Source organism: Plecotus auritus (assembly GCF_963455305.1).
Source record: "Plecotus auritus genome assembly, chromosome: 5".
Taxonomy (NCBI): domain Eukaryota; kingdom Metazoa; phylum Chordata; class Mammalia; order Chiroptera; family Vespertilionidae; genus Plecotus; species Plecotus auritus.
In genome coordinates, this window is record NC_137776.1 from 9,313,905 (window position 1) to 9,385,130 (window position 71,226).

Sequence of the window (71,226 nt, forward strand, 5' to 3'; positions counted from 1 at the left end):
TCCAATATAATTTCATAGTTGACTTAGTATCCCAGATTCCCCACACTGCCACTGGCCTCAGATATCAATCTAGACCTTTTGGAGGTGGGACGGGGCGGGGGGCGGGGTGGTTAGGGAAATGTCATTACTCCTCACAGTTTTGAAAAACTGTTAAACTGTTTTCTAAAGCAGGTGCGTCATTTCTGCCCGCAATGCATAAGGGTTCCAACTTGTCCACGTCATCATCAACATGAATTATCTGTATTTTTGTATGACAGTCACCTTAACAGGTGTGAAGGGGTAGCGCTTGTGGTTTTTATCTGCATTTCTCTAGTGGCTAATGATGTTGAGTATCTTTCATGTCCCTATTGTCCACGTGTACATCTCCTGTAAAATAACTTTTCAGGCCCTTTGCCATTAAAAAAAAATGGATTATTTGTCCTTTTACTGTTGGATGGTAATATTTATATATTTTGAATGCAAGTCCCTTATCAGATATGTAATTTCCAAGTATTTTCTCCCATTCTGTGGATTGCTGTTCACTTTTTATTCATGTCCTTTGATCTACCAGATATTGTTTTATTCAAATGAAGCCCAATTTATCTATTTTTTTTTTCTTTTGAGTCTTGGTTTTGATGCATACAGTGGAAGAAAGCATTGTCTAATGCATGGTCATGAAAATTTACTCCTATCTTTTTGTTCTAAAAGTTTTATAGTTTTAGCTCATACATTTAGACCTATGATCCATTTTAAGCTAATATTTATGTCTGATATAAGGAAGGGGTCCAACGTCATTCTTTTGTATGCGGCTATCCAGTTGCCCCAGAACTGCTGGTTGAAGACTTTTTTTCCATTAAATTATCTTGGCACCCTTGTTGAAAATCAAATGACCATAAATTTAAGGTTTATGTATGGACTCTCAAATATATTCCATTGGTCTATAAATCCACCTTTGTGCCAGGATAACACTATCTTGATTACTATAGCCCGGTTTGAAATGGGGGAATTATGAAACCTCCAATTTTGATCATCTTTTTTCAAGATTGTTTTGACTATTGTGGGTCCCTTGCATTTCTGTACATATTTTAAGATCAGCTTGTACATTTATGCAAAAAAGGGGGCAGCTGGAATTGTGATAGGAATGGCATTGAATCTATACATAAATTTGGAGAAAGCTGCCATCTTAACAGTATTAAGTCTTCTGATCCACAAATATGAAATGTCCTTCATTTATTTAGGAATTTATTTAATTTCATTCAACAATCTTTTGTAGTTTTCAGTATACAAGTTCTTCACTTCTTTCATTAAATTTATTTGTAAGTATCTTATTTTTTTTGATGCTATTGTAAACAGGACCTATGAGAAGGAATTACAATTCCTATGACTTACCACAAACCAACTGATGAATTGAGAGCTGTTAATTTCTCTGGAAGTGGCTCCTGTAGAGTTGCATAAATCCTTGCTAGTGGGCGAAAAACTTGTGCTTACTTCAGTCTGTATCTCTACTCTGCCCTTTAAATCTTTATTTGTATTTCTCAATCACCTCAATATTATTAGGGATACTGAGATAACGTTGTAGTATTTATCTTTACTATATTAATTTTCTTTCTAAAATTCAAGAACTCCCCATCTGATTCAATAGTAATAGATTCACTTAAAAGATCAACCTGAAAACAAGACTACAAAAATCAAAAGCTGCATTTGAAATACTTGTACATATTTGGGCTTTTGGATTACATTTCAGTAATTCTGTACTAACGAGAGAGACAGTAACATGTATGGGATGTGAAAAATAGAGTAAAGGCTGGTTGCCTGAGTATGGTTATGGACCCATTACCGTATAATTAGCCTCTGCTTCTTTTTAACCAGCTATTTTTAAAAAGCAGATCTACTTAGTAATATCAATTACTAGTAAATAATTTCTGATTGGTTACACTATTATGATGTCAGATGGGATTCAATAATTTAGACCAGAGTAGGATGGCATATTATGCCTCTATGTATGATGTCACTAAGTATACTAGTATATAAATATATATCTAATTTACATGTTACCATTTGCTCATTTGTGCTCTTACTTCAAAGCTACTGTTAATATTTGATATGTGGAGCAAAGAAAACAGTATGAGGGCTTAAACACACACATATATAGACTCAGGACAGTTAACATATGAAACCAGAGGCCGGATGCACGAAATTTGTGCCGGAGTAGGCCTTCACAGCCTGGGCTGCCTCGGCCCTCGCAGCCCTGGCTTCGTCCGGAAGGTTCTGCTGTTCAGCCGTTTGGTCTATCTGCATGTTACGCTTTCATTATTATAGATGCTTAGTTTGATTCCTGGCCTATAGTAAGGCCTCCATACATGTTGGCCATAATTTTTATAATTCTCGCTAATATTCTCTCCCACAAGGTTCTTTACAGTGTCTTGCCTCGCAAGCACTTGAGTTTAGAATGCTGGTCTTCCCGCTTCCTTCTGCCTAGAGCCGTGGTCAGCAAACCGCGGCTCGCGAGCCACATGTGGCTCTTTGGCCCCTTGAGTGTGGCTCTTCCACAAAATACCACTGCCTAGGCGAGACTATTTTGAAGAAGTGGCGTTAGAAGAAGTTTAAGTTTAAAAAATTTGTCTCTCAAAAGACATTTCAGTCGTTGTACTGTTGCTATTTGGCTCTGTTGACTAATGAGTTTGCCGACCACTGGCCTAGAGCATACACTGGGCCAAATCTCACCCGTCACAACCAACCACAGAGAGCTGTTGGGCACCTATGATTTTTCCACTGTTCAAACTGGTTTTTGAAAGCCCTGAAATAGCATAGAACAGAAAATGTGTAAGTCATGTCTTGTCCCCATTTTTCCTGCCCAATCTACCTGCCCTGCTCCCTGCTGCTAATAAGAGATGCATTAAACTCTATCTCAAACCCTAAATTCTTCTGTACCTAGAAATCCTCGTGTATCTACGAAGCAAACTCCGTGGTGTGAGAAGAGGGAGATTCCCTTTCCCCAGGGCATGTAGAGGACTTAGCACAGATTTCTCTACGGGGCAGAATTATTCCACTTACATCTTTGGGACTGTGTCCCTTTGAAAGCTCAAAGGTCTAGAAACCCCTCACCTGACAGGCGAGCCTACAGAAACCCGCCCAGCGTGTCCTCAAAACCCTGCTCCCTTCACTGGACAGCGGCCTTCGGGCCGCTCCTGCTGCCGCGCATGCGCCACAGCTGCCGCGCTTCTGCGCAGTGTCTCGGGTTCATTCTTTCTTTGCGGTCCTCCGGCTCTTTCCCAGACTTCCGTTCGAACTTCCCGGCTGTGGCAGATGCCACCAATCAAAAACGTCCTTCCTCAAGCCACGCCCCCCCACAGTCTCCTCCGGGAACCGGAGTCGGATTTCACGCACACCCCGCCTTCCGGACGCACGCTGCGTGCAGACGTAAACCTCGGACGCCGTCATCGCCCCCGCGCCGGCTTTCGCCGGGCGCTCCCGCAGACCGTTGGGCGGCCCATCGAAGCCCCTCCCTCAGAGCCTTTCACCCCCACCCTCCCGCCAACCGTCCCTGCGGCGGCGACTCATGTGGGGGTTTGGGCTCCTGCGGTCGCCGCCGCTGCTGCTCCTGCTGCCGCAGCTCGGGCTCGCCGCCTCCCGCTCTCAGGCCGGAACCATGGACTTGGGCGGCTGCGGCTCTGCGCGGAGCTCCCCCGCGGCCGAGGGGCGCCCCCGGTGCCTGCAGCTGTCCGCGGTGCCGGGGTCCGACCCGCAGCGCAGCAACGAGCTGCTCCTCCTGGCGGCGGAGGGGCCTGAACGGCGGGATCTCTCGGGGGACCGGGCGCAGGAGGAGCCGCAGCCGTCGCCCCAGCATCACGTCGTCTACTTCCCCGGGGATGTGCAGGTAACCGGGCCTGCTGGCACCTGCCCCTTCCCCTAGGCTCCCTCCTCGCGGCCTGTGCCGGCTCCCCCCTCGCCTGAACGCGGGGTGGCTCTGCATTTACTCCACGGAATCCCCGACCCCCTCCACACCCCACCCCCTCCTCTTGCAGCCCCAGGAGGAAGGTGTCCTTGGAGACCTACGGCCTCCGGAGAGCCAGCAGTCAGTCCAGGCTTCAAGGGAGTAGAATTTGAAACAGAAAGGATGAGACATGATATACAGAGTGGCCAGATTGTTATGATCTCTGAACGCATGATAATCTGGCCACTCAGTGTATATCCTATATAATAAAAGGCTAATATGCAAATTGTCCCCTCCACCAGGAGTTCCACCAGCAGGCAGGCGGGCCAATCGCCCATGTCCCCTCCCCCTGGCCAGGCTGGCAGGACCCCACCCATGCACGAATTCATGCACTGGGCCTCTAATAATATATATATTATTAGAGATCATCATAATCTGGCCACTCAGTGTATATATTCATTCTATGACTTGGTTTCTCAGTGGAGTGTGTGTGTGCACGCGCAGGTGTGCTGAGCAGGAGACAGAGATGGCTTTTACATTAACTTAGCCAGAGGGTGCCACTGGCAGTTATTAAAAAGCAGACAAGTCAACAACAAAAATAAATGTCAAGCGTATGACACTCAGTAACCTGGAGAAAGGGGGGATGGCTGGAGAAAAGGGACAGGCATTGCTAAGCATGTCAGTATTTTGATGCTCACCTAAATCCTGTGCTTTTCTTTTTTGTGTGATTGTATCTTTACTACTAACTAGAGGCCCGGTGCACGAAATTCATGCACAGGTAGGGTCCCTAGGCCTGGCTGGTGATCAGGGCTGAGCGGGGCCTTCTGGCTGTGGACCAGGGCCTGCCTTCATTCCGCGCCACCTCCTGGTGGTCAGCGCATATGATAGTGAGTGATTGAACTCCCAGTCTCCAGTCAAACTCCCAAAGGGTCACTTTGCGTATTAGCCTTTTATATATATAGATTTTATAGCTGCAGGCAGATAACTGTGAATATGTTGTCCTGGAAAGCTGGGTATCAAAACCTAGATCTTAATCTAGATCTTAATCTAGAACTGTGTTGTCTAATACGGTAGCCATTAGCTATATGTAGCCATTTAGGTTAATTCAAATAGGTGTTAGAAACCCATTTCCGCAGTCACGCCAGCTGCATTTCAGGTGCTCAGGTGCAGCTAAGGTTTGTGTGTGCTGCATAATGAGTAAGGTAAACAGAAGAACGGCTCCATCATCACAGAAAGGTCTACAGGATACTCTTGGTGTGGACGGATAAGCTAGAATATGCCTAGATGTGTTTCTTATACCATGAAAACTATTAATTTAGTTTTTTAAAATGATGCTTTAAAATGATAGAGTAACAAACTTTGTGCCTCCAGTCAAATGGTGATGAAGGTATCTGTAATTTTTTTCTCTTGTTCTCAAAGTAATCGACTGATCTAGTTGACTGCTAATATCACTATAAAAAAACTAATATTTAGATTGAAGAGAAGCTTAATTTACTCAATGCTCTATTGGTCAGTTTAGGAAAACAGCATGGCATTGCTAACAGAGACCTCCAGATTGTGGACCAGTTATAGTGTGCCTCTATTAATAATGATGATGATGATATAACCTTTATTGAACACCTACTAAGTTTTTTTAAAGTGTGCCAGCCAGAATACAGTACAAATCTTCAGGTGAGGTCTAAAAAAATGCTAAATACGGTTAGAGTAAGACCTCCTTTTACTTTGACACTATCCATTTATTTTATGTAGCCTAAGATTCCGTTAGATTTTTGGATGGAGATACACTGTTGATTTATTCAGAGTATGAAGTGCTCTGAAAATCCAGGTCTTTTAGAGAAGAAATAGAGGATAAAGCATTAAAAGGCTTTAGGCCAGATTTCCTAGATTTGAACCTTGATTCTGCAATTTTTAGCTATTAAATCTCTGACCAATTGCAGCTACCTCAACCATAAAATAGGAATACTAATTTATAGGATATCAATGAGAATTAAATATGTGGATACATAATGAATTACAGTGTCTTCTCATCTTTCTGATGACCTCTTTAATCATGGGGGTGCCCTTGTACTCAGTTCTTGGGCTTTTTCTCTGTGTACCTTTATTCCCTTCGTGATCTCTTTCGGACCTGTGGCTTTACATACTACTTGTACTTTGACAATCTTCAACATTTGTATATATAACCTGGACATATACCACAAACTTTAGACTTAACAATTGCATGAGTAATTTCATTTTGGATATTTAATAGATATCTCAAACCTAAAATCTCTGGATCTTTGCCCCTAAACCTGTTCCTCCTGATCTCAGTTAGTGAAAACTTCATTTAGTTGCTCAAGTTAGATATTGCAGTTATCCTTTAGTCCTCTCTTTCACACCTCCGATCTTAATCTGTCAACAGAGTGGCTTCCCATTCTTCATCTATCTAAAAGTGATCAGAATAATCATTGGAAAACGGAAGTCAAATCAGGACACACCTGTCTGCTCAAAACTCCAATCGTTTCCCATCTCACTCAGAGTGAAAGCCAGAGGGCGCCTGGCCCTTCGCTGTCTTCACCTTTTCCACCTTGTTGCTTTCCTGCCTGCCTCCTTTTTCTCTTTGACTCTGCTCCAGCCACACCAGCCTTCTTCAGATTGCTCGTGGCAGGCAACTTCACCTCAGCAGCTGTGAAGGTACTGCCTTGGAGGAACAGTCTTCATGCAGATATTTGTAGGATTCATTACCTTACCTCTTTCAAGTCTTTGCTCTAAAGTTGCCTTTACAATGAAGCCTTTTCTGACCATCTTGTTTAATAATCAAACATATTAGTTATTCATTTTGATTTTTATCTGTCTTCTACCACTTCAGGTCCTTCTCAACTATCACCTTATTAAATAACTAGAGGCCCAATGCACAAAATTCATGCACAGGTAGGGTCCCTAGCCACTGCCGGCCAGGGCCTTCCTTCGTTCTGTGCCACTCCCTGGTGGTCAGCACATGACATAGTGATCGAACTCCCAGTTGGTCGAACTCACGAGGGGACACTTTGCATATTAGGCTTTTATATATATAGATAATAATAATCTGTTTTTTTAAAATAATCTTCCACTCTCTCCAAAACCTTATATTCCTTTTTACCTGCTTCATTTATTATACTCCTTTGCACTTATCACTATATAATTTTTGTTTTTTAAATGTTTTATTTTTTAGAGAGAGAGGAAGGGAGAGGGAGAGATAGAAACATCGATCAGCTGCTTCCTGCACACCTCCCACTGCACTGGGGATCCAGCCTGCAACCCAAGCATATGCCCTGTCTGGGAATTAAACAGGCCACCTCTTGGGGCATAGCACAGTGCTCAATCACTGAGCCATACCTGCTGGGCCCATCTAATGTTTTGTGCTGTCCAGCCAGCCACTAACCACTTGTGTCTGCTGACTGCTTGAAATGTTGTCTAATCAAGGAAATAGATTTTTAATTGCATTTAACTTTAAATCTAAAAACTGATACTCAAGTCAGTTCCTGGAAAATTTTTAAGTATATTTGAACAACTGGGTATGTGAATCTACTTTTTCACCTGTAAATTTTATGAAATCTAAATTGAGATTAAGTATTTCCAGTGAAAATTTAGTATCTAAATTGAGAAGTGCTGTAAGTGTATAAAATACACACTGGACTGCAAAGACTTAGTAAGAAAAATAAATGTAATAATATTTCAGTAGTTTTTTATATGAATTACATGTTGAAACAGTAATATTTTGGATATATCATGCTCAAAATGTATTATTAAAAATAATTTTCATTTGTTAACTTTTTAATGTAGTTACTAGAAAATTTTGTGTAGCTCATACTACATTTTTGTTGGGCAGTGTTGCTCTACTTACTAATGGAGTTGTGTGTTGTGTATCTCCGTACTTAGAATGGGAGCTCCATGTGGACAGGGGTTTAGTCTGTTCTGATCTATACCCGATCATTAGCTATCCAATAAATTTTATAGAATAAGTGAAAAAATTTGAGTGAATTTTCCTTTAAAAAAAACAAATATGAATGAAAATTAAGAGGAAAACAAAATTTACCTGCATGTCCTAGAACCTAAACAAATACTTATTAATACATAGAGAATGGTTATAAAGAAACAAGATCCAATTTTAAAAGGGCAAAAGATACAAACTTGCAGAAGTAGAAATCCAGATGCCTAATAAATGAACAAACCTTAAATTATGAATATTCTTTGATCTAGTTTTTCTATAGCCAGGAATTTATTTTTAAGGATATAATCAGATGTTTAAAAAGATTTTTCTATAATGTTCATTGCAACTTTATAAAACAAAAATTGAAATCAAACATATAGCATTAGGTTGCTAGAGTAATCCAAATAGGAAGGGGTTCAGGATAGTAGCTTTAATAGGAAAATATTTTTAAATCCTGTGGTCAAAAACTCTGTTTAATAAACCAAATTTTTATTTTCAGTTAATGTGTTAGGAATAATAGATTGTATGTATACGAAATAAAGTTTACTAAAAATATCTATAATCCTTCTGAAGTTTTTTATTATTTAAACTCCTACATGCTACTTAGCTATTATGTCTTATAAACTTGTCTTCTCAGAGATTTGAGACTTAAACTGAAGAAGTAATTTATTCAAAATTTTATAACCAGAAAGTAATGACAGATTTATAGGTTTCATTTATAATATATTAACCATAGGTTATATAACATCTCAACTTGCTCTACAATAAAAATAGAGAACTATTTTGTGGAAATAGTTTTGTATAATTGTGTATTTAATGTTTGTTTCATCTTTCTTACTTTTCAGAATTATCATGAAATTATGACTCACCATCCTGAGAATTATCAGTGGGAAAACTGGAGTCTAGAAAATGTTGCCACCATTTTAGCCCACCGATTTCCCAATAGTTATATTTGGGTGATAAAATGTTCCCGAATGCATTTGCACAAATTCAGCTGCTATGACAATTTTGTGAAAAGTAATATGTTTGGTGCTCCAGAACACAATACTGACTTTGGAGCTTTTAAGCACCTTTATACATTATTAGTTAATGCTTTTAACTTATGTCGGAACAGTTTGCTATCAAAGAAGAATGTGAAAGACTTGAATAAGGATTCCAAAGCATCTAATTGTAGATCCAGTTCTTCTCATACTAATGGTTGCCAGGGAGAAAAAGAGAGCCCCTGTGAAAACTTTGATGAGTCTGCCCTGAGTTTTTATCCACCATCACTAAATGGTGCTTCTTTTACTTTGATTGGATTCAGCAAAGGTTGTGTTGTTTTGAATCAGTTGCTTTTTGAATTAAAAGAAGCTAAGAAAGACAAGAACATAGAAGCTTTTATCAACAGCATAAGAACAATGTACTGGCTGGATGGTGGACATTCTGGAGGAAGTAATACTTGGATTACTTACCCAGAAGTCTTAAAAGAATTTGCACAAACAGGGATTATTGTTCACACCCATGTAACACCTTACCAAGTTCGTGATCCAATGAGATCTTGGATTGGAAAGGAGCACAAGAAATTTGTTCAGATACTTGGAGATTTTGGTATGCAGGTGACTAGCCAAATTCATTTTGTAAAGGAAGCTCCTTCCATAGAGAATCACTTCAGGGTTCATGAAGTATTTTGAGACTACGAGAATATTAATGTGATACTTGCTCAGTGGAAGAGAAAAAGCACTTTGAGTTTTAGAAATTCAGATAATGAGATGTAATCCATAGATAATACATCCATTTTTAGGGGGGAGGGAACACACATTCCTAAAATATGCGTATAATGTGCAATAGTATTTCTTGCCTCTGAATGTGAACAGTTGTTAATTGGGACTGGATCAGAATTAGTTTGAAATCTAAAAGGTGGTTTGTGATAATCCTATGAAGAGATATATAAGACCCTTAATGATGAAAGTTACAATTAGTCCTTATCAAAAGGTAATTAAAATTGTTATTGTTGGAAATAGTTTGTTTTCTGAGTAATGTTTAAAACTGATTTTGGTGGCATTTTAACAGTAGCTGGCGAGTTTGGCACTGAAAACTTTTGAGTAGAAACACTCCATTTCTCTTCAAACAAAGCCAAAGCCCATGGATATTTTCCATCATTTTGGAGTAACAACCCTGCCTTTTTGTTTTGTAAATTCATGGAATCATTCTTTAGTGTGCCACCGAGTGTTTTTTCTCAAGACTCAAAATATATTTGTTTCCAAATATCCAAGAATGTGCAGTAGTTAAAAGTTTGGTTTTTAAAAACATTACACTTAAGCATTGTGGCTAAATTTTTAATTGACAACTTTTAGCTAAGACATTTTGGAGTTTCTTAAATCTTGGCTGCAAACCAGTTCTTTGGGAAAAATTGTTTTAAAATTAGCATAATTCTGTATATTGGGTAAAAATATATTACAGATTGAAATTTTTTTCACATCAGTCTTTTGAGAGGTTCAACTTAGGTAAAATAAATATATAACACTATTTGTTAGTGTTCAGTTGACAAGGGGATGGATTCTATAGATCTAAGTCAGTGTTTCTCCAGAAGCATGATTTTGCCTGCCAAAAGAAAGCAGCTCTCTGGCCAGAATGCAAAAATTCTATTGCTATAAGAAAAGTTACAAGGGAAAGTTTGAAGACATGATTTAATTTTGGCTCAAAAAGTGAATTTGCTTAACACTGCTACATAATTTGGGTGAGGTTTCCTTCTTCCTGTTTCTCTTGACCTAGATAAATACATTTTGAGAAACCAAGATCTAATTAATGTCAATCAACATTAAAACATAGCTGTGATTAAAATAAAAGGTGAGTGGTCACTTTATTTATAATTAGCATTTCAGGGAATGAAATAAAGCAGGGAAGTAACACTGCTTTCAGACTGGAAGAAAAAGACTGAAGCTTAATATCTTAATAAATTTATAAAACAATATAGTGAAAATCTTAATATTTTGTGTTTTTCCCCCAGAATTGTATTTTAATGACTATAAACACATTCCAAATATTCAGGGACTTAATCAGAAAGGATTCTTACCAAATGTGTAAAAATAACATCCTTTAATTCTATAAATTACAAAATAGTATCAAGGTGGGTTTTTTTTGTTTTTTAAGGACAAAATAGTTTTATATTGCTTCAATTTCTTTAAATACCTGCTGTTTCTTTTGAGACCAAAAAGTTATAAAAAGGAAATGAGTCAGCCTGATTCCAGCATTTTATTACCTTAAACACCATAATTGATTGGCTTCTTTTAATGTGTCCTAATCCTTGGTTAAGTTAATGTGTATCTGATGTAAACTAGCTAAGTTACTGAATGCTCTAATGAGGGGAAGGAAAGGCATTTCTGTGATTAAAGTGGAAAAAGTAGGGCTTTTAGCAGGATTCATTACAAAAAGCTGAGATATTTAAAAATATGGGTTCTTTAGCTATCCAGTCATGTGAGTGTGTTACATGTTCAATGGACATTAAAAATAAGTCACAGGACACCTGGAACTATCATTACATCAAAATGAAAGTGTTGAAAAGTAGAGTATTTTTTGAATTAAAATATATTCAAGTTGATCCATATTCAAGTATTTTAATACTTCAAATTTGTTCTTTCCACATCTGTTGAAAACTTGTTACATGTTAGTATATTCTTTTGGATTGTGCCTTTGTGTTTGTGTCATGAGTCAACTGAGAAAAGTAGTCATACAAATAATGTGAAAGTTACTGCCACAGCATGAATGTACAATTATATTAAATTGAATCCACAGAAGTCTGTTTTGGTGTGCTTTATGTTATTAGATTTGTTAAAACTTCAGATCATTATTTCTCTCCACTTTGCCAGTTGGGTTTGTACGTATTTTCATTAATCCCCATGGTTTTTTCAAATGAGTAACTTTGAACATTTCCTATAAAAGTATCTCTTCTGTATATTGCTCATTGCTCTATAAAAAGTTGCATAATTTCCATTTCTTCTGTTGGATTTCCTAGAGAGCAAAATCAAAAATAAGTTCTTCCTTTTCTGTGCTAATTATTTCAGATACCTGTATTCCTTTAACTGTCAAGAGACTTGATTAGAATATGGTATTTTTTTTTATTTAATTAATGTAATATCCAAGCACCCACCCAAAGGACAAGGAAAATCTAAGCACTAAGGATATAGTACAGACAAAACAGTCCTACCATGTGAGTACAGCAGTGTATAAAGTCTAAGAGGTAAAATATGAAACAAAAGGTAGTATTCTTAAAATAACCATTGTTATACTTTAAGAGCCTTTAAGAGAAACATACTTTAGACAGGTTAAGATACACAGGTAGATTGACCTCATATGTAAATTTAGATTGCTTTTTAAAAAGGCGAGAGATCTAGTAGCTTTAGTAGAGTCAGGCATAATTTAGGTGGTCATTTGGTATCATTGAATGGAACTTTAAAAAGTAGAATACAACTTAGGTGCATTTAAGACATCCAAACACTTCATGGCCTGTATGCTTAAAATAAGACTTGAAGGTAACACCGTATCTGTGGCTGACTGCCAATCTATGTTAGTTCCTCCTGACTATATCTGTTTTTCAGCACAGAGGAGTCACAGCAGTACAGTTCCAATTCCATCCAGACCTGCATTCCAGCTTCCTGCATTTTTTTTTTTTTTTTTTTTTTTTTTTGTCAAATTCAGCTCAGATATCTGTTGGCAACTTTAGAGAGGTGAGAGAAAAGCCTTGTTAGTAAAGTTCTTTCCAAATGTTCGTGTAACTGCTAATCAAAAGAACAGAAAGATACAAAATAAGCCTGGTTGATTTTGTCTCCCTTGTTTTGTCCATGAAAGTGACCAAATTTGAAATCAATTACTGAGTAAATAGAATTCCAGTATAATTATGTACTAAGACAAATACAGTTAATATTCATGAAAAGCTAATAATTACAGTCTAAGTAACTTCAACATCTCAAAGATGCCTAGGAAGTTCAGAGTAATTTTTATATACTTTTTCTTGACTATTTATTGTAATTTGCTTTTTATACCTGAAATTAACCCAACTCTAAACACAGGATATGAGTAAATGAATTATTTCTCAATAGTGGAAATTATTTTCTCCATAATTAAAATGCACCAAATTTATATACGCAGATTGCTTTAGATGGGCACATTTGTGTTCATCAAGTATATTGTCAATGACAGTGCAAATAATTACTAGGTCCAAAACAAAGAATGGCACAGATCTACATACAATGGCTCATTGTCTCTAATGACATTATTGGGATCTCGCATGTATTTGTTCTTAAAAATTCTTTTTTAAAATAAGGGATAGATGGAAAGGCATTTAGTGGGGAAAATTTTAGGTGAAACTTTAGCCTAAATTAAAACTGATTTGAGTCTTTTATGACAATTGAAAACTGAGAAAAGGGGCAGGCCTGATTTATACTGGGTGCTAAGAAAAACCACGATCAGATTAAATACTTGTTTGGGGTGAATCACAAAACTATTCATCCAAATTATTATCATTTAATACACTGTTCTCAATCCTGACTATGCATCAAACCCCAAACACTGATTCCAAAACTACAAAGTTGGGATCCAGGCATGTTTTAAAAAGCTCAAAAGATGAATGTAGTAGACATTGTTGGTTGCCCACCTTTGTTTCTCTTTCTTACCAGAATCCTTACTTAATTATCCATTCTGCCCACATGTGCCTCAGAGGACAAGAATTCTACTTGCAGCTCCAGTAAACCAGACTGGCTTAAGGGTCATTTCAGGTTAGGTCTAAGCCATTTTAGAACAGTAAGACCCAAGGATTTGGTGGCAAATTTGGGGAAAGCTTATATCAAGAGAGGGCTGCTGGAATACAGCCTGACTCCTCCACTGCATGTAAATGAAGGTGTCGCACATGGTCTGAACTGCTGTTGGCAATCATTCCACGAAGGTAGCCAGCCTTAGGATGATGCCAATGCTGCAGTTGAAAACGAGGAAAAACCCAAGAGATTCTTAATGACACTACTGAATCACTGGACCAAAAATACTGAAGCCCGCCCTAGCTGGTTTGCCTCAGTAGATAGAGCATTGGCCTGTGGACCGAAGGATCCTGGGTTTGATTCCAATCAAGGGCATGTACTGTATTTTTCCGTGTATAAGATGCCCCTCACTTTTCCAACCCAAATTTAAGAAAATCAGTATTTTAAACATTTTGCTGGTTTTCCTCTTAAGGCCTTCTTGTTTGGATCTTAAGTTGATCATATACTCGGTGGGAAAAGGTCCAAATTGTCTCTCTGCAGCTCTATGGCCATGCTGTTTTGCATAGCTGATTACATCCAGTTTGAATTTTGCCTAAGACAATCGCTTACTGGTATTTATCTTTTTATTTTTTGACATCTTTATGGGTTCAGAAAGCTCCGGTCCCTGTTGCATCTGTGCATTCTCCACTTCCACCTCCAATTACGGCATCAGTTGATGTAACAATAAGCTCGTGATTGGAGGAAGCCTGTTTGACAAGGTATGGGCAGCTATGCACCCACGTGGCTCCTTCCTCAGCTGACTTCCATGTATAAGATGCCCCTAGTTTTTCAGTCTAACGATTTTAGAAAAAAATAGCATCTTATAGACAGAAAAATAGGGTACCTAGGTTGCAGGCTGGGTCCCTGGCCCTGGTCAGGGAGCATGCAGGAGGCAACCAATCCATGTGTCTCTCAAATTGATATTTTTCTGTCTCTCCCCCTCCCTTCTCTCTCTAAAAATCAATGGTAAATTTCCTCGGGTGAGGATTAACAACAACAAAAAATATCGAAGCCCAATGTATCAATACATTTTGTCATTTTAAAATTTTAGTTATTTGAATCTGAAAGCAAGAGGGATCTCATAACAGCATTCTTTGAACCATAACAATCTGTATAAAAACCACACAAACACTCCTTTGTACTTATTTAATATGCAAATCTGAAATTGATTTACCTTTCCTCTTTTAACAACAAATCTAAAATATATTTTTTCTTGTTATATTTTTCTAATATTTGAGCTGAACTGTATTTAAAAGTTTATATTCATTGCATTCACTTCATTATTTACTCAAAGTTTCTGCTATAGGCTTTGTCTTGAATGTGTAAGACCATTCGCCGTGCATAGAAGTCCCTGTATTCCTCCGGTAATTCAGCCAGTGTTTTTAAGGCTCTGTCCAAAATTTGTGCAGCTCTTGATGCTGCTGTGAGATCTTTGTTTCCATAGGTATCTGTTTTATCATAGCATTCAGACGGAAGGTGTTTCCAAAAGACATTCACTCCCACTCCAAACTCTTCAGAAATTACATTATGGAACCATAAAGCTGAAGAAAAATTTTTAAAAAGTTAAAACCTACAGTTAAAAAAACATAGCACCAAAATGTCAATGAAATATCACAAATTTCATATAACCAAAGTAAGAAATAATTCTTGTAACTAGACACCTTCGTTAGCACAATCCCAGCTTTTAACAGAATCATTTTAACTTTTATGAATTGCAAACCAATTTAAAGTGTCAATAGCACAAACCTATATTTAAAACCTTTTCAAATAGCAATTTTTCCTTTTTAACTTGAAAGACATAATAAAGTTATATTTGTTTTACAATTCTGTAATTTGGAGCTGTATTTTGTGTTACTTGTTTACACTCCCTGAGTCCCACAACCACATCAAAAGTATGTTTTGTACACAGAACATTTCAATTATTTGAGGAGTATATTTGACCTTTTCTGACTTAGCACAATACCTTCGTTCTCAAAGACTTCCTATTCAAGCTGCATTTGCTTTATAACTTGCTTAAATTTGCATTCATTGTAGCCTCTCCAGTTTTATATTTCTAATGCAATCATAATCGTATTTTTTAAGTTCCTTTACAATCTATATATATATAAAAGCCTAAGTGACCGTTATGACTGGTCAACTGAACAATCAGTTGCTATAACCCGCACTGACCACCAGGGGGCAGCTCCTGCATTGAACGTGTGCCCCCTGGTGGTCAGTGCGCTTTCATAGCCAACCTCCCATGGTCCCTCCCCCTGGTGGGCCGGCCCTGATCAGCCCCAATCAGCCCCAATTGCTGGCCAGGCCAAGGGACCCCACTCATGCACAAATTCGTGCACTGGGCCTCTAGTAAGTATATAAAACTAAAGCAAGTACAGAGGTGGGCAAAAGTAGGTTTATAGTTGTGAGTATGTGAAAGTTTATTCTTGTGTTAAATTTATTACTAGTGGCCTGGTGCACGAATTTGTGCACATTGAAAGGAAATAAATTAAAAGAAATATTTTAATATCGCTATTCGCCTTTTCTCTATAGAAGTGTCAACTAAATTCACAATTGACAATGACAAATCGAAACACACGTGCAATTGCCGCCAGCAAGAGCTTTATGTGTATCACACATGCACGAGTCAACTTAGCCTTTTATACATAGAGAATAAACTTGCTTAATTAGACCTGCTTTCTGATTTAGCTAAACTTTTTCCAGCCCAGTGAAGCACCCCAATTTCTCTTTCAGGTAATTGTCAGCAACACAGCAGTAAACATAAACACTAAGTAGATTATTATTGTAGACTAGAAGCCCGATGCACAAAATTCATGCCAAGAGTAGGCCTTCCCTTTGGCACCCAGGACCCGGGCTTCCCTCCGGCCACCGGCAGGCACCTGGGACCTGGGCTTCCCTTGCAGCCTCGGCTTTGTCTGGAAGGTCATCCAGAAGGATGTCTGGTCTAATTAGCATATTATGCAGTTATTATAGAAGACTATGCAGGGAGAACAAAGGTAAAATATTTAACTGCAGCAGTGTTTGACTATATTCTGCACAGTGAGAAAACCTGAAGTCATTTCAAGGTCCACCATTTCTTCTTTTCAGTCAGGTCAAGTTTCTAAACTTTCTAAATCTCCATTTTCCGGCTAATGAAAAGAAAATAGGATTCCACTGAGTCTCCTATCTACCTACTCTAGGACTTCTGTGAGGATCAAAAGAGACGAGGCACGGGAAAATGCTTCATAGACATTTGGTTAAAGTGTAAAATGTTTGCACCTGGCTATAAAGCAAGTCATGTTCCTGGGCTGAAGAAACTGCAAGGAGGCTAGTCGCTAGGGAGAGGAAGCCAGGTGTTGCTATGTGACGTCATTACCCAGCGCCGACAGCCACTGTTTCTGGGCTGGGCTGTGAGCTGTGGGCCGCATTTTGACCCATGGGGTCTCAGCAGCATTGGCTGTGATTTGGTGGGCTGTCGCTCCAGGGTGGTGGCGGGGCCTGTGTCCCACTTGGGGGAAGCCGAATGTTGGTTTGTGGGCACCAGGTCCATGGTGCCGTTTCTTTGTAAATGGCCAATGCATGTCATGGCAGCTCCTGCATTGAGCATCAGCCCCCTGGTGGTCAGTGTGCGTCATAGCGACCAGTCCGACGGTCAGACACGTAGCATATTAGCCTTTTATAGATAAAAATTGTATTATAACTGTAAACCTACTTTTGCCCACCCCTGTATTTTAGCGGAGTGATCTTTTTCATATACAGCTAATTACTTTTTTACTTCCACTAGAAAGATGACATCTTTGTCTTCAACTGAGTAAACATTTCAAAATATAGGTGTTACAAGAATATTAAAGCAATACCACACTATAACAAAGATGAAATAATTAATCACATCCAAAAAATGTCTCAGTTAGTGAAAGGATGAAAGGAAGATATTTAAGATGTTAAATTTTAGAAAAAAAAAATCAACGAATGCCCATAGGAAAAACAAAACCTTAAAGTGTTTTGATTTGCAAAACAAGTTTTTAAACATGGTTTTAATATTAACCACTCTTTCTTTCAGAACCTTTTTTTCTTTATTCAATATAACAGGAAAAATTATAAACCATTAACTTAAATCCAAAGATGGGGCTTTGCTTTATTTCAAAATATATGCAAATGTTTAGGTTTTTTTCCTCTTTAAAAAGGTTGTACACAGAATAAGGGAAAACTACATAGCCCTTAATTATGCTCTAAAGATAAAAAATTAAATAATGGCAATAGACTTAAAGACTACTGTGCTGGTTGTTCAATAAATATAAGAATCAGAAGTCAATGTATCAAACTTTATAGACAATCAATTATGTGAAGGACATTGTATCAAGCCCCTTGGGGAATACAAAGATTAACAAAACATGGTTCCCTGTCTTCAAGGAATTTATAATCCATCTGCAAGTGAGATCAGCATATTTTTAGTAATACTTTACCTAATTCTATCATTAAAGAGAGGTATTAATGATTATAAAAATATTAACTTAGAAATGGGAAAATTATATAGAGAATTTGTTAATACAACCATTTAATCTTAATTATGATTTTTCTAAATTTCAGGTATTTACTTCAGAATAATCCTATATAATAAAAGGCTAATATGCAAATTGTCCCCTCAGGAGTTCGACCAACCGGTAATTTGACTGCTCACTAGGACGTGCGCTGACCACTGGGGGATCAGTGAGGAACGAAGGTAGGCCCCAGCCGGCAGCTGGCAGCTGGGGGAAGGAAGGCCCCAATCAGCCCTGTTTGCCAGCCAGGCCTAGGGACCCTAACTGCATGAATTTTGTGCACCGGGCCTCTAGTAATTATAGATGTTAATTACATCACTGGTTAGCAGCAACAACTAATGCCTACTTATAAAGAAATTAAGTAATACATTCAAACTGTAGAAAATAATGCACACAAGATATCACAGGTGTTAAAGATTATAACATTTTGATATTTAATAAAATCTCTATTTTGGCTTTGAAATACATTTACCATTCCTTGGTAAATACTTAAACAACAGTTCTAAAATACATAAATATTTTAAAAATAAAATGATTAAAAAGAACCACCAGATAGAATCTTTTCCCACATATAAATCATCCTCCTTGATGTCATTTAATAGAATAAAGTATAATAATATATTTATAGGTTGCCTTCAAAAAATAAGATTTAATTTTATAAGAATTTGCCTAAGCATACTTTAAAACACATACACACAATTCTGTACAAAAATCATCTTGTTTAGGCCAGCATACATACAACAAATATATTTTTGGACTAAAAAATCATATAATGGGTAATCAATAGAGTACAGGTTTTTTAAATAGTAAATTACAGAGGTCCAGAAATCTTACCAGGAATGAATAATACATCTCCAGCATTAAGGGAACATTCATACCTTCTAGCCTTGGAAAACAGTGGATATTTAGCTAAGTCTGGGTCATCTATATTCAGTACTTCTGATTTAGTACCTGAAATGTTCCAAAAAAGGATAATACATATTGAGCAAAGTTAGCCTTTTTGTAAAAGTAATTACAAATATAAATTTGAAAATTATTCTTTTCTGTATAATGACTTTCTATACCCATACTGTGAAAACAATTACTATTCCCCTGAAACCTAATACATTTTCCAGTGACTCATCCCTTATGTATGACCACTGCCATTCATGTAATACAATTAAGAAAATGTACAAATCTCATTCTTCATATAGCCTATCATTGCATGTATACACATACACAATGGAACACAATACATTTTAATTAGGAAGAAGCCCTAAAATGTTTTCCTATGAGAACAGAGAGATTTCTCAAAAAAGAGTACTAAATAAACCAATCTTTAAAAACTAAAAACTTAAGAAAAAAGAAAATACCTGATAAATATAAATACTGGGCATCTCGAGGACTGAACAGTACAACACGCTTTTTTCCTGTCACTTGTATTAAGAAATTATCCATTACCTGGAAAGCAGTAAGAACTTATGAATAAACAGTATCTAAAATTCACATAAACAAAACCAATGGTATTCCAAACAGTGAACTATAAATCCTATCCTTTAATAAGATTTGGCTCACATTATGTAAAATCCTAAGAGTAATGTTCTAATGTAACAATGAAACATTTGTATTAAAACACCACTGTTCATTTACTAGTATTAAAGATATTTCTGTAGCACTGCCTTAAAATGGAAAGGATTGGCAAGCCATTAGGAAATCTGAAGTCCAAATTATTTGCCCTTGCCTCACCATTATGACAGTGAGGGTAGTTACACCTATTTGAGGCTCCCCTCGTTGGTTTTATTACTTATCTATCCAGGAATGCTAGAAAGCCAGTATTCAACAACAAATTAAAAGCACTTAGTAATATCAGGTGTTGGAAAAATACAAGGTACTGCAGCAACTGCTACTCTTTCAATAACTTACTATATGGCCATAATTTGTTTATAGCAGCAGTTGCCAACCGGAGGTCCGCGGACCACTGGTGGTCCATGAGGTCTGAAAGGTTGGCGATCGCTGGTTTAAGGAAACCTTTGGAGCAGCAGTCACCAACCGGTGGTCCGTGAGATCCAAAAGGTTGGCAAAAGCTGGTTTATAGACATCTTAATTTTAAATTATTTCTATCCTATCTAATAGTAATATGCAAATTGACCGTCACGCCAACACACAAGATGGCTGCCCCCATGTGGACACAAGATGGCCGCCACAAGATGGCCAGCAGGGGAGGGCAGTTGGGAGGGACCAGGCCTGCAAGGGAGGGCAGTTGTGGGCAATCAGGCCAGCAGGGGAGGGCAGTTGGGAGGGACCAGGCCTGCAAGGGAGGGCAGTTGGGGGCGATCAAGCCTGCAGGGGAAGGCAGTTAGGGGTGACCAGGCTGGCAGAGGAGGGAAGTTGGGGGCAACTGGGCCTGCAGGGAAGGGCAGTTGGTTGGGGACCAGGCCTGCAGGGGAGGGCAGTTGGTTGGGGACCAGGCCTGCAGGGGAGGGCAGTTAGGGGCAATCAGGCTGGCAGGCGAGTGGTTAGGGGGTGATCAGGCTGGCAGGCAGAAGCAGTTAAGGGCAATAAGGAAGGCAGGCAGGCAAGCAGTTAGAAGCCAGCAGTCCTGGATTGTGAGAGGGATGTCCGCTGCCCGTTTAGGCCCGATCCCACCAGGATTGGGCTTAAACAGGCAGTCAGACATCCCTCGAGGGGTCCCAGATTAGAGAGGGTGCAGGCTGGGCTGAGGGACACCCCTCTGCCCCGTGCACAAATTTCGTGCACTGGGCCTCTAGGACTATAACCTTGCAAATTTTCTTGACATACTTATTACTGGAATAATCATGACTCTTCCTGTGTATGCAAAGGTGCATTTTGTTGGTAGAGATTGTGAAAAATGTTAAAAGCCAGAGCTACATAATTTTCAACTAAGGAATTAAAATAAATACAAACAAGATGTATTCATTATTATTTACATACTAGAGGCCCAGTGCACAGATTTGTGCATGGGTGGCGTTCCTCAGCCTGGCTGGCGATTGGGGCCATTTGGCTATCCCTCTCACAATCTGGGACCGCTGGCTCCTAACCGCTCACCTTCCTGCCTGCCTGATTGCACCTAACCACTCTGCCTGCCTGCCTGATCACCCCAACCCCTCTGCCTGCCTACCTGATCGCCCCTAACTGCCTCTGCCTGCCTGCCTGCCTGATTGTCCCTAACCACCTCTGCCTGCCTGATTACCCCTAACTGCTCCCCTGCTGGCCTGATTGCCCCCAACTGCTCTCCCCTGCTGGCCTGATGGCCCCCAACTGCTCTCCCCTGCCGGCCTGTTCACCCCCAACGGCCCTCCCCTGCCGGCCTGATCTCACCCCCTATGGCCCTCCCCTGTGGGCCTGGTCACCCCCAAATGCCCTCCACTGCCAGCCTGATCTCTCCCCCAACTGCCCTCCCCTGCCAGCCTGGTTGCCCCTAACTGCCTCTGCCTCAGCCCCCACCACCATGGCTTTGTCTGGAAGGAAGTCAGATGTCTGGAAGATGGCCGGTCGACCCAGTCTAATTAGCATATTACCCTTTTATTAGTATAGATTATATAGCATAGGATTGCTTAAATGGCGGGGGGAGCCTTTTTCAGCAGAAGATGCTCTTGGCAGACAAAAATACATAATCCCTATATCTGGACTGATAGCCAGCCATATGCACTATACTGCCAAACCGGTTATTAAAAAATTGAACCCTTTTCTTTCACCTTACACCAAACAGCTATTGCCCTTAAAACCCCTCCTCAGCCCCCACCTTAGGTTCTGCCTTCGCAGTTTACCCAGATTAGGTTCTGATTGGTCAGATTCTATGACAGTCAGCATCTCTGGGCCTATCTCCAGGCCTGATCTGCAGCCGCCGCAGCAGCAGCAAGTAGTTAGGCCCCTGGCCCAGCCCCAAGCCGGAGGCTAACGAGCTTGCTATGCCCGCCTTGCCCCACTCACCGCACCCCGCTGGCCTGCCTGCCCGCCAGCCTTGCTTTGATAGGAGCCTGTGGGCTGCGGGGGAGGGACCTAGAGGTGCTCCATGCACTTCCTGGTGACTGGTCGTCTGTCTGGTTGTTTAGGTTGTGACGGTCCCTGGCCTTTTATAATGTACATAGAATAGATCATTTCTACCTAAGCATTTTTCCTTTCACCATTAACCTGTATATAAACCTTAACTATATAATAACCGAAGGGTGTCCAAAATAATGTATACACACTTTAACAGCTGATAATTCTGAAAATGAACTGTACGTTAATAAACATTGACTTTATAATCATTCAAAGTCTGTATACCAGTTGGTAGCTCAATTTTGAAAATAATCTGTATGTTAATAAACACTGACTTTATAACCATTCAAAGTTTGTATAATTTTTGGGGGGACACCCTGTATACTACTACTATTCCTTTGACTTATTTTTAATTTAAGGAAAGCTTTATGATATTCCATAACTCAATATAAAAAAGATACTACTTAAAAATAAAAATAAAATCCAATAATTCAGTTAAAATGTATTTGAGTTATCACATCATTTTCTCATATCATTTACGTAAAACCTTTAAAAAACAATATCCTAGGATTTTGTCTGTCTCAATTATAAAGTTACTATGTTAAAATCCTCAAGAGATAGTCAGCTGAATTATAAAACATACTTATAAAAATTAATATAGTTGGTACTCAGAACTTTTTTAAAAAAGAATTCCTTTATCTTTATAAACATATTAGGTATTGCTTTAGCTTCTTAAATTTCTCCACCCAACACCAAACCATACACAATACCAGATTTTTAAAGTTTGTAAAACATTTCTATCCATTAAGCAAATAAAATTATAATACCATAGAGTAAATTTTTAAGATCAATAATCTACACATCTTGCTACTCAACAAACAGACACCTGACATTCTCAGGGGATATATACCTAAGACCTTCTGATGATTGAAAACGGCTGTCCACAAGCTTCTTATTAATACCACCACCTTATCACTTTTTCTACTTCCACCATTTTCCTCCTCAGCTGGTAGCCATTTCTCACGTGTTAACAAAAATACCTAATAAAACTTTATATATGACTAGAGGCCTGGTGCATGGATTCGTGCACATTGAAAGGAAATTAATTAGAAGGTGGCTGGCGGGGAGGGACTGGGAGAGATGGGCCGGACCACCCTGGAGCCAAACTCCCACAGTCCCTCCCTGGCTGGCTGCACCTGGGGCAGTGCCAAGGCTCGAAGGGCGTCTACAGAGTGAGCAGGGTCCCTCCAGCAAGTGGGGTCCCTCGGCCTGGCCTGCAGGGATCGTGCCGAAACCGGCAGTCTGACATCCCCCAAGGAGTCCCAGAGTGTGAAGGCACTCTGCAAAGTTGCTGTTAATTGGCAGCTCCTGCGTTGTCTGCCCCCTGGTGGTCAGTGCGCATCTTAGCCACCGGCCCAGCTAACTGGTCACTTAGCCTTTTATATATATATAGTTGATGAATCAAGAACAAGACCACTGAGAATGCAAATGTGATAAACTAGGCTTTGGTGTTAGCTAACAATTCACTTCAATATCACCACCTTGCAGAGCACTGGTTTTCATCCTCAAGTTTAGCAAATTACACATCAAAGATATGGAGGGTAGCCCAGAGAGCCGAAACTGTGACTGTTAAATCTATCAATGCCAAACATCTATAAACATCCATATAGCTTAGGTTTCTCATCTGTGAGCATACATCATAGTGGGTCCAAAGTTGTAAGCCTGGTGAGCTAATTCGAAAAACACTGGAAAAGAACTGCTCCTCTTTGAAGAATTTTGGAAACTTAATATCTCCTTCCAATAAAGGAAACTGCTTTCTGATATCTGCAACATCCTGCATTGAGAGGAACACAATAAGAACTTTAATAAAACAACATTGGCACAATGCTTATTTTATCTAAGACTGCCATCAGAACCCATGATATAAAAGAGAAATGGAGTGAAACTCTGCTCACTGCTTTAAAGTACTAGGACATGACCATATCCACCAATTAAGTAATACACACTGTGTAACAAGACTCAGATTTAACACTGTTTAGCTTAATATGCTTCATTTATAGAAAGGTTCTTCCTACTTTAAGCAAGATTCATCATACAGTTTATCTAATGTTAAGTATTTTAACATTAGGAGTCATCAACTTGAATGCTGTCAACTATGTAAACCTGTGGTCTAACTGAGGCAGGAGAACGAAGGTAAAGAACTAATGTAATCTTTATCATTTTAGGGATACCCTTTAGCACTACAGCCATATAAATTAGACTCTGAATGCGTGTCAAAGCTTATATAATGAGTTATTCAGAATTTTTATAATTATTTAAGATTATATTTTATTAGGTGAATTGCAATCTGTAAAATATACAGTAGAAAGAATTTCTTAATTGTGTACAGATTACCAGTAGATGACTTTAAACACTAAGATTCTATGGTCCTACTTAAAAACTAAGTTATCAACTTTTACTAATCATACTTATTCAAATCATTAAGAATGAAAAAGGAAAAAACAGATCATCTGACAGGCAGCAAGTATAAAAATTATAGTGCCAGTTTTTATATATCCATCCATTTAAGCTTGAAGCAATTGTTTCACATTCAGAATTCTTACCTTTCTAGGGTCTTCCCCAAGTGACCGTAAGTAGTACTTTTCATCCTTAAACATCCCAAAGAAAAATAACATCAATACTCACTTAGAAATATTAGAAAGTAAAGATGAAAGGAAACAGGTATTAAAATCTAACCCAGTGAAGTCATTTTCCATAAAGTTACGTTTTCTTACCCTTGCTACTAATGCTCTCTGGTGGCCATACAAAGAAAAATCTTTACATGCTGCTAGTAATAATGATTGAATCCACAAAAATATAAGTAAAAGAAATTCTAAAAGCAATATACACATACCACATCTAAAGCCACATTGTTCAATTTAGACTTTATACTCCAAATTATTTAGACTCAACAATGTCTTAAGACTTAAAAGAATTCCCATTTGGACAACACACATGATCTCAAGGTATTGCTGAGTGCCAACAAAAAAGTTCTTTAATATAATACAAATGTACAATAGGGGATAAATAAAATATACTTTTAATAATTTTTAAAAATTTTGAATTGTATTTTATCAAGCTAAGCCTATCCCTGATTATATAAATTCTCAAGCCAAATTTTTAAGAGTCAGCCATGTATGTGAATTAGAAATGTCACTTTATAGCAGTAAATTTGATACAATACAAAAAATCACCAATTGTACTGCACCGAGTAGCTATAATAAGGAATTGTTTTAATTAGAAAACATTTCTGTTGCCTACATTTCCTATGAGAATTAGATAACTGAGATATACTGGGTCAAGCACAGGGGCATTCTGCTGTTTTTATATCTACATTGACTGTTAATAACACAAACTTCATTTACTTCATTAAACTTTATTTACTTTTATAAATCTACTAGAGGCCCGATGCATGAAATTTGTGCAAGGGGCTCGGCCCTCGCAGCCCCAGCTTCATCCAGAAGGTCTAATTAGCATATTATGCTTTTATTATTATAGATTATTATAGATGATCAGAAATTTAAACTTTCAGATTTTTATATTTTTAGATAGTATCATAACAAGTAAATTCTATGAATTTATTACTGGCTAGACAGGTTTCAAAAATATGTTCTTCAAAATTCTAAAAGTTTTCTACCAGTTCTAATATTTTAGAATTTAAATAAATTCATGTGGTAGATACAGAGACTCACTTCTCAGACCCCCTTCAAGAGTGTGATTGACTTACAGCTGCCAGCTGTTAGCTCCTTCAGGTCCACCTCACTTTTTGAACCAACGTCCTCCTCTTCTTGGAGTTCCCCCAACCACTGACTGAGCACAACGGTAAAAACCTAGACACTGCTACCCAACAAGGACCCTTCTAACAGGCAGTCTTGCTCAGGAATTCCATGATATTTAAACTGAATTAAAGGTGGATTACAATGTAAATAAGTAGACTTTTTCTGAATAAACGTTAAAGCAAATTTTAAAAAAAATCACATTGATAGTAACTAATAATAAAATAAAGAAATAGTTCTCCATTAACATTTGAACTTGGTATATCAAACCAAAGCATTTTCAATGGAAGTAATACTAATAGCTAACATTCAGTGAGTAGTTTCTAGTCAGGCATTGTGCTAATAATTACTCTATGGATTAGATTTAGTGGATTATACTGTTATGATTCATATTTTATAGCTGAGTACACTGAGGTACAGAAAAATAATTTGGCCAAGGTTTGCAACCTAATAAATAGTAGAACGAATATCTATGGCATATATAACCAAGTCGTAAGAGTGGCTATTCGAGAACGATACAGCTCTTGTATATAAAATATTCTTTTATAAGAAAATCCACTTAGTATATAGACATTAATGTTTTCTAAAGAAAATGTTAGAACCAATTACCTCTGAAATAAAGAATTCTTTATGCTTTTCTTCAGCTGCCCTCTGAACCAACTTGTCAAAAGTTAAAGTTCTGAAATAAACACAAAAGAATCCTTGGACTTAATAATAAACCAATTAATAATACTCTAATCATTATATATTATAGGGGTTTGTTGAAGTTGGATATGACCTGTTTTACAATATCCATAATTTTTATTATAACCTATTATGTGGAATTCTAAATTTTCAAAATTCATTTAGCACTGTGCTTATTTGACCTAGGTTGTCTGATATTCCTATTTCAAAAATTAAACATTTTTAAATCTATGGTACAGATGGATCCTTCTCATATGCCAATATCCTCCTATTCAAGTTTCTGTTAGAAAAATGTTCCTATGGTGTTTGGTTACCTTTGGAAATACACACTTTCAAGCTCTTGTGATGATGGGCAACTACGAATAATGCGCCTTTGGAAGAGACTAAGCAAAGGGTTGATGAAGGTCAAGCCCCTCCCCCCACCCCCCACCACATGGCCCCTCCCCTCCCCCCGGCTGGTCTTCCTGCCCTTTGGCATCTACACAGAACATAGAAGCTTGTAACACTACTCATCCTCCTGAACCACGCTCTGTCATTTTAAGCTTCTGAGGAATATCTCAAGAATTCCAGTGAAGTGACAATGTTTTATTCTTCAATATTTCTACCCAAATGCTTGGCTTCTTCCACCTGGCTGAAAAGGCTGAACATTGTAAAAGCAAAGTGTGTTTCCTTTACTTCACATTCTTGAGCCTTGAGTTATTTTTTCTCTAGGTCCCATCCTATCCCTTCAAGAATCAAAAGTACTGCCCCTACATGAAGATGATCCCTTATCGGTAACATAAAGACAATCAAGTCCTCAAAAGCATCCAGGTCAAAAGCCTCTCTCCTCCTCCAGAATGAACTCCAGCCTCCAACCTCTGATTAAGTTATAATCTTTTCACTTTTACTTTCCCCTGAAATCTCTACTGGCAAGATGGGGAGAAAGGGTTGGGCCTACTTTCTCCTAGCAATGTTTTCCTACAAACATACTGGTTAAGATAAATGTGGAATGTCAACGGTGACATCAGGTAATACTGTTTATTGGTGAACTATGCCTGGCTAGAGAGCTGGTGGTGGACTACAAATATTGGTAGGAAGCAGGGGATTTGGCATCCTTATGTGCAATGTAACTCTTGCAACCGAGTATGCCCTTAGAGAAACTACGGAAGTTCATGGGTTGTTTGTGCTACTAGTGTCTGAGCTAGGGCTCACCTCTATAGTCTTGTTCCCTTACAACAAAGCTGTTATATTTGGTGAGCCAAAAAATGGCTCCCGGATTGGCATGAGAACTCCTACTGATACTATCCTGCCAGAATGCTTTTTTTCTGCAAATCCAAGTGAATCTGATGCCAGATTATGGACTAATGGATCCTGTGAGCATGAATGTCAAGTGAACTCGAGGACACTGCTGGTACTGTAGAGAGAGCACTGTGAGGCAAAAGGAGTCTGCCATCTACTCAGACCAATCTTCTACTGTAGTTTCTGCCTCACTTTACAAATTTACGTATCATCCTCCTATTCAGCTTTTGCATCGCTAACCTCACCATATACCCTTCATTCCTACCAAAGCATCTTGGTGCAGTTGCCCAGGCTTAGATTTTCACTAAGGAGAACCCGGACGTGTTTCAAGACCTTTACAAGAACAGGGCAGATAAGAGTGGGTCAGTCCAGGGAAGCAGAACAGGAGTGCCCCAGCACCTTTCTCCGTTAGGTACTGGTACCTGTCAGAGGTTCTACAGAAGCAAAGCTGAGAGAGGGGGATATGAAGTGTGTCAACTGGCAAGTTCCTTGGCCTTGAGATCTTACCTACCTCATGCATGTTTCAAAAAAAACAAAACACCTGCTACTCAAGTTCCATTTGTCTGGACTCACATACAGACTAGTAAGGGAGGTAGTCTCAGAGGGGGTAGGATCAGGGCTCTGTGGAGTCAAGCAAATCTGGGTATAAGTCCTGGCTCCATCATTTCAACCTATATGATCTTGGGTAAGTTACTTAACATTAAACCTCCATTAGCTCATTATTATTAAATTGAAGTGATAATACTGATAAATGGATGAGAATTTCTTACTTTCTAGTCCTTGGCTTAGATGCCTTCCTTCTTTCCTACTCCCATAACTGCCAAAAATAATCTATTTTTTTTCTTGCACTAAGAAAATATTCTTGTAACTTTTTAGTAGCTCTAGTGAAAGGTTTGGAGGAAGCTGAGATAAGAACTATTACATAATGTATGTGCTTCAAAAACAAGGTTTGAAAAGTTTATAGGACATGACTAAACATCAAGGCAATTCAAGAAGAAGTTTCAATAACCACTTGCTATGGCATTGGACTCTCTGGAAAATAAACATCATTAACTGCAGGCTGAAAAACGCTCATCATTCCAGCACTTTCTCCCACTTTCTTGATTTAATGAAAATTCTTAGACTTGGGAAAACTCATGGCAATTAAATTCAATTCATGGTCCATTAAAAACCAAAACTATAATGGTGAATATTCAAAGGATAAAAAACTGAGAAACGCTTTGGCAAGCTGTTATATGAGTAAGGAATGGCCCTGGACATTAGAAGCTGTTGAACTCATCTCTACTCTGGAAGAAACAGCTAACTCCCTTTAAAAGTCAGGCTATTGTGAAATACACATGTTTTTAATAGACTGAATTTGTTGGGAACTGCACATGCTCAGAATGTGAAAGTTGTTTGTTTTTTAATGTTAACATTTTTAACAAAACTCATGGGATTAAATAGTATATTAAAACTATGAGATTACAGTATTTAAAGCTTTCAAATTTAGAAATCCAGCAGCTTTTAACTATTTGCTTTTAAGAGATCGTAAAACATAAAATTACAACCATGAGGGGGGAAAAAAAGTATTAAGGTTATTTTTTAAAAAGAGAAAATTAAGTATGATTTTTTTAAAGTTACCTGAGTTGATGAAAGTTTATACCAAACATAGCAACTACTTGCCCTACATTTCTGGAGAGGGCAGAAAAACAATGGACTTATACTTATCAAAAAACAATCTGATTTAGAAAAATTTCCAAAACTAGGGCATTAAAAATCAAAATAGATCATAATAGGAAACTTTAGAATTTATTATTCTAGATAATAATTACTAATGTGGTAGGATCAATTAATTAATGAAGCGTTCAGGTGTAACCTCTCCAGTTACGACAATTCTCTGTTCCTTCCGTGGTTCCAGAAGGCGTCAGGTATACACCCTGTGTAAAAAATGGTGTTTGGAAATGTCTTTGTATGTTTATGTAAACTCAGAATTCTTGTCTTTTAAAAGCCATTCTTTAAAAATTAGTAAGCTATTCCATGATTATATCAAACTAGCCAAAAGATGATGTGCAATGTGGATTTTGTATAAATATTTTAAAGGCTTAAAACAAGTTATTTGTATCCCGAGAGTAAACCTGAGAAGAAAATACCTATATACAAAGTTCTTACTAATGAAGTCCATCTGGGCAACTGCGGCAACATGAATCTTCACTTCTTTCCTCCCTCCAATTTGACTTAGGTAATCCACCGTCCATTTGCTTGTGCATGTCCCCAAATCAATTCCTTCCAACACTACAGGTTTTCTCTACAAAGCGGAAAAGTACAAAAACAAACAAACAAAACAAAAAAATATATACCCAACAATATATCAGGAGTTGTATTTGACAACAGAGGGATAAAAATTCTTTATCCCAAGATGCTCAAACTCAAACCTTTTGACAATTCATGCTGTAACTAAAATAGGAAAAGGACCCATCCAATATACTTAGAACAAAATTTTAACATTAGGAGAACAAAACCAAACAAAACAGTGACATCATGAATAGCTAAGAGATAAAAAATGTAGATAATCTAAATATTATTTAAAGCGTTTTCAGGGGTGTTATGACTAAATGATTAAAAATGGGTATTTATAATCAAATACGTTTGTGACTTTTTATTTTGATACCATTTCAAACTTATGGAAAAGTTCCAACAACTGCCATATACCATCTACTCTGATTCACCATTTGCTCTCATTCTCACTAATCGTGTATAGAGAACAAGATAATTATTCTCTGAACTATTCAGGGTAAGCTGCTGATATCATGCTCCTTTTATCTCTACAAACTTGAGTATGTTTTCCTGAGAACAAAGCCATTGCTTTTTTTCTCTGAGTTTTCTTTTAAAGAACTAAGGTTCGAATTACACGCCTAAAACGAGATTCCAATGTTTGAACTAGAACCCGGATTACTTGGAATCCAAGACCGAGACCAGTGGAAGCTTCCCGAGGGAATTCCCATTGATTCCCTTTGGCTCAGTACCGTGAAAAACTGCTCTCTGAGATCCAGTAACTCAAGTGGACGGACAGGCGCCAGTCACGCCACAGGGGAGCCTCAACACCTCTAAAATGTAAGAAACCCAAAGGAAGAGAGCAAGGCGGGCGGGGTGGTGATGGTAGAGAAAGCGCCCTTCGTTGCCAAGGTAACGGCAGAAGGCTTCCGAACGGGGGCTCCAACAAGGCCGCCCTTCGCAGCGAGGGCAGCTTTCATTAGGCAAAACGTTTCTCGCACTCAGCTCTCCCCGTCACGCTGCTCCCAGGAAACGTGGAGCTGTTCTCTCCTGAATGGATGAGCCGGCTGACATCCCCAGGCGCCCGCTCTCTGGGCCGCGGAGCCGGCCAGCCCTTTAGGACGCCCGCCGCCTTCTCCCCACTCCCTCGCGAGGGTGGGAGCCAGCTGAGAGATAGGGACGGCCTCACCTGTGGGTAGAGGTGCTGCATGAAGTGCTCCTGCGAAACACCCTGGAGCCGGGGGACCGGGAGATGCTGTCCAGCCATGACCGCTCACGCCCGTTCTCTTTCGAGTCTCGGGAACGAGGCCCACAACGCGTTCTTCCGCAACCGATCCGCCCGGAAACTCGACCCCGCGAGAAAAGGCCCGCGAGGCCGCTGAACTCGCGAGAGCGGCGGGTTTCCGGCGGGGCTCCGGCCCCTGTGGGTTGTGCGCTGGAGGGAGAGCGGGGAGGCGGCGGGCTGCCCTGCGGTGGCAGCAACGGGCCAGCTTCCCGCGCCAGTCGCTCTCACGAGCCCCGCTGAGGGGGTTGTTTCCCGCCGGCGTTCTTTCGCTGCAGCACCGGCAGGCGCAGGGGTGAAAGGTCACAAGATGGCGCTGGCGGCTCGCCTTTTACCCCGCTGGCTTTTGTCTGGGTCTCTGCCCGGAGGAGCCGCCCGACCCCGGTCCCCCGGCCGAGCCGAGGGGAGGCAGCCCTTGGCTGGACTCTGCTGCCTCTGCCGCCGCCACCTCGGCTGGACAACGGCCCCATTTCCTCCAGCTTCTTGGGCCTCGGCGCTGCCTGCCCGGGACCCCCGGCGTCCCCTGCTCGGCCCCGCGGGACTCCCCGCAGCCCTCCCCGCGCTCCCGGTCTACCCCCGGCGCTGCTACAGCACCGAGGAGCAGCCCCAGCAGCGCCAGAAAACCAAGATGCTCATTCTGGGCGTCTCCAACCCCATCAACTGGGTTCGGACTCGAATTTTCGCCTTCCTTATCTGGGCTTATTTCGACAAAGAGTTCAGCATCAAGGAATTCTCCGAGGGAGCGAAGCAGGTTTGTTTATTTCCCCGGGGTTGACCTGGACGCCTCTGTGCATTCACCCAGGGCACGTCCAGGCGTTTAGCAGAGAGGTGTCCCCACTGGGCCCCAGATGACCGTGGGCGGTGACCCTGGCGCACAGCCCTCCGGCCGCTTCTTGACTGTAAAGGGAGCTTCTGCCTCTGCGCCTGGTCGCCGAGGTCCTCCGCGGTTCCAGTGAGACACCAGGGTGAAGTCCCCCAATTACTCTTTCCACTCTCTGCAGGTTTTGAATCAGAAATGGATTCAAAGCTCATTTCTGCGACTTGAAAGTCACGTTGCTTGCTTTTCTGAACGTGATTTTCTGCAAAATGAAAAAGGCATTGTCTGGCACATAGTCGCTGAATAAGTGAATGAGTAGGTACAGTTGTTTTGAAGAGTAAATGAGATGATATTTCTCAAGTGCTGTGATGTCATTTGGGGAGAAAAGAGGAAACTTCCTGCCAGCTGTTGCCAGAGCTCCTTTGCCCTTTATTCCTCTTACCCTCACTCCCACCGCCCCCGTCATACTCCTGAAGACTGACCTAGAGGGGAGCGGCTTCCCCTTTCAAAGACTTGGCTGAGGCAACCTGGTTGCTGACAAGTGCCCAGCACCCAGTCCTGACCCTGACAGCTCTGTCCCTCTTCCTGGGTGGCTGATAGTACGCCACCTTACCCTTGCCACATGTGGGTCATCTTGGGTTCTGAGATTTGCAGATTTTGTGTATAACAGTACATGCATTTTTCTAAGATGAACATTCATCTGTAACTTTCTCTCGAATCTCTTAGAAAGTTTGTCATTACCAAACATTTCAGAACTATTGTTCAACAATAGAAGTCATAGTTTATTTCCCAGTTTATACCTCCTTGTACCTGGAAATTATGCCATCCGTGTAATCATTTTACAGTTGGTTGTATGCTGCTATTGATATATTTGCTCCTAATTTATTTCAGATCATTTCTATGAACAGTCATTTGCATGTATTTATCTGACCTGTCAGTTACAAATTAAATGTTAGAATCAGTGTCAATATTAACTCCTTCCCTGAGTCAGCTCTTGACTGATTTATGTGTTTGTTAAAAAATTAAAAAGCAAAGAGGATTTGATTAACAGCATCCAGTGCTATCAATGGCTGTATTAGCTCCACCAACCCTGCTGTCCATTGATATGTATATATGACATGCTATCTTCCCTAAAACTGCCATCAAATCACATTAATCATATACTGTGTTTTTCCCTGTATCTTGCTTGCACATTTTAGCCTTTTCTATGAAAAAGAGGGTAGAGCTATTTCCTTGACTCTTCAGGAGAGATATTCTTTATCAGACCACTTACAACAGTTCTGGCACTAACTCCCCAGATTTAATGCAGATTCCACAGGTTAGGACCATTCCCACAAGACGGCCTCCACTTCAGACACCGACCCAAGTCCTGGCCTCCCATACTTTTGATCTACTAAATCGGGGGTTCCCACATCACTCAATAATTTGCTAAACGGCTCACAGAACTTGGGGAAGCGCATCACTTGCTATTTCCAGTTTATTTGAAAGGAGCAGGCTAATGAAAGACACACATGTCAGAGTATGTGGGGAGGGGATGGCGGTTCCATGCCCTCCAGATGCACCACATTTCCCGCATCTCCGAGGGTCACCCACCCGGAAGCTCCTAATCCTTTCCTTTGGGGCCTAAAGTTTAGGGTTTTACAGAGCTTCCATTGCATAGGTGTGATGGGTTAAGACAGTGCTTAGTCAACAGAGCGGCAAACCGCGGCTCATGAGTTAAGCCGTGGCTCACGAGTTTGCCGACCACTGGGTTAAGACGTTGCCCTTGATGATTAACTCAATCCCCAGCACTTGTATCCTCCTTGAAAGTCTGGAGGTGGGGCTGAAAGTTCCAAACCTCTAATCCCATAGTTGGTTCCTCTGACAACCAACCCCTGAGTTTAGCCCAAACTCAGGTGTGGTTGAAAGGGGTTTCTTTCAGGAGCTCTGTGCCAGGAACCAGGATGAAGACCAAATACAGTAAACCCTCAATTTTGTGGACCTCGATTGTTGTACTTCACATTTAACGAACAAAATTTCTGATTTGTATGTCATATGTGAAAATTAACACCCTGCTAATTTTAAAATGCTTTTAACCAAGATTTGTTTAGAATTAAATTAACAGGTTATTTTTTTGTTATTAACTCACTGTTATTTTTAACAAATTTTAGCAAATTAGGCCTGTGTTGGAAAACACATTGACATAAACATTATATGTATACCACTATAGTCTACATATTTAAATCCAGGAATCACCACTCGAAAACAAACAGTATTTAGCCAGTGATTAACACGTGGTCACACTGCATCGCCTGCAATAATAGGTTCTGTTGTCTTGTGGTGGGGCTTTCTGCAGCAGTTTTAACATGTGCAGCTGATGTTCCATAAGCCACGCCCCAGCCGTGTGCATTTGTTTACTTGTGGTGACTGGTGAATGCATGCTTTTACTAGACCTATTCTGTATAAATTTAAGATTACATGTCTACATAAGTAAAAACAGGTAAACTAATTTGTCAGTTTTTTAACATATGCATACGGAAAACCTACTCTATTATATAACAGACTTTTGACTTTTAACATATGGCCCCTTACCCAAATTAGTCCATAATATCAAGGTTTTACTGTATGTATTTCTTATGTCACAGTATCACACCATTGATATGTGCATATTGATCATCTTCCCTATTGTCCTCAAACCACATGAATCATATACTCTTTGTTTTCCTGTATTTTGCTTGCACCTTTTAGCGTTTGCTTTGAAAAAGAGAGCTATTTCTTAGAAGCCTCTTCCAGGCGTCCTCAAACTACGGCCCGCGGGCCACATGTGGCCCGCCAAGGGCATGTATCTGGCCCGCCAGGTACCGCTGCCTGCCCTGCTTAGCAGCTGACTTGTCCCGGGCCCGCAGTGCGCATAGGAATTTGTTCATAGTTGTTTTTTTTTTTTAACTATAGTCCGACCCTCCAATGGTCTGAGGGACAGTGAACTGGCCCCCTGTTTAAAAAGTTTGAGGACCCCTGGTAGACAATCCTGTATCATCAAAGCCTTCCTTATTAGGGCAGCCTCCAAATGGTTTGCTGTTACCATTGGGATAATTTGTTTAGGTGTAATCTTCCTTGGCCACATAAAGTGGAGTCTAATGGTTGGGTTTCAGTACAATGGTTACGGTCTTTGTTTCTTTTTACCAAAATATCACCCATTTTCACACATGAAGGCTTACTAAAACGTAGGGTCTCTGAACTCTGAGGGACCCTAAGGTGTTGGCAAAGGATCCTTGAATCCAGTTAGATTTGTACATTTCCTCAAACTTCAGCTTTATTATACTAGTTTGTTACAGCTGCCGTAACAAAATACCATAGTCGGGGTTGCTTAAACCGCAGAAGTTTTTTTCTTCCCAGTTCGGGAGGCTGGAAGTCCAAGATCAAGGGGTCGGCAGGTTTGGTTTCTTCTGCGGCTGCCTTTCTGTGTCCCCACGCGGTTTTTTCTTCTGTGCCCATGTGCCCCTGCTGGCTCCTTGCGTATCCATGTTTCCCCTTATAAGAGCACTAGTCAGATTGGATTAGGGCCCACCTTCTTTTATTTCTCACCTCTTAAAGGCCTGTCTCCAAATGTAATCACCTTCTGACGTTCTGGGAGTTAGCGCTTCAACATAGGAATTTGGGGAGAACACAGTCCAGCCCGTAATAATTAGGTAACGTCATCTCTCTGACATGCCTGTGCATCCTCTCTCCTCCGGTTCTTCCGAGTTCACCTTAGGTGGTACTTCCTGCAGACAGCCCTCCGGGCCTCCAGGGTGGCTGAGGTGGCTCCCCTGTTTGCCCCACAGCGTCCAGTTCTTACCCGTCATCATGCTTGCCATTTCAGTTCACCTGCCTTCCTCCTTACTTGAAGAAGGGTCGAGGTTCATGCACCGTTTCACTTCTCACTGCTAGGAATGTGGAGCATTGCACTTTAAAAGGGGCCTCATACTTCAAAGCTGAAATCCTCTGTAGTAGATTGCTAACTCTACCTTTCCTGCCACTTTCCCCAACCTGCTTACCTGGCTTAATGGCTCAGACTACAACCCAGATCTTTGGACTCTCAGTACAGTTTAGATTTTACTGCTTCTCAGCTGCTGTTTATGGTTGATTAAGCAGGAGGTGGAGGGAGCCATATAACACTCAGAATGGTTGATCACTCCATCATTATTTTAAAGGAAATATATAGAGTGTTTTTATTCAGGTCCTAGTGTGTACACCGAGCACTGTCTTTTCCCAGGTCCTGAGAGTGGATGCGTAGTTAGCAGTCTGCCCTCTTACTACTGTATACGTGGGAAGGCCATAGAGAAAAGAAAAGCCAACCAACTATAAGGAGTTGTGCCTAACATTGGTATATTAGTGCTCGACATTGTTTATCACCTTTGTCATAAAACAGCCTGTCACACTTGGCCATTTAAGTTTGAGCATTGAAATAATCACCACCCTCCCTCCACTATTTTTTTTTTAAAGGCTTTTGCTCATGTGTCCAGATTGCTATCACAGTGTAAATTTGATCTGCTGGAAGAACTTGTGACCAAAGAGGTAAAATATACTTTTAATTTCCCTTTAAAAATAAATGTATTATTTCCTTGCAACCAAGTAATGTATACAGTACATTATCCTTATATATGCTTAAAAATAGTGTGTGTGCCATCAGCCAAAGCAGAGTCCCTGTATCATTCCTTTTGGATAAAAGCATTGAATGACTTGCTGCTAAGGCATAAGTAAGTAAATGTGACCTCTCTCAATTGTTCTTATATAGACTGTTCTGTTATAAGTTACCTAGTTGAGTGATTAGAAGCTTTTTAGCCTTGCTTTTGAAGCTGAGTAAATATGGTAGTAAATTTAAAAATAGGAATAGAAAAATTCATTCCATGAACAATTTATTGAGCTTCTTAGAAAGCTTTCGAAAACTTAAGAGGTGAATTACAGTTTGCTTTTTCCAAACTTAGCTGCTGCTTGTGTTGAAAGAAAAGGTTACTTCACTACCTGACAGCCACAAAGATGCCCTTGCTGCTGACATCGATGAGATTGTGTACACCTCCGCAGGAGACATCTCCATTTACTACGACGACAAAGGTAATGCCGGAGCGTAGGCGGCTTTAAGTGATCCACGTTGTCCAGGTAAACTAAACTACTGGATGGAAGACCATGACATAGTGGGAGTTTGTTGGTACAAATGGACACTCATGGGACTTCAGATAAAATAGTATGTTCATTCTTTTTTTTTTTTTTTTTTTTTATTTTATTGATTTTTTACAGAGAGGAAGGAAGAGGGATAGATAGTCAGAAACATCGACGAGAGAGAAACATCGATCAGCTGCCTCCTACACACCCCTTACTGGGGATGTGCCCGCAACCAAGTTACATGCCCTTGACCGGAATCGAACCCGGGACCTCCCAGTCCGCAGGCCGACGCTCTATCCACTGAGCCAAACCGGTTTTGGCAGTATGTTCATTCTTTAAAGACCTGCTCTGGAAGAGCTGAGATATGGTAGTAGCTTCTTATGCCTTTTATCTGGACCTTTGCCTACCACTATTTAATTCACAGGGGAGAGCATCATCACACTGATGAAAATAGTCTCTAGGACAAGCTGCTCCCGTATCGCAGTTAAAAATATCTGTATGTCAGATTTCCTAACTCGAAGGAAACAATTGAGAATTTTAAATGTCTAGCTGCATGTTACGTAGAAGGAGTAAGGAGTAAAAGAAAAAGTAAGTAATACAGCTAAAGAGTTTTGAAATTAAGATCAACTGTAGACCTCCCAAACTGGGTTTATTTGGAGACAATGAAAAACATTGAAAGGAACGTTAGTGGTTGGTTATCTGGTTCATCTTGTCCAATGCATACTTTTTCCTTACAGCATTTCTGAAAATTTATTGACTTATTTATTCCTGCTACAAATCTTTGCATATGTGTTATGTGCCAGGCACGTGGGAGATCTAGCCTTTGCTTACACACTTCCCAAGGCAATTCTGATGTGGACTCTTTAATAGTTAAAATTTTTTCATTTTTATACACATGCTAATCTGAAACATTGGTAAAGGTACTTCAACATGTTTTTCATAAATACTTTTTCTTCCCTAATATTTCAGATTGCATCTCAGCACAGTGGTCACTACCTGATTTTTACACAAGCCATTGTCATAATCACTAGGCATAGCCAAGTGAATTAGGGTGTAATAGAAGTCTTTCTTCTTTCTGGCATTTGGGGTTAAGTTAATTACTTAGTAGCAAGAAGTGTTTTCCCCCCTCATTTTTCGGTTTGACAACAGATATCTGTTACAGTTTTAGATAATGCCACAAATTGAAAACATTCTATATAGTATACTTAGTAAACAGTACATGCTCAGTAAATAGTAACTGTTATTATTACAATGCAAGAAGAGGGCCAAACTGACATTACCCTAAGAACATAAAAAGGTAGCAATGTAGGTATGTTAAGTTAGACTAGAAGAAGTGCAAAATTTGATCTGTAACAACTGTGTAACTACTGCCAATTTCTATTTCATTTTGGATATATAGATGATAGATTATTGTGATTTGTATTTGTGTGTGTATGTGTATGTTTTTTCCCTAAGGAAGGAAGTTTGTTAACATCCTGATGTGCTTTTGGTATCTAACCAGTGCCAACATCCCCAGTGAAGCTTTAAGCGGAGCGGGTGTGTTCCAGGTTAAGTTGGGGAATCAGAACGTGGAAACTAAACAACTTCTTAGTGCAAGCTATGAGTAAGTCTGCCACATGCCATACTCCGATCAGAAAACTAACGGAGCTTTAGGAAGAAAGGGTTGACATCTGACAAGTTATTTATAAAGAGAAAAAGACATAATGACTACTGGCCATGACGCGGCAATGTTCGGAAGTAGGAAAGGCAGTAATATTTCTGAATGTAATTGCACAGTGTTTCAGCTGTCCATTGCTGCATTGCAAACCACTCCAACACGCAGTAGCTTCAAACAGCCCTTTGATTTTGCCTGCTGTTTCACTGTCAGGATTTTGGAAAGGCAGAGCAATGGGGATTCTCTGCTTCACCTGGCATCCTTTGGGTGACAGGGGCTGGAGGACTCATTTCCGCAATGGCTTCTTCACTGACACGGGCGTCACCTTGGTGCTCCGTGGCCTCTCCACATAATGTCGAATTCTCCAAGGCCTTTCTGCGTGGCGTGGGCTTGTGGTGGTCTCAGGCTAGTCACGTGTTTTATGGTGGTTGGGATTCAAGAGGCAGAAGTCGGAAGATGCTAAACCAGTAGAGGGCTATGCCCAGGATTGGGACCACATCATTTCCACCATAGTCCACTTGTCAAAGCAGTCACAGGACCTGCCCAGGTAAAAGCACCTGGGGAGACCACCTCTTTAGGGGGCACCTGCAAGGACACACTGCAGAGGAGAGCCTATTGGGTGGGAGATAAGGTTATGGCCCTTGTTGGAAAATAAAATCTGCCGTAATTGGCACATGGACTGTCCACTCACTAGACATTTATTGACCATCTCCCATTTTCAGGTACTCTGGTAGGGGTTCAAATGCAAAGTTAAAGGGTTCTTGCCTTAAGGAGCACTGTCTAGTAGGTTAGCAAATTACTTAAAAGAGACACTATTGTGCATTTTTGTGCTAATAAAATTTGGAGCAGTGAACAAGTCAAGCAAATCAATGGAGACATAATTATATATTTAAATACTTATTTAATTGAAATCTGAATTTTCTCTTTTGAGATATCATTTATAATTAAAGAACACTATAATCAATACTGATCTTTGATTCTTCTGATCTTCGCTGCTAAGACGCTGGGAAGCTTATTAAACGCTGTTATTTTAAAGATTGATCTAATGTATGTAAGCCAGATAACACTAAAGTGCTGTGTTCATCAACATAGTCCAATTTATTCCCCTCATATTAGGCATATGTTATAGCTAGTATTTAATACAATACCCCAGTTTCTCACAGGATTGGCAGATGTTGGAGTGTAGATCCTTCCATTAAAAATACTCATTTTAGTTAAGAATGTACTTTTAATTTTGTGGGGATATTTTTGTGATTGAATTGGTAAAGTTCTTTTATTTTGATTTTTATTTACCATTGACCATTAGTTTATTGCTAAAAACTGCCTCTAACACTTGCAGATTAGTTATCTGAGAAGATGTGGACTGGTGTTTGCACTTCTTCCCTAGGTTTCAGAGGGAGTTTACACAGGGAGTGAAGCCCAACTGGATCATTGCACGGATTGATCACGCCAAGTTACTAGAATAATCTTTCTTGGAAAAATCAGCTTGTTTGAACTTTCAGCAATTGCTGTGAAAAACTAAGGAAGAATTTGGATCAGTTGATCTTCACTTAGTCGTCTGTGGATGAATTTTGTATTATTCTGAAATACCCCTTGCAGTATACTGGCATGACATAATAAAGCATTTCCACCAATTGTTATCACCTTCTGTAAAAGAGGTCAACAGCCCATTGTTGGTGTCACATTCACTATCATCTCTAATGTTACATGTATGTGTGTATATGCACAAACTAATTTTATAGGCAATAAAGAAGGTATTGAAAAAAACTACTCATTTCTAACTTAATTCTTAAATATTTTACTTGTGGTTAATACATTTAAACCAATAATTCAAGAATGCATAAGGTTTATTTTTTAAAATCAGTGCTGCTATTTGATTACCTCTGGTCACTAGCTAGATGAGGAATGGATGGGATTATGGCTTGGTCACTGCACAGTGAACTGGAAGCTTTCTAAAACACAACGAGAAAAAAACCCACATAGTCTGTCAGCCATCTGTGAGGTAATATCAACTGTTTTAACATACCTGTACTTGGAGTCCTAGAAGTTGGGGTAGGGAAGATAAATAAAAGGGTAATATGCTAATTAGGGCGGACGTCCATCGGGACAAAGCCACAGGGGCTGCGAGGCCCGGGGCTCACACAGTCATGGGCTCAGGCAGCCATGGGCTGGCAGCAGCGGGTGATGGGGGCAGCGCCTTCCTCTGATCAGCCCGGTTGCCTCCCGCAGAGGGAGGCCAGACTGCAGCTTAGGCCCACTCCCCACGGGATGTCAGTAGGACATCCCCTGAGGGCTCCCGGACTATGAGAGGGGGCAGGCCGGGCTGAGGGACCCCCCCCCTCCCCTGTGCATGAATTTTCATGCACTGGGCCTCTAGTTATATACATAAGAAATACTGTCAAAATTTTCTTAATTGATAAGAACTATAAATCTACATATCCAAGAAACTCAACAAGCAGGATAACACAAAGAAAGCCTCACTGTGTACATCATAAAGGGTCGAAAACCAGAAAGAATTGTACGAGCAGCTGGAGAAATGAAAAACGTATTCTATACAGAGAATGACTGCATTTTTCTTAAACTGCAAGTTAGAGACCTTGGCATGATACCTTTAAAATGCTGAAAGAAAATAACCTGTTGACCTACAATTCTATATTCAGCAAAAACAGCCTTCAGAAAAGGTGAGAAAGGAATTTTTCAGACGGGGAAAAGATGACTTTGTTGCCAGTAGACCGGTTTCATAAGAAATGTTAAGGACCAGTGGGCAGAATTGATTCAGAAATGGACCCATACATATTGGGCAACTGGTTATTTACTTTCAGGAATTGGCTCACAAGATGGTGGAGGCTGCTTTGTCCAAAACCTGCAGAAGAGCCAGCAGGCTGGAGACTCAGAAGAGTTGGCGTGCAGTTCAAGTCTAGCAGAATTCCTTCTGGGGAAATTAGTCTTTTTCTGTTAGGACTGTCAACTGATTAATGAGGCCCACCCACAAGATGGAGGGTAATCTGCTTTACTCAAAGTCAGCTGACTCAAATGTTAACCTGCTGAAAAGTATCTTCACAGAAACATCTAACGTAATGTTTGACCAAATATCTCAGTACTGTGACCTAGTCAAGTCAAAAGGTAAAATTAACTGCCATAGCTGTGATACATGACTATATGCTCTCCCCTTGGAGTCAACAAAGGTTAATGTTCTGCCATATTGTTTCATCTCTACATACACAGACTAATCTGGTACTAGATTCTAGAGAGAGTGTTGGGGAGGGGTTCCCCCCAAATGTCAAGCAATTCTGGGACACCCCCTGAGTGCCCTACAATTCAACTCAATTCTGGCACTGTGTGGAGATGGCATCAGATCCACTGGTTGTGGGTTCAGTCCTACAAGATTCTCCCCTCCCTTCCGATGCCAATCACAAGTCCAGCTCTCACCTGGCCTTCTGACAACTGGCTGTAGATTGGAGGTTGCAATGACCCCTTCCTGGGGTTCCATTCATTTGCTAGAGCAGCTCATAGAACTCAGAGGAACATTTTACTTACGGATTACCCATTTACATAAGAGGATATAACTCAGGAACAGCCAGATGGAATGGATGCATCAGGCAAAGTATGTGGGAAGGGGTGTGGGGCTTCCATGCCCTCTCTGAGCAGGCCACACCCCGCATCTGCTAGTGTTCACCCTGGGAGCTCTCTGACCCTCATCCTTCTGGGGTTTCACGGGGGAGTCATTACACAGGTGAGTGATTTCATCATTGGCTGTTGGCTGTTGATTTAACCACCAGCCCCACTCTCCCCCCCGCCCCGCCCCCACACCCTGGAGAGGTCAGGGAGATGGGACTGAAAGTCCCAACCCTCTAATCACGTGGTTCGTCCTGGGAGCTAGCTGCCCATCCTTAGGTGCTTTTCAAAATCCACCTCATGACCAAGTTCAGGAGGGGTTGAAAGGGTTTGTTACAAATATCAAGACACCTTTATTGCTCTTACCACTTGGGAAGTTCTAAGGGTTTTAGGAGCTCTGTGCTGGAAACTGGGATAACAAGCAAATACATAGTTACATATCACACACACAGTTTTTATCCAAGCCATTTGAAAGTAAGTTTCAGACGTATATGGCTGTTTTAAGCCACTAAGTGTGTAATGATTTCTTACATCAGCAACAAGAAATTAACATACAACATGATCCTTGCATAATAGTTGGAAAAGATGATGATCCTCTAATTCTATATCTTCTGGCATTCTTTTATAAAACAGTGATATTTAAAAATATTACTGCAACTTCATGGATTTTAATCATGCAATGTAGTATTAATAATATTCTTTTTGATGCTTAAATAGCCCCGTTTGGCAGTGGGAGCCCTTTGACAGGTTAAAGGTGAACATGACCCTGTTAGTCTTTGAGTTTTTTGCAATTTCTGGCATAACTATTTTCTAGGATCTTTTGTCCATTTTCTGCCTCGGCTGAAAACTCAGTGTTTTCTCCAAGGAGTCATGAGTTTTTTTACTCCAGGGCAGTTGCTGTACACTGAATGTTTGTGCCCACCTTCTCCCTCCCCCCGAATTCATTTGTTGAAATCCTACCCTACAATGTGATGGAAGATGGGGCCTTTGGGAGGTATTAAGTGATGAGTGTGGAGCCCTCGTGAGTAGGATTAGTGCCCTATTTAAAAACAAACAAAACAGCTTCCTCACTGCTTCTACCAAGTGATGACCCAGTGAGGAGATGGCTAACAAGACCAAGTATCTGAGCCCTCACCAGACACTGAATCTGCTGGCACCTTGATCGTAGACTTCCCAGCCTCTAGAACTGTGAGAAATAAATGTTGTTTAAGCTTCCCAGTCCGTGATATTTTGTCACATAGGAGCCTGTATGGACTAAGATGGGGATGATGTTTAGAAACCAAGATTTGGGCATGTTAAAGTGTTTTGACACTATGTCTGCAAAGGAATGTTCATATTTATACATATTTGAGATTTTGGATCATTTATCTAAAGGAACATTGGGAGAACTAAATGTGGACTGCTTGCCTTTATTTCTGTCAACCTTATTTAAAACATCGCTCTCGATGCCCTGACCCAGATCTATTTTGGTTTATAGCACTTATCACATCTGACGTTGTAATATGTATTACTATGTTGATTTCTTCTTTTAATTGGCTTTCCAACTAAGGCAGGAACTTCTTCTGTCTTAGTCCTGGAACAACATCTGGTACATAGTACAGCTCAGTAAACATTAGTTGAGTGAATAAATAAAAGAGTGACCCTCACTCCTGAGTGTCGCATTTCAGGATCCTTTTCCTTCTTGCTTGTGACTTGATGCCCCAGCAAAGTTAGATTTGCTTTCTTTGTCAGAGACAGTTCCCCTCTGAAGAGGGTGCAGCATTATTGGATGCATGGCCTTGCTTCCATGGTCCTACAATAAATGTCATTTACCCTAAACACCACACGGTGGAGCTGATTGTGTACGGGATCTAAATACTGGAATGGCCAGTGAGTTTGCTAAGGTCTGAAACAGCTGAGCAATGGGAGGGTTGCTTTGCTTACTGACTGATTTCTGTAGATATAGGAAAATGCTAATATATATATATTAGAAACAAAAGTTGTTGATATTAAAAGGGTTAAGGCATGGGTCAAATCAGAGGGAACTTTTTCCTACATCTCTTCTCTGATTGTTGGAACACAGGTTACATCATTCAATTCGTCACGTGTGTGATTTCTCCCACACTAAGAAGGCTGTTTCTGGATGGCGTGTGTGTTACTCAGGATAATGTAGGTTATGCTGCAGTAACAATAAAAATCTCCAAATCTCAATGGATCTAGGGCAAAAAAAAAAAAAAATTTTTTTAAATAGTATGTTTTTTGTTCACCTGGCATTCCCAATAAGAGGCACCTGGGGACTCTGTGGGTGGAGTCATCACCTCCCTCCTGGACACAGCTGATGGGCAGCCACTCCCTGATCCTGTGGCAAATGAAAAACAGCTCTGAAGGGTCTCACGTGAGCGAGCACACCCTCAACTTGGAAGTGATACAACTCACTGGCCAGAACATGGCCCCACTCAACCAGAGAGCCAGGGGTACCGTTCTATCATGTAGCCGGAAGGCGGAGAGGGCGAAGCACTCGGTGAGCAGCAATAATGATGGCCACGCGCAGCCAGGAGCAATTTCTCTAGTTTTAACCCCAGGAATGGCTGTCTTAGAGCCATTCAGTGCTCACTACTGCGTCTGCATAGGATACTCAGGATACTCAGGGGAAGGAGGATTGCCGAGATCTTTCTCTCTTTTTTTTAAATATATTTTATTGATATTTTACAGAGAGGAAGGGAAAGGGATAGAGAGCTAGAAACATCGATGAGAGAGGAACATCGATCAGCTGCCTCCTGCACACCTCCCACTGGGGATGTGCACGCAACCAAGGTACATGCGCTTGACCGGAATCGAACCCGGGACCCTTCAGTCCGCAGGCCGACGCTCTATCCACTGAGCCAAACCGGTTTCGGCGATTTCCGCGATCTTTTGGTGATGTATTACTAGCTGAGAATGATGGGCTCCTCTGCCAGAGACCCTGCAGATGAGGGTCTCTCTGCCTGTAAACCAATGACTGCAGCTGTCGTAAACCTTTTTAAGTGGAAAAGGCCACAGAGCACCAGAATCCCATTCTCTTCGTTTAATGAGCTCTGCCGAGGTGCATTAAACACCCCTTGGGCTAATGAGGGTGCATATGAAATAAAAAGTGCTCAGCTAAGACCTCACGTACTGTTAACGTTATTCTAAGTTATTTACTGCTTCAAAATAGTAATGTTCAGAAAGATAAGACTTTATGAGAGTACTTAATCTTAAGTCATTCAGTCTCACAATGTGGATAGATTATGCGAATGGTTAGTGTGTCATTTAGGATTAGTTCTGAATGCATGAAGCAAAAACTTTTAAAATCTGGACTTAAATCATATAAAAATAGTTGATTTCTCTTACACATGACAGAAATCCAGAGACAGGATGCTCTGGGCTCATGTGACAATTCCACAACGTCTTTAGGGCGCCAGGCTCTCTCGTCACCACTGCCTTTCTTAGGATGTGACCCTTGTCCTGGTACAAAATGGCTGGAAGTGCTCCAGCCACCACATCCGTATTCCAGGCAGCAGAACAGAGGAAAGGAACAAAATGGGCAAAGGGTGATACATCAGCTGTCTTTTAAAATGACTTCCCAGAGGTCATATAAAGCCCTTCCACTTAATTTCTTTGGATAGGGATTAGTCAAATGGACACAAATATTATTGGTGGGGCAGAGAAATATAAATATAGTCTTTTAGCTGGGTACATTTCATTGTCCCAACTATAACTAGGAGTCCTAAGGCTCAGGAGAGGAGGAGGCAGCTAGCGATTTGCCCTAATTGGGTTGAGTCACGAACCAGCGCAGACTCTGGTAAGTAGCTGGCAGCTGGCTTTGCCAGCTTCATTAACCGAGAGCTTAGCTCTTCGAGAGCCCGGGGTCGGGTAATCATCCTAAGCATTGCCCGGCCACTTTTTAAACCTAAATGCAGTAGAGCACCTAGAAGCGGCGGATTTCAGAGCTGTTTAAACAAGCTCCGAATAACATGTCTAGACCTCCGAGGCTCCCTTGCTGCTGTTTACACCACACGCATTTCTGCCTGGAGCGCCTGCTGTAGTTTACCCCATCCTCCAAAATAGAAACCTCCTCCTGCCCCCTCTCACCCCCCCATAAGCCAGTTAGTCAGTCTCCTGGACATTCTATCAAAATTTACGCCGTTTACTTGCTTCATAAGTTACAATTCTGGCTCCGTTTCGTGAAAGTGGGCCAAGTACCCTGTGATAATCTTTGCCTTCGTGTAAAGAAACCCACCAGGACCAGCGGAAGAATTAGACGGCCAGTTCTTTTCATGAGCCCTTCCTTTGCCTCTGACGCCTGAGTGCAGTCACCACGGGCAGAGCCCAGTGAGGGTAGCAGGGCCTCCCGCCGGCCCCCCCTGCCCCCTGTCCCGCTTTTGGATCCTCGGGATGTGCCTTGCAATGCTGCATCCCCCTCGGGGCCGCTGAAAAGCTCCAAGGAGCAAAGGGGAACCCTGGTCTGGTCTCCTGCCTTCTGACTTCCTTTTCCGGGGCAGCATGGAATAGCCCCAGGCTGCAGGGGACAGAAGACACAATGTGGCTATTAAACCGCAAGTAACCAACTCCAATGGCTGACTTCATTAAACGCAGTAATTCATTACTAGAAAAGAGGCTTTCTAATATTGCTTCCTAAAGGAAAAAAAACAACAACCCACTTTTACAACCAACTTAAAACCCACAGACATAACAAATGGTATGTTTTAGTCATCGTCAAGCACTTTGAGCAAGACTTTTTTCTAGGGAGTAAAGCAAAAGCATAGCATTGCCCGAAGGACGCCGTTCTGCGGGGCCTTATTTGACTCCCCATCTCCACTCCCCCCACGAATCGCTAAGCTCCCATTCTTTCTGCTCCTCGGTCGCATCAAGGTTGCCCCGACCTTGGCACTTTTGCAGGAGCTGTCTCTTCGCCAGCGATGCTCTTTGCTCTGATCTGCAGTGGCTAGTCCCTTGCCATTCAGGCTCCACTTTATTTTTATTTATTTATTTTTTTTTAATATATTTTATTGATGTTTTACAGAGAGGAAGGGAGAGGGATAGAGAGTTAGAAACATCGATGAGAGAGAAACATCGATCAGCTGCCTCTTGCACACCTCCTACTGGGGATGTGCCCGCAACCAAGGTACATGCTCTTGACCGGAATCGAACCCGGGACCCTTGAGTCCGCAGGCCGACGCTCTATCCACTGAGCCAAACCGGTTTTGGCCAGGCTCCACTTTAAATGCCAACTCCTCTAAGGACACTTCTGGTCATCCAATCTGAGGCAGCTCGACCCCATCACTCCTTATCCGCCACCGTGTTTTACTTATTTATATTTATTATTATTACTTTAAATATGTTTTTATTGGTTTCAGAGAGGAAGGGAGAGGGGGAGAGAGAGAGAGAAACATCAATGATGAGAAAGGATCATTGATTGGCTGCCTCCTGCACGGCCCCCTCCCCCCCCCCCCACCCACACACACAAATACACACACAGGGGATCACGCTTGCAACTGGGAATCAAACCATGACCTCCTGGTTCATAGATCCACGCTCAACCACTGAGCCACACCAGCTGGGCCACCATGCTTTATTTTTATCACAGCATTTATTGTCATCTAATAACTTCTTACTGCTTGCTTGCTTATCTGGCTTCTCTCTATTAGGATGGGAACTTGCAGTTTCAAAATAGCACCTCATCATATCTGGCGAAATATTCTCTCCCTCACTGGTGTTCAGTTCAGGCTAGCATTTCTCAGCTTCGGCACTATTGACATTTGGGGCACATAATCCTTTGTGGTGGGGAGCCGTCCTGTGCCCTCTAGGGCAGTGGTCGGCAAACTCATTAGTCAACAGAGCCAAATAGCAACAGTACAACGATTTAAGTTTCTTTGGAGAGCCGAATTTTTTAAACTTAAACTTCTTCTAACGCCACTTCTTCAAAATAGACTCGCCCAGGCCGTGGTATTTTGTGGAAGAGCCACACTCAAGAGGCCAAAGAGCCCCATGTGGCTCGCGAGCCGCAGTTTGCCGACCACGGCTCTAGGGTGTCTACCAATATCTTTGGCCTCCACCCATTGGATGCCCCCTAGTTGTGACCATGAAAAATGTCTCCAGACATTGACAGATGCCCCCGGGGAGGAAATCCCGGCAGCACTGGGTAAGGGGACTGGCTGCCTGGTTGCAGCTTTGGTACTTCGGAGGCAGTGGCATCTGGGAGTAACGGCAGCTACATTTATCGAGTGCCTAGGTATTGGGTGTTTCACTTAATCTTTACAACCTTACAACAGGTGCTAGTTATCCTCATTTTACAGGTAAGGAAACTGCGGACACAGTGCTTGCCCAACTTGCCCAACGTTACACTGCTAGCAAGTGGTGGGGTCAGGGTTCAAACTGGACCACAGGCTCCAGGTCTGCTGTGCGAACCTCACTGAGGCCTCTGCTGGCAGAGACTGCGCTCCTCACCCCCAGCCCCACTCATTCATTCAGGGTGACCACGGGCCAGGAACAACCCCCCTCCCCAACCCTCCGTTGCCTCTGTAAATCACGAGGACGACCATCATAGCAATCATCATAACGTCCGGGCAGAGCTGCGGTAGGAATTGACTGCAATAGTGCATGTGGAAATACTTAGCCAGCTTCTGGCACATAGTCAGTCCTGAATTCGTTTTTCCTCTCCTTCCTTTTCCATGGCTCCGAGCTCCAAGCTCCTGAGACACCTTGGGCAGGGAAGCCCCTGGGAGAATCTAACCTTTAAGTAATCTGCAGGGTGTTTGTTTCCTTGACCAGGAGCAGAGGAAGAGGGGCAGAGGCCCTGTAGAAACAGCCTGCGGCTGGCATCGTCCCTGCTAATGCCCACAGCCCAAGCCTTCAGCACATCCCCATTACGCCAGTGGGGCTTTGAAATCTGGGCTGATTGCGTATCCCGGGGCCTGGCTGACAAGCCTTCCGCTTCATTTTGTGATGTGAGCCTGCGCTTTAATTGCCTGACCTCTGGTTTTCTAAGGCGGCCAATTAAAGGAGGTGTTGGTTGAAGAGCATGAGCCTTGTGGCCAGCAGGGGGCCTCCTTTGCTAACAAAACTGACTTGGTGCTCAAGCCGGCCCGCAGAGCCCCACAAAAAACGGGGTACTTCTGAACAGTTTGCTTGGAACAGGGGTTCTAAATTTGGGGGCCACCAAGCTCCGTGGATAGAGTTCTGTGAACTTCGATGGGGAATAAACTGTTTATTTTCAGTAGCTTCCAACTGAAGTGTTGCATTTTCTTCCATTATGAATGCAGGCAGGAAATCACAGGTGTTTGTGGATCCCACTATGGCGGCTGCAGAGATCTTGAAATATTGTTTATATCGTTCATAACTTCAAAAGTACAGCAGCTAGAGGACCTGCTGCTGGTTCTTGTTATTTAATGCATTAATAAAGAAGTGTATATGGACCATATCGCAAATTTGTTATTTTAATGATTGGTACTTTTAAAAGATTTCTTATTGAGTTTTAGAGAGAGAGAGGCAGGGAGAGGGAGAGAGATTGGTAGAAAGAGAGAGAGAGAGAGAGAGAGAAACATCCATGTGAGAGAGAAACATCAATCAGCTGCCTCCTACGCCTGCCCCCACCAGGGATGGAGCCCAAAACCTGGGCATGTGCCCTGACCTGGAATCGAACCAGCAACCCCTGGGTGCACGGGACCACACCCAACCAACTGAGCCACACTGGCCGGGGCTTAACTATTGGAATTTTAATAACTGTCATCTGATCACCGGTATGCTTTGTAATCTCACGCGTTTCATGTAGTTTAAAACATCATTCTGAGAAGGGGCCCACGGGCTTCACCAGGCTGTCCCAGCGTTCACGGTACAAAAAATGGGTTAAGAAAACCGGGCTGAGGAGCTGCGAGACTGGTCTCTGGAGAAAAGAAGCTACATGGTCAAGGGAGTCTTGTGCTTCATAACTCCTAGTCGTCATTCACCTTTGGCCCTGCCATCTCCTCTGGTGACATAACGATGTGTCACACTCACATCCGAACCGTTAGCTGCAAGGCTTGGTAGTGTGCAACGACGTCAGAATGAGACTTCCGTGCCTTCAGAACTGTGTGGGCTACATTTGAGAGCATCTACGATGCCTGTCATCCTGGCCCGGGTGGGAGGGGCCCAGCTTTCTGACCTCACATCGTTGTCATGCGGGCTAATTTCCAGGGCTCGGGAATCTTCTGCAGTGACAGGAACTTCTCTCCACATCGGCACCGTGATCATTTACTTTCCAGGGAGAGGCCGGTGCCCTCCGGGAGCGTTGCTTCCAGAATCGATCCTTCTCTCGCTCCCAAAGGATAAATCTGAAATACCTGTCCCTGCGGAGGAGGGTGTAGGCACGTAAAGGGGTTTCTTTCCCAGATTCTTCTGTGCCCTCTCCCCGCTCAGAAAAGTCCGGCCACACTGGGAGATGGCCCAGCAGGCCAGGTTCAGGTGCCCAGTTTCCTGACTAATGCTGGAACTGTAATGGTGTGTGATGCAGAAACTTCATCTCTGTAACAGGACCTTTTCTCCCTTCTTTCCTTCTGACGCAAACTGGCTCATCCAGCCCTGCCTCGCCTGCCTCGCCTGCCTCCTCCATCCTTGCACGTCTTCTCTCTTAGTCGTGGAAGCCCTCAGGACGACGAGGCTCTGGTCAGCATGAAACAATCTTAGGAGCAAAGCCTCAGGTCTGTGGACCAGAGACAGAATGTCTTTCGAACTAGAGATGGCATCTGGGCCTCAGTTGTGCTTCAGCTCCAGGCCCAGAAAAGCGGCAAACGCAGAGGGAAGGAGGCCCTGGCTGCCATCAGGACCAGATGCACCGACCACTCAGAGAGCCCACAATCCTGGCGGGGCGCTAACTCCCTCAGTCACCACGATTAAGGGTTCTCCTCCTATACCCCTCCCCTGGAAGCCAAGAGGGACCCAGGTCTTTCAGCGACCGCGCACCTGTGACTCCCGGCATCACGCCACTTCTTCAATGAATAAGCCCTGACTTTCTTGCCCTGGCCCGTGTGGCCCAGTGGTTAGAGTGCCAGCCCATGCACTGGAAGGTCAAGGGCATATACCTGGGTTGCATGTTCAATCCCTAGCCCTGGTCGGGGTATGTGCGGTAGGCAACCAATGGATGTGTCTCTTGCACATTGATGTTTCTCTCTCTCTCTCCCCCTCTACCCCCACTTTCTACCCTCTCTAAAAATCAATGGGAAAAAATACCCTCTGGTGAGGATTAACATAAATAAAGAAAGCAACTCTTACTTCCTTTGCTGCGAGCTCTTGTTCGTGTCTTCGTGGGCTTTGACGCACGTGGGAAAACAAACCCCTTTCGTCTGAAGCCAGGTTCTGGCATCTGAGGGCACAGGCACCAAGCACCCAGCAGATGGCTGTCCCCCGAGTACTCTCCCCTCCCCTTTATGAGCCCTGCTTTTGCTGCACTGCCCCTTCCCCTGCTCCTCCTCAGCCTGCCCTTCCATCCCCAAACCAAACCTTTTCCTTCATTCCCTTGGAAAAGGACAATGACCCCTGCACCAGCAATAACATCCACCACAAAATCACCCCCTTTTTATTTGTTAAAGACCATTCCATGGAACTATTGTATGGGCACTGCCCGTCTGACCCAGCTCTCATGGCTTGATAGTGCTGCTCCCCCAAATTCATGCCCATCAGAACCTTAGACATGTATGTTCTTTAGAAATAGGGTCTTTGCAGAGGTAATTAGTGGAGAAGTGAGATTAGATAATCCTGGATTAGGGCTGACTCTAAATCTAATGACTGAGGTCCCTACACTGAGTGGCCAGATTATGATGATCTCTGAATGCATAATAATCTGGCCACTCAGTGTATATCCCATATAATAAAAGGCTAATATGCAAATTGTCCCCTTGACCAGGAGTTCGACCAGCAGGCAGGCCGGCCAACTGCCCATGTCCCCTCCCCCTGGCCAGTCTGGCCAGACCCCACCTATGCACGAATTCATGCACCAGGCCTCTAATATATATACTGAGTGGCCAGATTATGATGAGTTCAGAGATCATCATAATCTGGCCACTCAGTGTATAAGAAAAGGAGAGAACACGGAGACGGAGAGAAGATGGGCATGTGGAGACAGGCAGAGAATGCAGTGATGCTGCCATAAACCGAGGAACATTGGGGCCCGCAGAAGCTGGACGAGGTAAGGAAGGATCCATTCTTCCCTAGAGCTGCAGAGAGAATATGCCCTGTTCGTACCTTGACTCCAGTCTTCCAGCCTCCAGAACTAGAGGAGAGAAGTTTGTCATTTTAAACCATCTAGTTTATGGTGCTTGGTTACCACAGCCAGTGACACAGGGATTATTACCCCATTTGTCAAATTAGGAAACCCCGTGTTACTGGGACCCCAAGGTTTGAGTCCGTCTGCCTGTGCACAATGGCCAAAGAAATGCCCGAGCAGGAGTTTGAAGTAGAGAAAGAAAAATAGTTTAATATAGAATTGGCCAGTCCAGAGTCTGGAGAGCTAATGCTCTAGGGACCCAATGACCTCATGGTGTGTAGGTTACAGATCACATAGGGCAAAATCATAAGACACTGTGGATGAGGGGGCTTGGGGTCACGCTGGGAGATGATTGGTCAACGGTGAGTTAAGAGTAATAAACCAGCCTGGCCGGCGTGGCTCAGTGGTTGGGCGTTGACCTATGAACCAGGAGGTCAGGGTTTGATTCCTGGTCAGGGCACATGCCCGCGTTTTGGGCTCGATCCCCAGTGTGGGGCATGCAGGAGGCAGTTGATCAATGATACTCTCTCATCACTGATGTTTCTATCTCTCTCCCTCTCCTTTCCTCTCGGAAATCAATAAAAATATATTTAAAAAAATAGTAATAAACCATTTCTTCATGCCTTGAGGTCAGTTACAAGGTCATCCCTCTGTCTGGTCTCATGGGAGAGGAGCCAGGGGTCACCTCACCTTAGGGCTAAGGAGCTGACACCTAACTTAGTCACGATGCAATCTGTACTTCAGCAGCACCCACTGGTGAAAGCTGTGGCAATCAGAGGTCTCCCCGTGCCCCTACCTAGGTCGGGCCTTCATGGTTTCTGCTCTGAGCCCCCACGAGTGGGCATCCGGGGGCATTTGGGAAGGGGCAGACCCCAGGGGAAAGCAAAGTGCTTCTCAGGGAACCCCCACATTCTCTCACTGAAGTATCTCACCAGGATGGGCCCATGGCCAGAGCCCTCTTCAAAAGAAAGAGGCTCAGTCTCGACAGAGATACATGATGAGAAATGTGTCATTACACAATTTCATTATTGTGAGAACGTCATAGAGTGAACTTACACAAACCTGATGGTGTACTAGTAGCCTACGACTTACCTAGGGCCTAGGGTATACGGCATAGTCTACCGTTCTGTAGGGGAAGAAAAATAATTTCCCCTCTGCCCTTCTGGGTTCTTTGCTGAGACATCCCTGTAATAAAAGACAGATTAACTGGAGAAAAACAAACAAAAGTTTAATAACATGTCTACCTTCTGTATACATGGGAGAGACCCAGGGAACTAAGGCTTGGAAATGACTCAAGTTATCACATCTCCAGTTAAAGACAGAAGAATATATTGGCGGGAGGGAGGAGCCCGTTATGAGAGGCGATCAGGAAAGCACAGTAAACAAGGGTGAGGTTGTTATGCAGATTTAAGTCTTTGTCTTAGGCATTGATAAGAGTTTCTAGAGATAATGTCATTTCCCTTTCCTGGTACAAGGAGGGAGACAAATGGAGAATTCCCTTACAAATGCAAATGTTTTTGACAAAGGGTAACTTCTACTTGGTTTTCAGAGCTTAATCCCATGCCTGCTGTTTCCTAAAATTAGCCAGCCTAAAATAATCCTCTCCCAAGGAGACATGCTTTGGGTGACAAGTTCTGTCCCCTACAATTCCTATGCCACATACCTGCGACCCGTTGTAATAACCCAGTTATTAATTAACTGGAAAGGCGCAAAGGAAAGGTCCCATTTTATAGGCATGTCACTTGTACTGCAAAGCCACTGGTCTGTCCCCGCCCTGGGGGACGGGACTGGACAGGGGAAGAATGGACACATGCCCAGTACAGTCTGCATGATGTTCAGAAGGTACTTGTCTGTCCGTCACACCTGGAAACAGGTCAATGACCAGAAGAGACATGACCATGGCAAGTGTGGGAAGACCTTGTATTTAAACTCCAGAACAAAGGCGTTCCCTCTCGCCTGGCTGCTGGCTTTCGGCGCTCTCGCGCTCTGCATTTGTCCTCATGACCACAGGCGTGTGGACCGCCCCCACAATGGGCTGGGGGGCTGGAGCTATCCGATGCGGGGCCAGACCGGGGTCCTCCGTGGAGCGGAAACGCGGGACACCGGCTTTGCTTCTCGCTCTGCTGAATCCCCAGCTGCACATCTTCCCAAATGGTTTAAGGCAGTGGTCGGCAAACTGCGGCTCGCGAGCCACATGCGGTCCTTTGGCCCCTTGAGTGTGGCTCTTCCACAAAATACCACAGCCTGGGCGAGTCTATTTTGAAGAAGTGGCGTTAGAAGAAGTTTAAGTTGAAAAAATTTGGCTCTCCAAAGAAATTTTTAAAAAAAAATATATATATCTTATTGATTTTTTTACAGAGAGGAAGAGAGAAGGATAGAGAGTTTGAAACATCGATCAGCTGCCTCCTGCACACCCCCTCCTGGGGATGTGCCGGCAACCAAGGTACATGCCCTTGACGGGAATCGAACCTGGGACCTTCAGTCCACAGGCCAACGCTCTATCCACTGAGCCAAACCGGTTAGGGCTCTCCAAAGAAATTTCAATCGTTGTACTGTTGATGCTTGGCTCTGTTGACTAATGAGTTTGCCGACCACTGGTTTAGGGAATGGGACTTTGGGAACCCAGGGACATAATTCCACACAAATAAAGCTTCCGCCCCCTCTCATCCTCCCATGGGGCCTCTAAAAATGCTTATTCCAGTGGTACCCCGGGAACCTGCTCTCATCAGCGAAGGAGAAGGGCAATCCACGCAACTCTCTGATAACACCTGTCTGTTAGGGTTGCCGAGGGAGGAACGCACAAGGCCAAAGGGGTGAAGAATTACGAATTTGTTAGGTCATCTGGATACCCGGATGGGCTGAGCCCCCAAATGGCGCCAGCACCCAAAGGCGGGGAGTCCGAGGTTATAAAGGACTCAAGGTGGGCTTTTTCTGGAAGCTGAGAAAAAAGTTTCATTTGATGTGTGCTGTGAAGTGGCCTCCAGGAGGACAATGTCTCTTTCCCAGTATAGGCTAGGCTGGTTCTCTATCATTATGCCCAACGTGCCATCAAATTCCTTTGCCAGAGTTCTGACAATTAGTCCATTGTCCGTCTTTCCCATTCAACACTGCTCCAGGCCCTCTCCCACCTCAAAACCCACCCCCCCAACTCTTCTTTCAACACACACACACACACACACACACACACACCTGAACATTTCACTTTCGTATTCACCTGAACTTGCAGACCCCGCCTTACATTCAAAGTCAGGCAGCCCTGTTGCCTTATCCTTTGCAGCCCCTTCGGATTCTTCCTTAATATCTCAATGCAATCCTCTCATAAATCCCCTCTTTGCTGACCAAGAGCTGAGCGGCTGCTGATTTTGCAAGATACGTGCTAATGTAAAGTATGTCTCCTTGGAGTCTCTGTCACCTGGCAGCGCTCTGCTCCACCTCCTCCCTGTCTATGTCCTTATCAGAGCTGCACACGGTCTTTCGATTGAGCCCCAGTGTCCCGCTGCCAGGCCAGAGTATGGACTGTAACCCGATAGCCTGTCTCAGAACTGGTTTGGGGGATGCTTTTTTCCGCCGTGGTTAAAACGGCTCGCCTTCTAAATGCCGGAATACATGTTTTTGCAGGTTAGGGTTTTTACAAAGAATGGTGCCAAACGCTTTCCGGAGAGGTGTGAAGTGATTTGGAGAGGCTGCGTCAGCCAGGCACATTTTCCGTGGCCCGTTAACCTCACAGGTGTGAGGCCAGTGTCCCTCCGGAAAGCGTGTGCCGGCTCCTTTGTCATTAAAGGGGACGTGCTTAGCGGATCTTGCCCTCCAGCCATGGTTTCCCAGCTCCGAGCACGCGCCCCCTGCTGTTGAAATCAGGAAGTCCATGCGCTCCCCGGTGCTCGCGAAAGGCCTCTCTTGGCGGAGGGGCAGCCTTCGCAGCGCCTGTCCTCTCCAGCTGTGGCCGCTGATGGTTTCAAAGACCTTCCCAGACTCGGCTCGGCACCGGGCAGCTGAGTGTTGGGGGTGCATTCGTGACTCCGTGTCTCCTGTCGAGTTTCCACGGGCGTGGAGGGTCGCCTGCTTGAGGAGGGCCTGTGCTCTCCCCGGGCGGCGTGGCCCTGTTCCTTGGGAAGCTCTGCACCGGGGTTGCTTTCCCATTCCCGGTCCTGCCAGGCTGCTCCTCTTCACTGTTTCCATGCCTCTCTGGGCCTCTGTGTGCGGTTCTGCAGCGCAGTTCTGGCGTTTGTGTCGCACGGTCATGGCCAGAGCACATTTCACTGCTGTCTCATCCCTGTCGTTTCTCGCTCCTCAGTTTATCTGCCAGCCCTAGGACCTGAGACCTCGCTGTCGCTTTTCTAGAGCTGGGACGGGTGTCAGGATGATTTATAAAGCACTCTCATCCCACCGCCATGGGCAAATGATAGCATCAGTGTCGCGGCTTCGCAGAGGCCTCCCTGGGCTTGCCTATTGATGAAGGGCACTTCCAGCGGCAGCTCCGTCCACCTGTTCCGCCCAGCAGGCCCGGTGCACCAGCCAGTCATTGATGAGGAGCATCATTTCAGTCACCGTTGCACGACGGGCCTTTGGCACTTTTTTGATTCATATTCATAGGCCGCAGTCACCCGTAATTAAATCCTGTCACTGTTGCATGAATTATTGTATCTAGTCATATTTAATTCACCCCCTTCTTCTTTTGGAAATCTCCAGTGAGCTGCAGGCCTCATCCTGGGGATCTTTTGTCTATTCCTGAAGCCAGAGCTAGATTGATTACACAATCTGGCCTTCGAATACTTTGTGCTGGTCCTCATGCCAGGAATAAAACGTGATCTGTTACCAATCTAGTTTTCTTTCTTTAAAAAAAAACTGTTTCTATTGAAGGGAGAAGGAGAGAGAGATAGAAACATCAATGATGAGAGAGAATCATGGATCGGCTGCCTCCTGCATGCCCCCTCCTGGGGATTGAGTTGGCAAGCCAGGAATTGAACCGTGACCTCCTGGTTCATAGGTTGATGCTCAAACACTGAGCCACACCAGCCAGGCTAGTTTTCTCCTTTCTTCTGTGGGGTCCAAGGTTTTGTAGATCGCTGCAACTTACCGGAAGGTGGTAAGTGTCCCTCTAGATCAGGGGTCCTCAAACTACGGCCCGCGGGCCACATGCGGCCCACCAAGGACATTTATCCCGCCCGCCGGGTGCCGCTACCTGTCCTGCTTAGCAGCCGACTCGTCCCGGGCCCGCAGTGCGCATAGGAATTTGTTCATAGTTGTTTTTTTTAACTACAGTCCGGCCCTCCAACGGTCTGAGGGACAGTGAACTGGCCCCCTGTTTAGAAAGTTTGAGGACCCCTGCTCTAGATCAGTGGTTCTCAACCGAAATGACTTTTCCCCTGGGCACATTGGGCAATTTCTGGAGACACTTTTGTGGGAGTGGGGTGGAGGGGTTACTGGGGTGAGTGGGAAGGGGGACATCTGTAATTCTTTCAACAATAAAGATACATTTTAAAAAATAAAAAATAAAAAACAACTGGGGCAGGGAGAAGGGAACCTACTTTAATCGCAGAGCTGAGTTCTGGGGAGTCCGCTCTTATGTCCCTTTGGTCATCTAGACATGACCTTTCCAAATGTTTTCATCCAGAGAAAATGGTTTCAATCTCTTTCTCCAGAGGAACCTAGTTCTTTCATTATCTTCTTTGTGGTTTCTGAGATGTGTCAGGTCTCCTCTGTGCTCAAAGTGGTTCTTTGGAAACCAAGCCAGACCATTCCCATTGTTGTTCCGTACTTTACACTCACCGGAGGCTTCCTCTCTCTTGGCTCCAATAGGCACTGAATGTGTAAACATCTTTAGACCCTTTCCTCAGCTCACCCTCTCAGGCTCGGCTACCTGGTCTACCTGAGCCCAGGTGTAATAGGCATCTGTGTGAAGGGGTGGGGAGGCTGCAGACGCAATCAAGAGGAAACTTTGCTTAGATTTCAAAGTCATGACTCCTTGAGAACCAACTCCATTGGATACCCACTTATCCACAGGAGTTCTTTGGAAAACAACCAAAACCATTTCTCCAAACAGCTCTCTCCCCATCTTTCTATGTATCACTAATAATGTAAGCACACATGGCAATATGCTTTTCTTCACTGGTGCACAGAACAGGTAGGAAATGTGGAGTAAAAAAAAGTGCTTTTTCAAACTGCAACACCCGGAAACTGCTTTGCTTCTATGGGACTGGACTCCTTTTCTGGGAGTAGATTGCTCTCTGTTTATTTGAAAGTTAAGTATTCCTTTTCTCCTCCCATGCTGTCCCCTCCCACCATCCCTCTGGTTTGAAAGAACAGGAAGAGAACACTATGCTGCTCTCCAAAGCAAGGAAAAGGAGAAGAGGGGCCGAGAGATGTCACAAGAGGAAAGTCACCCACGGCAGGGTGCTGGTGGCGGTGACGGAAGGACTGTTGAGGACAGGGATGGTTAGCATTGAAAGGAAAGCCTTTCGTTTCCTAGTGCTGTAGTGTCAACACTCTGTTGCTTCCCTGGCTGCCTCTTCCCCATCCCGACCAACACTTCCAGAAAGTCTGCTCCATCCTCAAATGCCTGTGAGGGTGCTGTTTGAGGCAAAGGAGAAGGAGAAAGCCCCGTTTCTCATCTGGGCCATGTAGGAGCAGAAAGCTAAGAACAGATGCATGAGAAGAGAGATGTGTGGGATAAAGCCTTTAAAGGAGCAGCACATTAAAACCAGAAGTGCTCTTGAGAACATAAGACAGCAGGAATTCACAAATACCCTGAGGAAGGCACTGGACTTGTACAAGAAAGGGAGTTCCCCTCACCTCTGTGTAAAGCTGAAAGAATGGGTACCTCGGCTGATATCTGAGTTAGCATCCAAATGGTTTTGAAGGTAGGACCAGATATCTTCCACATGACAGATGAAGCCCATCTGAGAAATTCACTCAGTATTCAATCAATAGAGAGAAGTGCTTCCCTAGACCCACATAAAGGTAAGGACAGACAAGGCCCATGACTTTATGGAGTGTACAGTAGTGTGAGAGGAGGGGGGGGGGAGGTGGGCAGAGATGATAAACACTTAAACAAATGGTCAAAATCATGATAGTTTCTATTCAATATTAACCATGGGAGGGCTGTGATAGAAACTACCAAGGCGGGCTGCTTTAGGTAGCCAACGAGGTCTCTTGAGAAAGTAACATTTAAGCTGAAACCTAAATGTTAAGAAAAACCCTCCATGCACAGGGCAAAGGGAAGAACACTCCAGGCAAAAGGAGCAGCTAGTGCAAAGCCCTGAGGTGGAAAGATTCCGCTGTGCTGTCCTCATGGAGGTCATTGGAGGTCTTGGGCGCAGAGAGAAGGGGAAGGAAGCCAGACTGGATTGTGCTATGGAGGGGACAGGAGTGAGGAAGTGGCAGCTGAGTACAGACAATCCTTCCAAGAGGTTCTGAGAAATGGGACCGTGGTTGGAGGGTGACACGGGGCGAGAAGAGGGCCTCTGTTTTGTTTTGTTTGTTTGTTAAAGGGAAGGTGATAGAACATGTTTGTGTGGAGCTGGCAATGATCCGGGCCGGAGGGAAGCTCTGATCATGACAAGGGAAGAGGGGATAACGGAAGGAAACAGAAACAGACCGGGACCTGAGCCCGAGCAGAGGGCTGGCTGTACGCACTCCTTACACTGTGACAGGGGAGGGAGGAGCAGATACGACAGATGCCGTGCCCACCAAGTCCGTCTTATCGAGGAAACGAGCCAGGATCAGGAGCAGGTTCTTTTATTTCTACTCGGAGGCCTCAATTGTTACCTGAACCCCGTGTGGCCAGGATCCTCCAGCCACTGCTAATGTTTACTGGCCAAGAGGCAGATGGGGAGAGAATAAGGGGGGGTTTGAACTGCAAACAGATGCAACAGCCAAGTAGGGAAGTTCTGGGGTTCCAGTCCCTCCATGTAGTCCCACATCCTGCCCTGATCCAAGGGAAGATTGTAGTCACTGTGGCAGAGGGCCCTGGGAGTCAGGGATTATTCAGCCGCGAGGACGGCCTGTTTTCACAGCTGTGGGTTTTCACACCCGGGACGGGCCAGCCCCAGGTCGTCTGGGCTGCAGCATCGCTTAGCCAACCAACGGTTTTCCGTGGCAGGAGAACTGGACGCCTTCCTCTGTAAGCCTTTCTGGGGCAGGGAGAACTCGATGGGGGCCAGGCAGCTGTTGAGAAAGGACATTCTGTGACTGGTGAGAAAAGAGTTGGATGAGGCTAGGGTTCCACCTGAGAGTCTGGAATAGCAACAGGAGGGAATTCGTTTTGGGGAGCCCTGGGGTGGGCAAGGAAGATCAGCTACAGCAGGTTTTCCTAGGCCGGTCCTCGATGTGCCTCAGTGTTCCCAGTAGTGGAGAAAGGAAGATGGAAGGAAATTATAGCTCATGTACCTGAATGGGCCAGAGCTGACCTAGGATTCCATGCATGCTATCTCACTTAAGCCTCACTGCAGTCCTGTGAGGTACCTCCCCTTCCCCTTCATTTTACAGGTAGGTCAGTCGAGGCTCAGAGAGTTACTATGTTTAAACTCCGTACCTAGCAAACAGCAGATCTGGGATTTTAAGCTGCAGACACGTGGCTCCAAACCCCAGGCTCATGCCAGAATGATGATCTGTGGTCCTGAGTCTCAAGGGCGTGGTAGCTGGTGGGAAGGACAGATGAGTGAGAGAGCCGCTCTGGTGAAGAGTTCCTGAGTGAGTCAAGCCAATGCTAGGAGTCAGCCTGAGGAGCCACGTGGCTGAATCCTACTCCAAGGAACTTGCATCACCATCTTTTCTTCCTGACGCTGCCGGGTGACACCATCCGGAAGTCGTTCCTCAGTGGACTCCCAGGAAGTTGTTGACTTTGGGGGAATCAGGAAGGTATGAAAAATAGATCCTGTGCTCCTGACTTTTTCCTTCTTTCTGCATTTTTTAAAAATCTTCATGGGAGGATATTTTTCCATTGATTTTTAGAAAGTGTGGAAGACAGAGGGAAAGACAGAGAGAAATATCCATGTGAGAGAAACACATTCAGGGGTGGGCAAACTTTTTGACTCGAGGGCCACAATGGGTTCTTAAACTGGACCGGAGGGCCGGAACACAAGCATGGATGGAGTGTTTGTGTGAACTAATATAAATTCAAAGTAAAGGAGCGGAGGGGAGAGCAAGAGAACCGGATAGAACAGCTGGATCCGGCCCGCGGGCCGTAGTTTGCCGAAGGCTGCATTAACTGTTGCCCCCTGCAGGACCCCCGACCAGGGTTCAGGCCAGGGAGGAGCCTAACACCGACGTACGTGCCTTTGACCAGAACCCTTCAGTCTGCAGGCTGATGGTCTATCCACTGAGCCAAACCAGCCAGGCCCCTCTTTCCGCATTTCAACACCCTCTCCCTCCCCAACTCTTCGAGGACTCTGTTGGGCTGATGGGATTTAGAACGGTGCCTCCCCCACAGGCTGGGTTAAGGCCCTCCGGGACCCATTAAGCCAACCACACTCCATGCGAGTTGCCCATGCCACGCACATCCTCAGTGTTTACTTGTTGAATAGTTTATGATTTGCTCTACATCGGATCAGGCAGAGTCAACTACCAAAACTGCTGATGCGTGGAAACTTCCCGGGCATGATAATGGATACAGCCCCAGCTCATTCAAAGGGAGAAACAGCCTTTGATGAGCAGTGCAAGGACGAATTAAGACGTGACTCTCACCCAGTATCAAGACAGTTGCCTGCTGTTGCCGGTTTTACTTGAAAAGAAATGGGGCTGGGGATTTGGGGAGGCTGCTGCCACACCCTCCCCAACTGCAGCAGGAATGCCAGGACGGAAAGGGGGGTACACTGCGAGGGCTTGTCAGTCTATCAGAAGCGGAGAGGGGCTGTTGCTAAGGCAACTCTTTCTGTTATCTCTTCTCCTTCGACCTGTGGCAGAGTCTGCTAATTGTTCCTAAGTGTCCATACCTACTTCCTTTAGCAATAGGGTCCCAAACTTTTAGGGTGCAGGGGGTCCTATTTGGCTGGAATACATTTTATATTCCTAGCCTTTTGCACGTTGGATGTGGCTATGTGTCTATGTTCTGGACAATGAGATGAAAGAAGAACTTCCCTGTATAACTTCTAAGAAATATCCTTAAAGCAAGAGGCATATAGTTTATTTACCTTCTTTCCTGCTGACTGGAACACGGTTGTAATGACTGGAGTTTGAGCAACCACCTTGAACTATGAGGTGCAAACTATTAGTGGGAATGACAGATTGAAGGAGCCTGGGCCCCTAAAGACTGTGGCATCAAGATTGCAGCCCAGCCCAGCCAGGGTGGCTGTGGTTGAACGTCAACCCGTGAACCAGAAGGTCACCAATTGAATACCTGGGATTGCGGGCTCCATCCCCAGTAGGAGGTATGCAGGAAGCAAATGATCGATGACTCTCTCCCATCATTGATGTTTCTCTCTCTTTCTCTCTTCCTCTCTCTGGGGGAGGGAAAAAAAAAGATTGCAGCCTGGACTGCCACTTTATAAACCATTGATCTTTGTGACACTTGTAGTCACCTAATCTATTTTAAGTCACCTTTTAGCGGCCCATTGGCCCCTGGAAAGCATAGCCTTCCCAGGAGAGGAGAGGCCGCCACCTTGCCTCGCCAGGAGCAGTGGTGTCCGGGGCACCGTGGAGCCCGCTCAACAACCTTCTCTGATCGGTCAGCCATCGAGGGAGACCCCACATAGTTTCCTTTCCTTAGGGATGTTCAAATTTCTGCTTGAATTTCTTGGATCAAACTTTACACCCACATTTTTAAAGTCCTGCAGGACGTGGGTTTCTTACCAGCTCCTCCTACGTGACACATCTAAAACCAAACTTCTTCATTCTCTCTCCGAACAGCCCTCAGACGTGGGCGAGAGAAACTCCCACGCTGGACCTCAGGCTGCAGGGGGCCGCATCCCCACCCTTCCCAGCTCCCTCCTAGTAAAGCCCACGTCCCCCTTGTTTAGGCTGCATCCACCGGGGTGTCCAGGACCCTGGAACCCCCTGTCCAGGTGGCCCAGGCCTGCTTCCGGAGCCTGTGCAGGCCGCTTCGCCAGGCTGGCCGTTCCACCTGGTGAAGGGACCATGTTCTCAGGGAGTGCGGGTGGAATTCGGGCGTGAGCCTGAGGTGTTTACATGTGTCCTTGCAAGACCCCCTTCACCATGTGGAGCAAAGCCAGGTAAGAAAGCAAAAAGCGTTGTGTGGCCGGTTGGGGCCAAGGACTGGGGACTAAGCCTCATCTGCCTTCGTGTTTTAGGGTGAAACTGTGAGAAGGCCAATAAATTAAATTTTCAGTCTGGACTTCAAGGACACTATGAAAGTATATTTGCCAAGGTTGGAGAATAGAACATGTTTAATTTAGCAGTTGGTTGGCTTAATGTATAACCTTAAAATATTTAGACATACTGTAAAGGAACCTCCATTGGCACTTTCAGGTCGGGCTCGGGTACCCCGGGTGACACTGCCTGGCACATAAGGGCTTGTTGCCCCAGGGAGGGCATCAGGAATCCCAGCTGATCTAGGGGTGGGCAGTGACTGGTCAGATGTTCCAACTGGGTAAGCAAGAGGGAGTTCTGGTGCTCAGGGCAGCATGGGGCCGGGCCAGCTGCTTCTGGAAGCGGGGAGCAGAAAGAGCAAACCAGATGAGACGACCACGGGTGGAAGGGAAGGAGCAGGAGACGTGGGATCCAGAAATTCGAGGTAGGAGGGTGGGATGACAAGGAGCCCCTCATCACAAAGGCCGAAGCCAGGGACCATCCAGGCTGGAAACGGGGGGCAGAGGGCAGAGGCACAGGACCCTGCTTGAGCCTGTCTTGCTCCTCTTGCCCTGTGTTTGCATCTTGTCTGTCTCAATATAGCTGGCTCCACAGCCGTCCAGTGCCCCAAACGTGAAGGAGAAGAATAACTCCGGAGGAGCTCAGGGGCACCCAGGCTAGTGGGTGGATACAGGCGGCAGTTCTGACCATAGCCAGACGGGTAGGGAGTTTTATTTCCTGAGGCATCCAGCTCCTGGGGAAAGGAGCAGGGACACACTTGGAGGGTATCAAGGACACTGGGGGTCAGGGGAGGATTCCCATTCAGCAAGTGGACTGAGGCAGAGCATCCGTTGCATGGACTTTGCCAGTGTCGCAGAGGGAGGGAAACGTGAAGGATAACGATCAGATAGAGAACAATGCTAGTTCCAGGCAGAACCACAGCCAGAGCAATTGCTCATTGTCTGGGTCTATTGTTACCAGCAGAATGGGTGGATGATTGGATGGTATCCATGCCATATTCATTTTAAAACATCTTTTAACGTCACCCCTGGTTGCCAGTACAGTCTCTTCTCAGGCCATGGCTTGTGTTTTTTTTTTTTTTTTCTTGTTTTTTTATTGTTTGAAGTATTATAAATAGTAGTACATATGTCTCCTTTTTTTTTTCCCCATTGACCTCCCCCCAGCCTCCCCTTCCCCCCAGTACATGCCTTTTCCTGCCCCTCTCCCCCCAGTGTCTTGTATCCATTGGTTATGCTTATATACATGCGTACAAGTCCTTCGGTTGATCTCTTACAACCCGCCCCCGCAACCTCCCCTGCCTTCCCGCTGTAGTTTGACAGTCTGTTAAATGCTTCTTTGCCTCTGTATCTATTTTTCCCCTCATTTCTTTCCTTTAAAAAATCTTGCCTCTGCAGACTAGAAATAAACATATAATAACAAAAAATGTTTGAGTCCCAATTTCAATGTCCAACAGTTCTGAGTCCCCGTTTCAATGTCAAACAGTTCCTTAAGTGTACATGTCAGCAATGATATCTGGATGGTGGGCACATGGTGGCAATGCAGGTCCGACCCTCTCTGGTTTGGTCCTAGGCAACCTGCTGCGTCGCACAGCTGCTGACTGCTAGCGTGGCAAGGCGTCGTCAGCGTCTTCCATCTCTGGACTGTTTCTCCTCTTGTCTTTGTGGTTGGAGCAGACCTGTCAATTCCTCTCTGTTGCAGGAATCCACATGGTCTTGGAGTTGTTTTCTGAAAATATACAAACATATTCTCGACCAAAAGTTAATAAAGGACAGGCTTGTTTTTTGAAGGTGGAAGGAGGGAGGTGTTGCATGTGAGAGCGAAAGGCCTCAGAGATTCCAATAACTAAAGGCTGAGGCATCTGCAGGACCAAGGGGACACAGAGTCCACGCCTCACCTTCCTGACCACATGCCAGGGGTCCATCCCTGAAAGTCCCACCCAGGTGGCCTGTGCAAACCTCTGCCTGCATCTGTGTATGTGGGCGTGGATCACTCTCTCCCAGCACGCTCCTCAGCCTGGCCAGGGGCCACAAAGGCCGTCGTCTTTAGGGAATGTGGATGGAGCTTGGCCATGAGGACCAAGGTGTCCACATGGGATCCTGAGGTCCTTCACAGTGCAGGATGGAAGAGGAAGGGTGGGCCTGGAGGCCCCATGTCCCAGGAAGGTATTCTGAGAAGTCTGAGGTATCCTGGATTTAAAATTAACCTTCAAGGTCAGTGACCTTTAAAAAAAACAAACACACACACACACACACACACACACACACACACACACATATATATATACATATTTTTATTGATTTCAGAGAGGAAGGGAGAGGGAGAGATAGAAACATCAATGATGAGAAAGAATCATTGATCGGCTGCCTCCTGCACGCCCCCTACTGGGGATCAAGCCTGCAACCCAGGCATATGCCCTTGACCACAATCAAACCTGGGACCCTTCAGTCCGCAGGCCGACACTCTATCCACTGAGCCACACCAGGTAGGGCAAGGTGGGTGTTCTTAAAAAGAAGTAAAGGGAACCTCATTTAAAATGGAATGGGGAACCCTGCAGGCGAGCTCTCTCACAACGCCACCCAGACCTGAAGCAGCAGGACGTGCCACAGCAGGACGAAGGGCTTTCCCCTGGCCCAGCAGAACACCGGGATCCGCACCTGAGCCTCCTCTGGCGGTTGCCTGCAGGTTTGGGCTCCTGGTTACAGCCCAGCCAGTGAGAAACTGCCACACCCAGCCAATGAGAAGCTATCACCGTGCTGAATTTTGGAAACAACCCTTCCCGATTCTTTTTCCCTGTAAGAGCAAGCTCCCCTCTGTCCTTCGGTCATGCTGAGGGTTCTCCGCAGGCTGCTTGTCCCAGGCTGCAATTCCTCTGCTATGCCTGAATAAACCCATTTTGCTGGTCAAACAACCTGCTCTTGATTAGCTTCACTGGTCCTTCAAGCATGTTTATGCATCAGGTATGTGGATTTTCATTTGTCCGCTTGCCTCTGGTTCCAGGAATGTTGGCGGGTGTTTATAAAAGGAGCGTGGAAGCCTGTTTTGGTAGAAGTGCATCCTGCAGGCAGAGAAGTGAGCTAATGAGCTAGCTCAGTGGACGGCAAACTCATTAGTCAACAGAGCCAAATATCAACAGCACAACGATGGAAATTTCTTTTGAGAGCCAAAGTTTTTAAACTTAAACTTCTTCTAACGCCACTTCTTCAAAACAGACTCGCCCAGGCCGTGGTATTTTGTGGAAGAGCCACACTCAAGGGGCCAAAGAGCCGCATGTGGCTTGCAAGCTGCAGTTTGCCAACCACTGAGCTAGTCTAATGCATCAGTGCAGTACGTGCTGGAAGGATTTGCACAGCTAGGCGAGGCGAGAGGGAAGTTCTCCAGACGAAGGAGGAGGGGACGCCCCAGCGAGGCCGGCCCAGCTTCCCAGCAGCCAGTACGGCAGGCGGGCTCTGACGGTGAGTTTCTGATCGCGTCCTCTTCTCTCTGTAAGCCCTGCAGTAGGACTTTGCTGACATGTTACTGTGTTACAGGTGAAGCTTTATCATCAGAGGAAACATGTAAAGCACGGCCTCCCTGACAACACCTGATAACAGGTACGTGTAGACCATCTTACAATTTTCAAAGGCCCTTCCAAAGCACCGCCTCGTTTATTCCTCACACCTGCCCTGTGAGGGTCGGCCAGGCAGGTGTCATCATTCCCATTAGCAGATGGCAAAACCGAGGCTTGGTGAGGTTCATTAACTCCAAGATCTCACAGCCAATAGAAGAAAGGCCGAGACAGGAAGCCAAGCTTTTTAACTCTGAATTTAGTACCCTTTGCCCTACCACAGTCCCTATGTAACTGAGAAACAGAAATGGCGAAAGGAAACCAGCTTTTTTTTTTTTCTGAAAGCGTCTGTGAACTGTATTTGGTCAAAGGGTGTCATGTCTATTTATGAGACTCCATTAGTTCTGTTTGGTTAATGATATTTAATCACATGTACCTTTCAGTAAGCTAGGATAATTGAGAGAAATTCATAGGGATGGACTAACAACAGGAAATCTGATAAAACCCCAAAGCTTTCAGGGAGCACAACTGCTCCATTAGATAATCCTATAGAATAAAAGCCTAATATGCTAAGTGTCTGACTGTTCGTTCGACCGTTCAAGCAGTCACTATGACGTGCATTGACCACCAGGGGGCAGACGCTCCAACCGGTGGGTTAGCTTGCTGCTGGGGTCCAGCAGATCAGGACTGGGTGAGATAGGCCGTATACGCCCTGGAGCCCTCCTGTGGTTTCTCCCCAGCCCTGATCGTGCACTGGTGGGGTCCCTCGGCCTGGCCTGCGCCTTCTCGCAATCTGGGACCCCTCAGGGGATGTCCACAGGCCAGGCCGAGGGACCCCACTGGTGCATGAATCCGTGCACCAGGCCTCTTGTATTTCATAAGCCAAAGGTAAAACGAAAGTTAGAGAAACTGCCTAAAAATGCCAGGTAGGTAGAGTGGACCATGACATTTCTTTTCCTCAGGTAGTTGCAGGACCTGATAAATGGCAAGACTGAAAACTTTATGTGTGAAAGTGGGACATATACAACAAGTCAGTCGTCAGAGTGGCCAGTGTCCCTTTTGATAAGCTGGTATCGCTGATGTCTCCTCTGAGCCAGGTAATCCAGTCTCCTGCAGTGCTGAGCAGGGACTTCACACCGCTGTTTGGTGTGGGGCCTCCTACCACTGGCTGCTGTGGAGTTGCTGTATCAGTTCATCTGTGCTGTGTAACAAAGCATCCTCCAAACCTAGTGACTTCAAACAACACTCACGGATTAGCTGTGATTCTGTAAGTGGGCAATTCTGCCGGACCTACGCGGGCTTACTCATGTGTTGGCAGTCAGCTTATGGATGGGCTAGATGGCCGTGGCCTGTTTTCACATCCTCTCACCCTTAGGGAGTGAGTTCAAGCTTACTTACATGGTTTCCAAGCAACAATTCTGAACCCCAATGTGCAAGCACATTGCAAGCTTCTCTGTGCATCACATTTGCTAATGTCCCATTGGCAAAAGCAGGTCCCAGGACCAAGGTTAATGGGAGGAAGTTCAAAGAAACTATGACTCTTTTTTGCAAATCTACTATAGACTTGCTTGTCATGCCATCAGACTGGAAGTCCAGGAGATCATTACTGAAATCAGGTCCAACTACAGATGAGGTGCTTCATATATACTCTTCCAATGAGGCTACTCTTGATCTGGAGACTTGGGAATTAAAAATGCAGTTATCTGCCCAGACAGGATGGCTCAGTGGTTGACATTGACCTATGAACCAGGCGGTCATGGTTTGATTCCTGGTCAGGGCATGTGCCCAGGTTGAGGGCTTGATCCCCAATATGGGGCGTGCAGGAGGCAGCTGATCAATGATTCTCTCTCATTGATGTTTCTATCTCCCTCTCCCTTCCTCTCTCAAATCAATAAAAAAAATCTTTTTTAAATAAAAGTGCAGTTATCTCCACCCCCTTCCTCTACACACACACACTCTACATAAGTGGTGAGCTAGGAAAAGGACACACCAAACACTAGTTTATAAAGGGGAAGAATGGGAGGAACAGCAGTCACTGGTCATGGCAATTCCGAAGTCCAGTTGGGCATATGCTGCCCGGTCTCCTTCTCTGGAGATGGCAAATGTTCCCGTTGAGGGCCAACTCCTGCTCCTGGGAGTGGTTCTTCCCGTCCATTATTCTCCCCTGCTCCCTAGAAATACTCACCAATCTGTCATCTTATACCCGTTTCTGCGCAGAAACCAGCTGCATTATGAAAGATCCCTGCCCTCAGAGGCTTAACACTCAGATTATACAAGTCCCAGATGGTTAATATTGAAGGTTTAACCTGCAGGTGCAAGGTGGTCTAGAAGGGAAGAAGCACAGATTAGGGTCTGATGCCAAGTGAGTGACGTCTCAGGTGGATGAAGCAACCTAGATAAGTGGGCATTCTCCACCCTGGCCTTTTGATTAAAACCTGGCAGGTTCGGCCTGCATAGATTGGTGCGAGATTTTCATCTCCAACAATATAGCTATTAGTTCTGTCAATCAAAACTCAAATTTTTATAACATTCTTATCTGATGTCGACTTAAATGATCTGAGGGACCCTTGAGTTGTCCCCTCTCTCCTCACCCCTTGGTTTTAGTCTTGTAGAAGCTAGATGAGACTCTGACAGGTTTTCTTAACATACTAGTAAATAATGTGGTTTTCTTTTTTATTGTTTAGAAATATATTTTCTTTTTTAAATTTAATAAATTTTTATTGTTCAGATTATTACAGTTGTTCTTCTTTTTTCCCCCCATAGTTCCCCTCCACCTGGTTCCCACCTCACCCTCTGCCCTTACCTCCCCCACACTGTCCTCATCCATAGGTGTACGATTTTTGTCCAGTCTCTTCCCGCACCCCCCACACCCCTTTCCCCCAGAGAACTGTCAGTCCATTCCCTTTCTATGTCCCTGATTCTATTATATTCACCAGAGTATTCTGTTCCTCAGGTTTTTAATTCACTTGATTTTTAGGTTCACTTGTTGATAGATATGTATTTGTTGTTCATAATTTTTATTTTTACCTTTTTCTTCTTCTTCCTCTTCTTAAAGAATACCTTTCAGCATTTCATATAATACCGGTTTGGTGTTGATGAACTCCTTTAGCTTTTTCTTATCTGTGAAGCTCTTTATCTGCCCTTCAATTCTGAATGATAGCTTTGCTGGGTAGAGTAATCTTGGTTGTAGGTTCTTGCTATTCATCACTTTGAATATTTCTTGCCACTCCCATCTGGCCTGCATAGTTTCTCTTGAGAAATCAGCTGACAATTGTATGGGTGCTCCCTTGTAGGTAATTAACTGTTTTTCTCTTGCTGCTTTTAATATTCTCTCTTTGTCTTTTGCTCTTGGCATTTTATTTATTTATTTATTTATTTTTACTTATTTTTTAAAATATCTTTTATTGACTTTTTACAGAGAGGAAGGGAGAGGGAGAGAGAGTTAGAAACGTCGATGAGAGAGAAACACCAATCAGCTGCCTCCTGCACATCCCCCACTGGGGATGTGCCCACAACCAAGGCACATGCCCCCGACCGGAATCGAACCC

The 71,226-nt window shown here is 43.6% G+C and overlaps 3 protein-coding genes across 6 annotated transcripts; 2 read left to right on the forward strand and 1 right to left on the reverse strand.

The window, feature by feature from the left end:
- The first annotated feature begins 3,395 nt into the window (after positions 1–3,395).
- Positions 3,396–11,630, forward strand: LOC308247938 (mitochondrial protein C2orf69). The gene is made up of 2 exons (XM_080667798.1): positions 3,396–3,856; positions 8,705–11,630. Exons 1-2 carry the CDS (start codon positions 3,539–3,541, stop codon positions 9,527–9,529), a joined length of 1,143 nt encoding a protein of 380 aa, XP_080523924.1. The 5' UTR covers positions 3,396–3,538; the 3' UTR covers positions 9,530–11,630.
- Positions 11,631–12,522: 892 nt separating this feature from the next.
- TYW5 (tRNA-yW synthesizing protein 5) lies at positions 12,523–31,495 on the reverse strand. Of its 2 annotated transcripts, XR_013960588.1 has the most exons (9): positions 31,336–31,495; positions 30,026–30,180; positions 26,544–26,613; positions 24,723–24,767; positions 23,816–23,953; positions 19,491–19,578; positions 18,973–19,089; positions 14,799–15,165; positions 12,523–12,552 (listed from the first exon to the last, which is right to left on the reverse strand). XR_013960588.1 is itself a non-coding variant. In XM_080667799.1 (8 exons), the coding sequence occupies exons 1-8, from the start codon at positions 31,411–31,413 to the stop codon at positions 14,909–14,911; spliced, it is 948 nt and encodes a 315-aa protein (XP_080523925.1). In that variant the 5' UTR covers positions 31,414–31,495; the 3' UTR covers positions 14,757–14,908. The 2 variants fall into 2 exon arrangements, 1 of the variants encoding a protein (XP_080523925.1); XM_080667799.1 differs by lacking the exon at positions 12,523–12,552 and having other exon boundaries at positions 14,757–15,165.
- A 45-nt stretch (positions 31,496–31,540) lies between these two features.
- MAIP1 (matrix AAA peptidase interacting protein 1) lies at positions 31,541–40,811 on the forward strand. Of its 3 annotated transcripts, none has more exons than XM_080667800.1 (5): positions 31,541–32,179; positions 36,710–36,781; positions 37,192–37,318; positions 38,822–38,969; positions 40,408–40,799. In XM_080667800.1, the coding sequence occupies exons 1-5, from the start codon at positions 31,739–31,741 to the stop codon at positions 40,484–40,486; spliced, it is 867 nt and encodes a 288-aa protein (XP_080523926.1). In that variant the 5' UTR covers positions 31,541–31,738; the 3' UTR covers positions 40,487–40,799. The 3 variants fall into 3 exon arrangements, 2 of the variants coding, with proteins under 2 accessions (XP_080523926.1, XP_080523927.1); XR_013960589.1 differs by having other exon boundaries at positions 31,550–32,179; positions 38,868–38,969; positions 40,408–40,811; XM_080667801.1 differs by lacking the exon at positions 38,822–38,969 and having other exon boundaries at positions 31,550–32,179; positions 40,408–40,780.
- The last annotated feature ends 30,415 nt before the right edge of the window (positions 40,812–71,226 follow it).

Bases quoted from the DNA above. Each gene is read 5' to 3' on its own strand.
- LOC308247938 (XM_080667798.1), top strand. From the start codon at position 3,539: ATGTGGGGGTTTGGGCTCCTGCGGTCGCCGCCGCTGCTGCTCCTGCTG. The intron at 3,857-8,704 runs GTAACCGGGCCT...CTTACTTTTCAG, and splicing joins ACTTCCCCGGGGATGTGCAG to AATTATCATGAAATTATGAC.
- MAIP1 (XM_080667800.1), top strand. From the start codon at position 31,739: ATGGCGCTGGCGGCTCGCCTTTTACCCCGCTGGCTTTTGTCTGGGTCT. The intron at 32,180-36,709 runs GTTTGTTTATTT...TTTTTTTTAAAG, and splicing joins TCTCCGAGGGAGCGAAGCAG to GCTTTTGCTCATGTGTCCAG. The intron at 38,970-40,407 runs GTAAGTCTGCCA...CTTCTTCCCTAG, and splicing joins CTTCTTAGTGCAAGCTATGA to GTTTCAGAGGGAGTTTACAC.
- TYW5 (XM_080667799.1), bottom strand. From the start codon at position 31,413: ATGGCTGGACAGCATCTCCCGGTCCCCCGGCTCCAGGGTGTTTCGCAG. The intron at 24,768-26,543 runs GTAATTGGTTCT...GGGATGTTTAAG, and splicing joins AAGAATTCTTTATTTCAGAG to GATGAAAAGTACTACTTACG. The intron at 19,579-23,815 runs GTATGCTCACAG...ACTGCTTTCCAG, and splicing joins AACTTTGGACCCACTATGAT to GTAATGGATAATTTCTTAAT.